Source organism: Macrobrachium nipponense, chromosome 19 (assembly GCF_015104395.2).
Source record: "Macrobrachium nipponense isolate FS-2020 chromosome 19, ASM1510439v2, whole genome shotgun sequence".
NCBI lineage: Eukaryota > Metazoa > Arthropoda > Malacostraca > Decapoda > Palaemonidae > Macrobrachium > Macrobrachium nipponense.
This window is the reverse complement of record NC_061088.1, coordinates 19,851,411-19,915,507: the sequence shown is the minus strand read 5'-3', so window position 1 is coordinate 19,915,507 and position 64,097 is coordinate 19,851,411. Positions and strand designations below refer to the sequence as shown.

At 37.7% G+C, this 64,097-nt stretch overlaps 1 protein-coding gene across 1 annotated transcript; it reads left to right on the top strand.

The window, feature by feature from the left end:
* The first annotated feature begins 3,592 nt into the window (after window positions 1-3,592).
* On the top strand, window positions 3,593-46,266 carry LOC135214700 (uncharacterized). Its single transcript, XM_064249034.1, has 7 exons — window positions 3,593-3,597; window positions 6,736-6,862; window positions 7,386-7,547; window positions 8,376-8,505; window positions 26,303-26,576; window positions 27,584-28,479; window positions 43,338-46,266. Exons 2-6 carry the CDS (start codon window positions 6,860-6,862, stop codon window positions 28,464-28,466), a joined length of 1,452 nt encoding a protein of 483 aa, XP_064105104.1. The 5' UTR covers window positions 3,593-3,597; window positions 6,736-6,859; the 3' UTR covers window positions 28,467-28,479; window positions 43,338-46,266.
* The last annotated feature ends 17,831 nt before the right edge of the window (window positions 46,267-64,097 follow it).

Below are 64,097 nucleotides of genomic sequence, written 5' to 3'. Positions count from 1 at the left end.
CTCGGGAACATGCATACACACATGTGTGTGTGTATATATATATATATATATATATATATATATATATATATATATATATATATATATATATTGAAAGTAAGACAGGATACAGAAGGATCTATAGACGAAGAACAGCGCGAGTAATGTGCCATCTCCTCATTTACATTTTAATCATATTTATAAAGAAACCCCGCCCTAAAACTTTGCAGTAGATTTTAGGATGCTGGTGCGAGCGGCACTGGGTCACAGAGAGACCCGGGGCATCCAAAAGGCCGAGTGAGCGAATAAATACGAATGGAAAGATGCTCTCTTTTGATTTCCAAGTCGCCTCATTAATTCGGCTCATTTAGTCGCAGCGCGTCGCCGGAATTAATTCTGGGGAGAGAGGTGGCCCGCAAGGCGATAGTAATCGACGGCAGGAAGCTGCAAGGCGAGAATAGTCGATTGAATAGCTGCCTTTTATTATAAGTCGAAAGGTAAGGATGATAGCCATTGGAATTTTTTTTTTTTTTTAATGAAGCAAATTATGACTTACGGGGTGGAGACAGAGGTTGATCAGACTCTATAATCCAATCCAATCTACAATAGAATGTCTAAATCTAAAAAGATAGATAATGTTGACAGAATGAGTAAATAAAAAAAAATCCAGAATGAATGCGTGAATGGCTCCATTGGAAAATGCTTCCCGTGATGTGCATGAAACTTGATTGCGTCAAAGGACTCGAATGGTTGTTTCTGTCCCACTTCCAAACGAGAGACCGTCACACTGAGGCATGCCGAAAAGCACAACAATTATTGATGCATTAATTAGGTTATTGCAATGTTTTTATACAATAAAAAAAATTGTAAATTTAACCCATACCAACTGTTATGCATTCCTAGTATGTCAATCATTTCAAAGATGACGGTAATATAAGAAAGGAGCCAGAGAAAACCTCGGAACCTTGGCTGTACGGTGTCGCCTCCCTCGGGTGGGAAATCCTGCAAGTCTGCTCCCGTCGATGAACTAGACCTATCACAACCGTAATCTTGTTATCTATCACTCACGACAGAACGTAGAAAAAAGGTTCTCGCACATACGAAGGCGTAATGAAGATCAAAGTTAAGTAGATGGCTAGATAAACAGATGGTGGTTGGAAGATAGGAATACTAAAGGGAATGAAGATAAATACAGAGACGAAGAAAGAACAACAAGAGAGAGAGAGAGAGAGAGAGAGAGCATCGAATATCGAGAAGCGTAAATCTCCTGGCCTCCGATGGAGATCTTGATAAGGGAGACATTCGGAGTAGAAAGGAAAAAGGAGGAAGCAGACGAATACAAGTTGGGAGATAAAGAGGAGGAGGAGGAGGAGGAAGAGAGGTAAGAGAACGAGGAGGAGGAAGAGGAAGAAGAGGGAAAGGGGCGCCCAGTCAGTCAAATTCAAAAGAGCAACAACCAGAAGAGGGAACTTTGCTATCGTGCAGAGGGTCACTTTACATACGTCCCGGAAGCGCCAACCTTTTGGACCTTCCCCTCAACTGCACTTCTTGTCCACAAGAGCAGGAACTGGAGGCCTCTCTCTCTCTCTCTCTCTCTCTCTCTCTCTCTCTCTCTCTCTCTCTCTCTCTCTCTCTCGCGGTTCTGATTTCTTCTCCATCCGGTTTCCCTTTGGTGGGGTGCCACTTCAGTCAATGTAGGAAAAAAAAAAAAAAGTCAATATCTATGGACCGCCTTTATTTACTTGGCAGTTTTAAACGGCGTTTTGGACTTTGTTTATGCTCTCTATTATTGTGAATGCGAAACTATTTTTACCCCTTCGTTGGCTTTCTTGCCTCGTGTGACCCATTGCGCTTCCTCTAGGCTGTTGTGGTTGGGTACGGATTTCAGTTTATACAAAATATTTTGGGGAAAGAAGAAACAAATACGTTCATTTTGATGTGTCGCTATGTTTACGCTAAAAAAGAAGAAAGAAAGGAAAGAGCGTAATAAGAGGCAAGTACAACTTTATTCTAGTGAATGACATTAATGACAATGGTTTAAGAAGTAGGTCAATTGATCAAATATCATCAGTGCCCTTTTCAATAACTGTCATACGTTGTCAAGAAATTATTTATTTCCGTATATTATTTGGATGTATTTACTTTCATTATCACGAGAGAGAGAGAGAGAGAGAGAGAGAGAGAGAGAGAGAGAGAGAGAGAGAGAGAGAGAGAGAGAGAGAGAATCATTTACTTATTTCGCTGTGACAATTGCCGAACTTTTAAATCTGTGATCATCCCAAAGGCCTATCTCAAATGCCAAGCCTCTGAAAATAGAGTAATCTATTGACTTTTCCACTGTTTTAAATCATAGTGGTGGTTCCCTGCTATAAGCCTAACATAAAAGAACAAAAACTGTCAAGTTTTCAGTTTTTGTTTTTAAATCCCGGCAATAATTGCTTGTTAAGCCTATCAAAATAGGACAAAATGTTCAAACTTCCAAGCATTTAAACGTCTGCGTCCTATCAGAATGTAGCATTTTCCAAAATTTTAAATCTGCGATAGGCCCCCAGCCAAACCTATCTATATAATACATACTACTGAGTTTTTGAAACCTTTTAAATCTACTATAATACTTTGCCAAGCCCCAGTCCATTGCTAAGCCGTTTAACGGGCTTATTTTGAAAGACTGGCAGGCTGGGCATTTTCCTGAATCCTGATATGTCTGAAGTTAAAATAGCCAGACCCTCCTCCTTAGGCGCAGCCCAGGCAAAAATAATATGCTTATAGTTTGATTTCTGACGAAATATGACGCATCAGCCAACAACTTGCAAACTCATACTTTGCAAGGTCATTGTGTCTAAATTGTGGTCTCACGCATTTTGTCTTCAACAGTAAGTGACGCTCAACTCTCAGTGAATTCTGACTGAAACGAAATCATCTTTGTAACATTCAGTTTTGTTGGTGGTGCTGTTGTTCGTTACTATTATACAAAGACACGAGCATCTCTGAAATCTTGCATGCTTTTGAATGCTGATAACCTTTGCGGTATGTTCTGTAATAACGTGCACGTTATACAGCTTCACCTGGAATTTGTCACTTCCAGCTGACTTTTAAGTTCAGAAGTTTGCTATATGAAGACAATTATCACAAAATCAGAACCTGATTTTGTAATTATTTCTATCATTGCTTGGAGAAAATGGCAGTTAGGTTGAAAGATGCAGTTGAGAATACCTGCAACATCTGAAGAAGGTGGATATTGTGATTATTGGCTGTGTGATTGTGTTACAAGACAATAACTTCAATATCATGAATGAAAAATATCCATAATATTGAGGTGGAACTGTCGTAATTCTAGATGGGTTGAGCACATGACTCAACAGCTTGCTTGACGTCACCATCAAAGAAAACGTGCGTCGTTGTACACTAATTGCCATATCACTCAACACTGCAAGTTTATTGCACACATGAATAAAAGCATGATAAAAACGCGAATTGCGCTTCCGTTCAGCATGTGATGTACCTGATATAATATATCGACGAGTTCCGAGTGAGGCCGTGTATCCACAAGTTGCAGAATAGGCAAAACCATTTATTTTAGACCGCGAGGATTATTGCTTATCAAGCATAATGCCAAAAGTAGAGTAGGCGGGTGTCTCGAGATTTCGCTTATTTCTTGACTGCCATTCGTCGTTTTTACGTCTGTCTGTGCATTTGCTACGAATGGATTGTGGTATTGTTATTTAATTAGTTGAAAACCATTTGAGTTTGCATTCAGATGAGCGTTTTGAGTTGTTTTGATTCTAGTGCTTTTGAGTGACCGTCCTTGTGGGTGTGGTTAATCCCACAAAGGTAAACATTGAAGAACTGGGTCTTGTTGACAAGTGTGGAACCTCCTCCTTAGCTTTTTGCATGCCCGAAAATTTTCGGCAGCAAACTGACATTTGTGGTGTTCGAAGCTTTTGCATACATTTTTCTCCTTGTTCGTGCATTATAGTAATATTAGTAATTAAGGTGGCTTAAGCTACATGCTATAAATCAAGGTGAGTGTCTTCGTTTGGCATTAGGCTAGGGCCCCTAGGGTAGGTAGTTCGTGTCAAGCGTTGGTATTTCGTTGATATTCTATAATCTACTATAATTTCAGTCAATTTAACCATAATCTGTCCTTTCAGTCAATTTAACCATTAATTGGTATGTTAGGCTTTGATAGTACCTAGGTAGTATCTACTATTACTAGGTACCTATTCCTAGCTAGTAGCTAGGCTAGTAGTAGGTAGTTAGTTGCTTAGGCTAACCCTATCCTTGATGCAACAGTAGCCTAAACTACGGTGGGCTAATAGTCTGCCTACATAGGTAGGCAATGTCATAAGGTTAAGTTAAGCACTGCAATAGTCACTACCTAGCCTAATTAGCTATGATATGCTTATCAGCAGCTGGACAGACTAAGTTAAACTGTTTGAAATAAGCTAAACCTGTTCCTACCTATAGCTTACCCAGGTTAATAGCGTTACACTGCAACTTAGTAATTGTACCTTGCAGCTAGCCTAAGTTGGTTTAGTGTTATTTCAAGGTAAAACTGAAGAGTAGTACAACTGTCCCCTCTGGTTCAGTAACTGTCAGTTTATGTGCAAAATGGTTGCCATGTTTAGCACCAGCCCCTTTGGGATCAGTATGATCAAGAGACTGTAAATAGCTGCTATCATCAATACAAACAGAAGTCATAAACAAAAACATAAGCAAAAGGCTTTTAAACATTACGGTCGCCGTCTAGCGAGACCTAGACTGCGGTAGTAGTTGTCAGTTTTACCTTATTTTACTTCGGAGTACCTATGAATTTGGTATTGAACTATTGATGATGTGTTCTTAGCTATATATCCCCTAATCATGATAAGTATGGAACTTGTGCTCATAGGCTATCTGTCGAAGATTTACCGTTACCTAGGTATTCACTGTGTTTTGTTTATGCCTTACCATTCATTCCAGTGGGGTTAGAGCTAAACTTGGTGCTTGCGGGAGTGATGCTCATATTAAAGTAAAACTATACTCTGTTTTTTTCCATCTGTCCATCCGCCTGTGGTGTTTTTGTATGGTAACACTGCGTCCCGGGCTTTAAATAGTTACATTCACTTACATTCAACAATTATAATATCCTATTTCGAATATTAACGGTGTAATTCGCATACAGTAAATTATTAAAACACTTTTCAGTTGCAAATGTACACCCAGATATCCTTTTATTTACCTAAAACTTACACATAGCGTAACTATCTAAAGCCCGGGACACAGTGTTACCATACAAAAACACCACATGGGGATGGACAGATGAAAAAAAACAGAGTATAGTGAAAGAAACCAATATCTGCAATATGAAAATCATAGGAAACTGTGACAATGGTTTAAAGAAAAATGTTACCACCTTTTTAGTAATCATTTGTATAAGTGCATTGGGCTACAGCATTTTTTTTCTTTCATTTTTCATGAATAAGTTTTAACATCTATACAGGATCCAAAAGCTTACTGTATTTGGTGCTGTGGCTTGCCCATTAAGTAGCCTGTGCTTTGCTGTGGTTTGTGACAAATTTTTTGTGCTTTTATTGCTTTGCGTTAACTGCAAACAACTTGAGAATTTGATGGTAAACAAAGGTCCTTAAACAAAAACCCACCAATCCCTATTAGCCGATGAAATTTATCGAATAGGCTAAATAGAGTTTTATGTTTTTTTCTCATTGAATAATACCTGGCCGTTGTCCATCAACTGTTGGCAACTGTAGCAGATTGGGGTTGTTGAATGCCAAAAGCAACTTTTAAAAAATCTCACTGTGAATTAAAAAAAAAAAAAAAGAAGTCGAGCTCTGTCCTGAGATGCATATTCCTCCATTTTCCATTTCAACCAGGGAAGTAGGGCAGGGTAGAGCTATTCCTGAACCCATCAGTTTGCCAGTATAGCTACCCTGACATGCAGACCCTGATTAGGATTTACATGGTTCCATGCTCTACCTTACATGATTAAGGCTCCTTTCCATCATTCAAGCGTAGGATCCTATGCTCTGTTATTCCTATGCCAGACTGAGTAGGCAGTGGTAATCAGGACCATGGTATATTCAAGTGGGTTACTCAACTTAGGTCAGTCAACAGAGGTGACACTCCACTTAATTAGTGACTTGTATTTCCATTGGGACAAATGTCAAATTTTCAACATAGTGTGTGTTTTTCCTAAGTAATAAACCTGAGTGCTCTCTCTCTCTCTCTCTCTCTCTCTCTCTCTCTCTCTCTCTCTCTCTCTCTCTCTCTCGCTCTCTCTCTCTTCTCTATTCTCTCTCTTCCTCTCTCTCTCTCCTCCCTCTCTCTCTCTCTCCTCCTCTCTTTACTTGTCCCTGGAGGTTGAGGGAAAAAACCTCTTGGTGTTAGCAGGTGAGTGAGGGGTCACTCAGCCCCCACCCCCTCTTAACCACCAGTTGGTATTGTTAATTACCAAGTTTCAAAAACTTGACTCCAGCAGCTTGTGCTGATGATTGCTAAAACCACTCCAGTTTGGATACCCAGGAAGAATGCAAATTACATTTAAAGATTTGTTATTTATTCATGATGTAAGATGCAGAAGTTAAGAGAGATCATGTTTTGTTTTATGTTTTGAATTTTCCAAGAATATTAGCTTTGGATTTAAACTTATTCTAAAACATTCATATTTTCATTGTTTCTCTTTAGGTACCATTGTAGATTTATTACTGTTTTGAAATACATATAAATTTTTTCCTGTGCGTATTTCTCTTCTGACAGGAATCCGTTATTAGCAGAGCTAGTGGGTGCTCTGCATGCTTATTTGATATGGAGATTGACTAGCTGCTGTACACTGTATATAATAAAGTCAAATAGTCATGATGTTACTACTGAGGGGTTCAGCATGGTGAGTACTGATATCAAAATTTTTTTATTGTGATTATAAGATTGTAATCAGATTTATTCACAATTTTTTTTAGTGTATTCTTTAGGAATATAATGGCATTTCTGTTATATATTGAACATCCACAGAGAGTCTATCATGGTAGCTTTAACATTGGAGGTTGAAGTGCCTGTTGATCAGATATCCTTATCAGGGCTAAAAATTATATTTTTATGATAAAATGAGGTTTTATGTATACTTACTTAGTAATTACAGATGGAGCCCACCCTCCTCCCCTATTACGGACTCGACTTCATAAAACAAATTGAGCTTGTGGATGAGTTGTTCCTCTTTTACCCCGAAAGTGGATGGGATATGTCACTTACATGAACAAAAGGCTATTGCTGACACGGATTTCAAAATTTAAGCTGCTGTCGAGTAGAAACTCTTAGCTAAGTAATTACTGGGTAGTAAATATAAAACCTCATTTGATTATAGAAATATCATTTCTTCATTGTAACAGTATACTCTTTGATCATGCTCTCAGGCAGAGAATACTATCAGTAAGATAGTGGAAGATCTGCTTATAGCTGACTCTGAGAAGGAAGCTGTGTCTGAACATAACTCAGGGCTGCTGTTTGCCCATATGTATGTGAAGAAAGAATTGCATCGAAGGATGGAGTTGCTTGACAGTAAAAGACCTAAGAAGGTAAGAGAATACTTGAGACTGCTGTTGAAGTTGTTGATGTTTAATGCTGAAAGATCAGAGTATGATACTTTGTTTATAAGGCTTGATTATTATTGCAAGAACTTGAATGTAAGTATTTCTGTTATTCAGTATAGGAATTTGTCAGTATTTTTTGCAAAACAAAACTTTTTTTATGTGCTTTAACTTTCTGATAGAGGTTTAACTGGGCTGCTTGAAAGAATTTTAGGCATCTGATGCAGATTTGAGGATTGGTTAATTCCACCCTAACCCCTCTGCATTTTCTTTGGGTGTCTACATCATATAACTGCTTCATCACTGTGATTTTCTTATAGTACTCCTTGTACAACTCACTTGTGGAACTAGAGAAATGCCTGTGATGCATCCTTTCAGCATCAATATACTAGTAACTCATCTTCACTGGACTAAGTACTGTGTACGCACGTTTCTGGTTACTACTTTGAAAGGTAACCAGTGATTTTCTGTGAACTTACTGTAGACCGTAAGGATATATTACCTGTTGTATTGACTCACAGTGATAGCCAGAATCAAAGTGGTAGTGAGGGAATTATTTGTATGCTTTCATTTTACTTCGCAGAAAGTATTGTATTAATAAATATGTATACGTACTCTCTTTACCCATTTCTTTGTTTCTCATTTTGCCATAGTAATACAATGTCCAGGTGGTCATGCTACAAGTGAGGAGTTTCAATTTATACTAAGCCTATGTCAACCTTTATTGATTATTAAGGCATTTGTGGAAAAAGTTTTATAGTTTAATATATAAAAGATTTAGATGCTTGGATTTTATAATAACTTGTTGCTTTACAGAAAAGAACTAGTGCAAAAAAGGGTGGGGAGAAAGATGACCCAGTCTCAGAATCTGAGGAAAAAGGGCAGAGTCCTTCCAGCCCTCAGACCAGAGACAATAGCAAGGAATATTCTCCACTGGTAATTCCCGGTAAGATTTATAAGTAGAAGTTTTATCTTCAAAATGCCTTAAACTAATGCTAGTAACCATGGTAGTTAAAACACAATGTTACCTGCTTATCAACATATTACTATATTATATTTATGAAACCTATATTATTTGAAGCCATAAATATACTAAGGATATGTAAATTCTTGCCAGTAAGGGACTGGTTATTTGAAAATCCTTTTTGATGAGAAATAACATTATCAAGATTTGTAGAATATCATGTTATCAAGCTTTGACTGTGGAAACATGTGATAAACTTAAAATTCTGGCAAGAAAAAAGTATAAAATATGCAAATTACAGAAAAATATTTGAATTTGTGCATGAAATGTAAAACTAATATACAAAGTAATGCCAGAAAAACCGAAATGATGCAGAAAGTAATATTGTTGAACTAATGGGGAAAGGGAAGAGTAAATGTGCATAAATGGAACTATTGCAGAAATGACAAAAAAATTAGAAAACATTTAAAATGCAAAGAAGGATTTTATATACTTTGTATGTATATAACTGTTGCCTTGGGCATAACATTGGACAGTAATCTGGTATCTAAAAAATTTGCCAGAAATATTTAAGTTTTGTAAAGTCAAATTTAGAAGATAAACCCTTTTCTCTGTTGATCTTAGTGCAGTTGTAGTCTTTATTTAGGTGTTGCAGGCATTATGCAATTTGTTAGGTTCAGTTGCCAAATTTGAAACTGTGTGAGAAGGAAATTTTCCTCTTCCAAAACCATGTTTTAGATGAAGGAGAGCCTGCACCTATTGGTGAGGAGCAGGTTGATTCATCTGGAGAGTCTGGCTGACTGATGAAGGGTCTGACAGGCTAGCACCAGGTCCTGGAATTCCTGATCGAAGGGCATGCTGCCTGAAGTAGTGAGTGGCTGAAGGGTTATCCCAGGGGCCACCCTGCCATTCTCCTGACAGTGATAGGGAGAAGAAGGGTCTCCAGGGTAATGGTCAGCAAAGGTTTCCATCATAGACTGGAGAGGGAGGTCTTTATGTTGGAGGCACTGATGATCAGTGTCCCCATCCAGGATTTTTGTGCTCCTTATGATCTGCTGGTGTTAGGAGGCACTGCCATGTTCCTCAGGTAGTGCTGGTAGACTGCTCCTTCATGTAAGTGGATGGCAATCCTCCTTGAGAGGTGAGTCATAATCATACCAGTGTTGGAATGGCAGCATCCATTCTCAGAGCACAGTACTTGGTATATTGTTCCTCTCCTTTTCCTGTGATCATCACTAGTGACAGGTTTCTTCATGAGGTTTTGGGCAATCTTCCAATCCTTATAAAAGATCATAGGGTTGACTTTTCTGTCTGCATCAGTAGGTTTTATTGGGAGCTAATGATGCTCTTCAGTTCTGCCTCATCCTTCTTATACTTGGTGTTCATGTTCTTGGGGGAAGGCACTATATCTCCCAGTCCCAGTGCAGCTTATGTATATTAGTCCATAACATACTCAGGGAGTGTTGCTGGTTATATTACTTATCTTTTACAATATTATGTGAGCTTTAATTGTTTTTTTTTTTTTCTTTTTTTTTTTTTTTTTTTTTTTTTTTTTTTTTTTTTTTTTTTTTTTTTTTTTTTTTTTTTTTTTTTTTTTTTTTTTTTTTTTTTTTTTTTTTTTTTCCCTCCCATTTTTTTCAGTTTTGCAAAATAAAGTATAAAAAACAATAAGATCATGTATAACTCACTAAAATTAGGGTACGTATTTTTATGAGAGTCTTGGAAAAGAGGCCTCATGCAAGGTTGGAAATATTCACTTTCATCATCATGTGACAAGTACAGATAACTGAGCATTTGCATATCTTCCTCTTTCCATTGATGTTTTTTTTTTTAATTGGCCGACCTTAAAGTTCATAGGCATTTGTTTAATGTATATATAGGCTGGTCTGTCAGGGAAGAAATAATATCATAGCCCTGTTATGGTTATTTGCTATGAAGCAATAATTTTTTCCTACTATTACTTCTCTAAATGTAAATGTAATTAGCATGTTGGAGTGGCTATATTAGAATAGTAAAAAAAGTATACGTAACCCCCAATCTTTTGCCCTAACACATACAAGGGGGTAGTAAATATACTACATCCAAAGTGCAGAAAAAGTGATATGTACTAGTTAGGCTAAGCCAAGACTATACTGCCTGTAGGCTACCTGAAAATCCTACCATATCCCTGGCAAGCCTATGAAAATATACTCTCAGCTTGAAAGATTGTGTAGAATCCAAAGAAATTACAATTATTCTGATGTCTTTATATGGTAAGTCATCGTAGCAGGTTAGTGCCATCAGTGATGCATTTTAGGCATTACTTATGGTTCTAGGCTGTTTCTCTTCAGTCTCTAGCTGCAACTCATTTCATTACTTTTATTTACCTCCATTCATATCCTTTTCTTCCATCTTACTTTTTGCCCTCTCCTAACAATTGTTTTATAGTGCAATTATGAGGTTTTCCTCCTGTTACACTCTTTAAAATTTTCTTTACTCATTCCATTTCAAAGTTGAATGACCTCCTAGATCCCAGCTATTGACCTTTGGCCTAAATGTAATGTTTTATTATATTAATATGGTAAGTATATTAAACACAAAAGAACCAAGAAATATGACACTGGCAAGCAAAATGTATCTTTCAAGGTCTTTGTCACAGTAGCCTAGCTTACTTAAATTGTTGTATTCATGATGAAGTAACTTCAATCATCGGACACAAGACAACATTAGTATTGTATGAGTGTATGTATATAACATAAAAATGAAAACACAGTGACCAAATTACCAGTAGTGATAAACAGGAGTGCTTTTGGCATCGCACTACACATTCACTAGACCCTGTTGTCCCCAATTTTTATGGCTCTAATTTTTATTTATAGTACAATGGTTACAGGATACAGATACTATATCATTAGCCAGTCTTATTTATTATATTGTACATAGAGTACTGATTATTGCAGAATAATGGTTGAAAAAGAACAATCTTGCAGTAAAATACATACTATAGAATTGAAATGATTGTAACATGCAGTGTTCATCTGTTACTCATACATTTTTCAGTAGGATTCACTAGGAAAGTAATTTTAACACTTATCAAATTGGATATCTTGATGTCCTTTCTGGAAGGCAGTACATATTCAGTGTGGGTAGTAGTAAACAGTTCTGTCTTTGCTCTACACATTTATTTTGCGATTTGATACAAAGACACAGTTGCACTGAGAAAAGTGGCACAAAGGACACAATGAGATTAAGAAAGTGCAAATCATTGAGGGGTTACTGTATAAGTAAAATTTTCAGCAGATAATAGTGGTCCCTCCGTATTCGTTGGGGATGCATGCCAGACCCCCCGTGAATAGTTAGAAGCCCTATAAAAATGCTTTAAATCACCTATTTTGTTAGTTAAAACTCAAAAAAAAACTCAAAAAAAAAAATTTATACCTGGTTTTTTTAAGTTTTATCACAAAAAGTGCATTTTATGATGAAATTCATATTATTATTATTAATAGGTGTTAGTTTTTCCAGACCTCTGAGTCTCAAGTAGACTCTTCTCAGGCTGGTTCTCAGGGATTAATCCTGAGGGTGAAAAAAAAAAAAAAAAAAAAAAACAAAAAAAAAAAAAAAAAATTAGACTTTATTTGAGAAACCCGTCTTATTTAAAAAATTTGATTTTATTAATTGAAAAATCCCTGCTTTCCGCAAGAATATTTTTCATTTCCGAATCCGCAGATAAATAGATCTTGCTGGTCCAATTGGGCCACTCAACAAGCAAATGCTGTACTGTCATGGGTGTTTGACATCTGTTACATTTCACTGGGTCAGCATGTGGTGTTGACATCAAGTGACCATGTGAGAATCTTGTGTTGTCTTTATACGTAGCCTTGCTAGGATCACTCTTTTGCTTTCTTTCCTCCTGTGAGGATGTCCTCCATGCATAGACTTCAGTTTTTATATTTTTAAGTTTATTTGTTGTTGGCACAAGGCCCATTCTTCTTTCCAATCCTGGTAAATTAATGTTTTAACTGATTTTACCCAGTCTGACACTGGGGGCATATGAAATTGTTGGAGGGATAGTGCAGGCTAATTGGCAGCAGAGTCTGCATATTCATTTCCTTTTATTCCCACGTGTGCTGGATCCAACATATTTCCATTGATATTCCTGATTGGAGGAGTTGTATGAATTTTTATTTGAATTTCCTGTACTATTTGGTTTCCTGGTTTATACTGTCTTATTGCATCTATAGCGCTACGTGAGTCACTGAAAATAACACACACACTTGCTTTTGCCTCAGATATCATATCTAGAGCCATCTGTATGGCTGTGACTTCAGCAGTAAATACTGATGATATTGAAGGTAGGCTTTTTTTACTTAACATATTTTTCGAATATGCAGATGCTCCTACTCCAACATTATTTTTGGAGCCGTCTGTATATATCATAAATTTGTCGCCTTTTCTTCTAATGTTGCTCCAAAGCATGTTGGTGGTACATTTCCGTACTTGTCATTTGTTTTTTGAGTAGGTAAGACAGGGAGGTACATATCTTTACTCTATTTAAAATCCATGGTGGTGGCAATTCCATTGGTGGGTGAAAAATTGGATTCATATTATGTATGTTCATTATGTATCTAGCTCTTTTTGGGAAAGAGCTAGTACTATTAACTGCTGTTACTTGATTACAGTTTGGAAGCAGTAAGTTGCAGGAGACGATCCCGCTTGCATTGAAAGACCCTCTTTGTATTGTTATTAAATTACGGTGATGTTTTTTAAGGGCAAAACACCTGCCTCCACCAAAAGTGAGTTTGTTGGGGACGATCGGAAAGCTCCTGTGCACAATCGCACGCCTTCATGGTGCACTGCATCGAGAGATTTTAATGCAGATTCTGAGGCGGATGAATATATTGGACAGCAGTAATCTATTTCTCGCTTTGCCCCCTCCCCAATTAGTGGTGTGATAACTTTTTTAATATGGCAAGGGCTTTGATGCCCTTGGCTTTAATGTATTTGATGTGCTCTTTCCAATTTAAATGTTGATCAAATATTACTCCAGATACTTGATTTTTGTACAAAATTGTATTTCAGTGCTATAAAGATGCAGTTTGATTGTTTGGTTCTTCATCCACCTTTTGTCTTTGTAGAAGACGATTGCTTTTGTTTTATCAGTTGAAAATTTAAATCCAACTGAATTTGCCCAACTACATATATTTGAAATGGCAGTACTGAGAACTCTCTGAGCATGTCTCAGATTACTACTCGTATAGTAAATGACAAAGTCATCAACTTATAAACTGTTTTTTACACCACTTGGTAAATTTATAGTAATGTCATGATTTGCTAAAGCAAACAATGTACAGCTCAAGACACTACCTTGAGGGATTCCTTCTTCCAGTTTTTTTTTTTTTTTTTTTTTTTATAGGTTACTGAGTAGGAATTTTCTACTCTTACTTGAAAAGTTCTGTTTTGTTAAGAAGTTCTTAATAAATATTGGTAAGTGGCCCTCTTAGTCCCATTGGAGTGGAGTTTTTGCATGATGTTATGTTTCCATGTTGTATCGTATGCTTTTTTTCTATATCAAAAATATAGCTACTGTAATTTCTTTTGTTCAAAGCCTTTTTTGATATGATCTTCTAAATGTGTTAAGGGATCTAGGGTTGATCTGCCAGCTATTGAACCAGATTGTGTTGGAGTTAAAATGGATTCTTTGGTTAATACATACGTTAATCGTGCATTAACCATTTTTTCTAAGATTTTGCGTAGGCAACTTGTTAGAGATATCGGTCTATAATTGGATGGATTACTTGCATCCTTTCCTGGTTTGTTTATTGGAATAATTATGGCATGTTTCATTTATCAGGAAAGACACGTTTTAGCCAGATACTATTGTAAAATTTTAATAAATATGATTTAGCTATAGGAGCTAATTTTTCTATCATTTCAAATGATATTTCATCATATCCTGGTGCAGAGGGATGACAAGAGTTGATGGCATTATCTAGATCATCCATGTTAAAAATTATAGTTATATTCCAGGTCTTCAAGAGTTTCAAAATTGAGTATTATATTTTCTTTTGTTTTCTGATTACTTTGAAAATGTGATATCTAGGCTGGAGAGTAAAGACATGATGTTTCAAAACTTGTTCCCAATATGTTTGATATTTCATAAGTATCATGGTATATTTTTCCATTTAAATGTATGCACTTCTTGGAGGTCTTATATGTTTTTTCCATTGATTTTTGCCTTATCTTTTGCCAGACATCCCTTGTGGATGTGTTTGAAGATATGTTTGAGACATATTCCTTCCATGATGCGATTTTTTCAGCTATTAACCGTTTTTCTAAATTTGGCTGTATATTTGTTATATAGTGGTAATGTGGTTAATTGTTATGTTTGTTATAACTATTTTTTGTTTAATATGTTTGATACTATAGGGCATTTTGTTGAGTGATTTAAGGCGAGTTTTGAGTCTGTTTAGATTGCGACTCAATATAGTTTATTTTACTTAATGTTTGTTAATGTTGGATTCCACCATGGACAGGGGATTTTGTGGAATGTGTTTTGGTTTTTGGAATACTTTTATCTGCAGCATTTATTATGAAGTTTGAGAAGGATTCACATGTAGTATTGTGATCTTCATTATGTGGGAATGGTGGTATGTTTCGTGTGTATAAAGATATTTATCCCAGTTAGCTTTTTGGATATTATATCTTGTAGGTGGCAATATTTTGACATTACTTAAGTAGTTCAGAATGATTGGGAAATGGTCACTTGTGTATGAATCGTCTAGGACGTTCCATTCAAATTTCTCGCTACATCATTTGAACATAATGAAATGTCAATTGAAGAAAAGGTTAGGTGTGTATTTGAAAAATATGTGGAACTTCACTTTTATTGAGACAATACAGGTTGTGTTTCATTATAGTATTCTCTATGTTGATTCCGGATGTGTCAGTAGGGTTATTAATATCCCATAATGGATTATGTGCATTAAAATCTCCTACTATAAGTATGGTTCCTGTATACTTTTTTTGCTAATAAGTTCAGAAAAATCACTGAAATTTGCATTGAAATTTGGTTGGTTATATAAATTACAAATAGTAATTTTACTTTTATCAGGCATATACAGTTTAATTGATGTTATTTGATATGGCATAGATGGTATGTCAACCGGTCATATGTAATGCTATTATGAACGTATTTATGGCTGTGCCTAATTTTCCACCGTCAGTTGGTGAATAACAGGCAATTTTATAGTGTTGGATATTTGTAGGGTTACTTCCTATATTTGTTGTAGACATATGCACATTGGGTTGTGGTCTCGTATGATTCTTTGTAATTCACCCAGACGTAGTCGGGTTGAAGAGACCATTTATATTCCATTGAATGATTTTATATTCCATTATTGGGAGGAATTGGTGTTAAATTCTGTAAATTGATTGCTGATTTACTTTATCTCGTAGTTTATATGCATTTGAATTTATTTGTGGTTTTTTAATCGTTGTATTTGTATGTTGGTTATTAGATTCTGGAGTTGTTTGTTTTTCATAGTTGAATATTAATAAGTCTATTTTTGATTTTATAATTTCCTTTTTGTATTTTAAGGATTCAGAACATAATTCGTTCTCATGTTGGTGTGTTAAAGGGCACCTCCTTAATTTGGTAGAATTGTCAATACAATTTCGTACTGTGTCCTCTGTCTTGGTAGTTAGTTGGTTATATGTACGTACAAAACATTCATTACAACCACAAGATGAAGCATGTTTGGTAATGTTAATTATTGGTTCAGAAGTTTTGTCTAGCTTTAGAAATTTCTGGTTTTGTAATTCTATTGTTCCTTTTCTGTAGTGATAAGGACTGTTGGTTTGAGGGGTTATTTGTTTTGTTGTTGTTAATGGGATATTTCGGTCTTGTGGATGGTTGGGGGGTGATAGTTATATTTTGGTTTGGTTTAATGGTATGATTTTCATTAGTATTATTTGATGGAAATGTAAAGAGTGATCTTTACTGTCCAGATGTTGGCTGTTTGATTGAGATTGAGGGTAATTGTGTATTTCCACTTGTGATGAGGTTAGTTTTTAAATATCTTTTTTAAAATGTTCTCCTGGTGTAGTTGGAGTCTCTCTGATTGATTGTAATTTTCAATATTTACTTTTTTTCCCTTAGGTGGGGTTCTTTCTAGAATTCTTTTCTTTTTGCCAGTTCGATTATCATCATTATTTAATTCTTCTTCTATTGGAAGTTCTTTTCCATGGATAACTGAATCATCTATGTTAGTGGTGGTATTAGTTGTTGTAATATCACTTTTATTTTGGGTTTCAGTATTATTGGTATGAAATCCAGTTTCCATGTTATACTATCTTGTTTGTCATTGTGCTGTTTGATGTCTTGATTTTTAGTCACATTTGAAAAGGTGGGGGTTTGGATGGATTGTTAACGCCTCTTACTTTTAGCTCAAGTCTGGCTTCCATGACTGACATTCCTGTCCTATTTATTAACAACTGAAGTTCTGTTTTATATTGGTAAAAATGAACATCCTTTTAGATTTTGCGTGATGGCTAGTCCACAATTAATACATTTTGATTGATTACAGTTCCAATTAGTGGTATGGTCATCTGATGCACAGACTGCACATATAGCTTTATTACGGCATCTTTTGTATGTGTGTCCATACCTTGAGCACTGTGTACATTGTAATGGTTTAGGAACAAAAGGACGAACTTCTCTATTTTGTCCAAGAATTTTTATTTTAAATGGTAAGTACTTGGCCTGTTAAATTTTATTTTGGCAATGTTGATATTTTTTACTTTTATCTTTCCTACTTGAAAATAGAGTATATTTCTAAATCGTGGATATTGTTATATCTCAATTTTAGGGAGTCTAGCAATAGTTGTTTTGAAGGAAGCTCCTGCTCGCTATTGGGTAGGATGACTGTACCCTGTACATAATTCAATGTTCAGGCTTGTAATTATTACCTTATATTATTTATTTCTGGTTGTATACTTAAAAAGGCAGTGGACTGCTTTTTTATTGGTTACTTGGATAAGCCATTCATTGTCCTTGATGTGTCTGCATTCCATGTCTTGTGTTGGATATATGTTAAGTAATTTGTTTTCTAGCATCGCTGCTGAGATTTTGTTGTCAGCTTTGAGGACTAGAAATCTTGACCAATTATCTGGTCCAAAGAGGTCATCAAAATGTACCAATGTGGGATTAAGTCGGTAATTTTTGTTTCTTTTTTGGTCCTTGTTTTATGTATGTTGCTTGTCTATTGTGATTTTTTATATTTTTCTGTATTGCTGGGAGGATTATTTGTCTCTAATTCAGAATTATTGTTCATCATATATGGTTCCATTGTTACGATATTGGAGTTTCATACATTCAACTTCCCTGTCAGATAATATACTTAGCTATAGACTCCGTCGTCCCGATAGAAATTCGAATTTCGCGGCACACACTACAGGTAGGTAGGTCAGGTGATCTACCGGCCTGCCGCTGGGTGGCAGGAATAGGAACTATTACCTTCTAAGGTCAGATTTTTCTCTATCGTTTGGGACTGTAAACATACGTTTACGGTTCCTCCTGATTTGATTTTCGTGTTTCATCGCCATCGATCTTATGGGCTGTCTTTTGCAGGGAAGTACTGGGTCTTTGGTTTCGACATACGCTTTTATTAACTTTTTAATGAATTTCGCTTCGAAATTTCGAAGAAAATACTAAGTGAAAACTACCGAAATAATCGGTAGACACTCACATAGTTTGCCATAAAAGAGAATTCTTAATATTTATTCATTATTACATGTAATAAAGGTTACAACTTTATTAAGGAAATATTAAACTCTTTTAATTTCCTACTTTAGGAAGTCAGAAGAGCATATAACTAGATACGCTTAACTTTATAAGCTTTAATAGAGTTTGTGCTAACGAGCAGTTAGAGTATTAGCAGTACTAGTAGTTGTTGCATCCTCATCACTTCTTACTCCTCAGAAACTACAAATTTATATATGCAAATTGAAGATAAATGGATAGCTCAAATGCAAGCTTTTAAAAGGTAAGAAGTGAATATAGTGTTCCCCCCCACCATTGCAATGGAGGGTGCGTCTGATCGGCTCTGTCTCGCTCCCAGGTCTAGACCTCTTCCAAGCTCACAAGCCCAGAGGAGAAGGATGTCGACAACCGCAGGGGGGTTTCAGAGAATCCCCACCGATCAGGTGTCCCCTCGGCAGGTTCTGTAGAACGTCCCAGACTGCCAAGTTCGCCATTGGAAAGGGGCGTCCTAAGTGTGTGTTCCCCTTATTATTATCGTGTTGACGGATAAGGAGAAGAAAGTTTCAACGGCGTAGATTCAATGAAGATGCAAGATATCTCGTCGTAGATATCGGAACCTCAGAGAGATATCTTTCGATAACAGTTGCGGTAGAGGCATTGCCCTATCCTGTTTTCGTCCCCCGTACAAATAGACGGAGGCTCTATCCCATGGGGTTTGAAAGAGTTATTTCACAAATTCCTCATCAGTACATTTATATGAAAATATATCTATCTGAGAAGAACGAATTAGATATTAAAGAATATATGTTGATCGAATGAATTATGGATCTCGGTTAATGATTAAACATACATATATAATTTTTAAGCTTCTAGCTCCTCGGACATGAAGCGCCTGAAACGCCTGAAACAAGGCTCGAGGCGCCTGAAGAGCCTGGAACGAGGCGCAAAGCGCCTGAAGAGCCTGAAATGAGGCGCAAAGTGCCTAAAGAGCCTGAATCGAGGCGCAAAGCGCCTGAAGAGCCTGAAGAGAGGCGAAAAAGCGTCGGAGGCTCCTCAAAGGAGTCGCAAATCGCCTGAAGCTCCTGAAAACAGGCTCGGAGTGCCTGAAGCGCCTGAAACGAGTCGAAAAGCGCCTGGAGCGCTTGAAGCGCCTGAAACAAGGCTAAAAGCGCCTGGGGCGCCTGAAATGAGGCGCAAAGCGCCTGGAGCGCCTGAAACGAGGCGCAAGGCTTCTGAAGCGCCTCAGATGAGGCGCAAAGCGCCTGAAAGCCTCAAGCGCCTGAAGCGCCTGAAACGAGGAGCAAAGCGCCTGAGATGAGCGCTAAGCACCTGAAGCTATAAAACCAGGATCTTCATCGGATATGGAGTTAGATCCTGATTCTGCGTAAGGTGAAAGACATTCGAGGATTTCTCCTGATAAGGACGGGAGTTTGTTGCACAGGCGGTCCGTCGCCCTTCTCAGGATAGTCTTAATGCAAGTAATGGCAAGAGCAAGATCGGTTTTTTTTTTTTTTTTTTTTTTTTTTTTTTTCCTGGCGGGGACTCAAGATGTCGCACAGGCGGCCGTAGCCCTTGTCAGGTTAGAATCGGTACTGCTAAAAGCCCTTCACCTTACGGAAGGAGGCGCTCTCCTCCGGTTGCTCATTCTTCTCCCAACTTGATGGACAGGAAATGGAAGATAGATCGGAATTGGAAGCCAATAAGGGAGCAGGTCTCTCAGTTTATAAGACCTTAGCGACCTTTTTTATTGAAAAAAAAATTAGTTCATTACTAATAAGACGATATTAAAATCTTCCTCCTTCTAAAATAATGCAACCAACCATTTACAGAGAGTGGCAATCGTTTGCAAATTGAACAAGGTTCGTACGAGCTCTCATTCATTGATTAGAGGCTCTTCCAGATAATAGAGGCGTAGAATACGGCCTTATCTACAAGAGAATAAAAATTTGAGGGATTCTCTTCGATCCGAGAGTTTTCATTGCGATCTCTTTCGACTAATGCTAATTCGTGTTTATTGACGAAAAGAACGGAGAGGGCAAAATTTCCATTCTCTCTCCGCATCGGAGGGGAAAGAATGTAGTAGGAAGACTTGCTGCATACGACTGCTGAATGACAAGTCATATACGCATACCATAGTTGCCTTTGTGGTTCGCTACGAAATTATCTATATCCTTACAGGATTTTCCTGGTAAGGACTTCGCTTAAAATGTTTGTTACGACAATTACTACTCGGCTTCGGTATTTAACAAAAGTTGTTTGGCTTAAATTGGCATTATTGAGAGCTTCCTTAGGCTCGGGAATAATTTTATTATATTCCTTCATTAAATGAAGTAACTGGCAACTCACGATGAATGCAGCCAGGCAGCGAGCGAGATGGCCGGGCTGTCATTGTAAGCGTAAGGCCAATACAGTACCATCCAGGTCTCGGTCATTAGCAGTCGGTTGCATCTCTCTCTCCAACGGGATCGAATGGTTAACCGTATATTCCCCCTACAATCATGGACTTAGTCTCGAATGGAGGGGATAGTTAAGCTAACATAAATAAAATATTGTCTGCCTTTTGCTAAGAAGCTTTCAATAAGAAAGATATTATAACCTTTCAATGCTGTTTACCGTAGGGAACATTATTAAAGGATTCTAACACAGCAGAACATTATATTATATAATGCTCTCATGCTTACGAAAGCATGGCTTATTAGAATACATGCTTAGTGAGAAGATGGATGTAGTAGAGAATTCACTTTAAGACTACGGTATGGTCAAGTCTTTCGAGAAACGCACACAACCTTTTTAGAATCAGATATTGCTCAAGAGAAGATGGATGAGTGGAATGGGAAACATTCTCTTCGTGGCAGAAATGGTTTCCCTGAATAGAATATACTACGTATATAAGAGTTTTTTCCTACTAAGAACGGAATTAACATGTGTAAGGATGTCGGGTACCATAAAGGCACAGATGTTCTGGCACATATTAGAAGAAAGCGCCGGTCTGAAGCGCCAACCTGGCGCAATGCGCCAGAAGCGCCAGCCTGGCGCAGTGAGCCAAGAGCACCATCCAAGATATTTTCTCGTTTTAGCGAGTTATTAACATAAGAGTCCAGTAGCCTCTCAGACAGCACGCTCGGTAACGGCAAGATTCGTTCCTGATTTCGTTACCCATTTAATCACTTAGGCCAATTCCACGACACTCTCATATCGCAAAGAGCATTGAGAATCTTTTTTCGCTCCTGTTCGCGTTAACAAAGAGAACCTATTTGGAAAAAGAGGTTCGATGCAAGATCCTGCATGTCCGTGAGAACCTTCTCGATCAACGATAATAACTGTTAACGTATGTCTAACATTTATTGCAAAGAGTTGTGAGAACCTACGGAAAGTCTTCTTCATAGATCTCTTAGCAAGGTAGAAGACGAACAGGCTTCCTGTAGACTGCTTCCTTTTCCTTGAACCAAGAGAGGTAGCAATATACACCATCTTTATTTTATAGAAAGGGGAATAAACTTTAGTTTTTTTCCCCTAAATATAAATGCTTTACAGAATTTAAGATAAAGGGCGTCAAAGAAAGAGAGGATAATACTTTATGCCTCATTTTGGCCTTAGAGAGTGTTGGGATTCACAGAGGTCACCGTTCTTTCTCACAGCATGTTTTTGGAAGTCTTTTCCAAGACAGTCTGAATATTCTATAAGCATCTATTACAAATGGACCTTAACAACCTCTCCACTCTGAGTCAGTCTTCGTGCAGAACTGACCAGAAGTGGACCATGAATGAGAGGTATTTTTAAAAAGGTGAATGACAATAGTTCATAGCCAGGACATAGAATTGCTGCAGATCGTGTTTGATGGAAGAGGAAACTGTCCTCTTCTGATACCTCTGTGAACCACATATAGGTTTTTTCTTCCTTTTCAGAGGGAAGAATCAACTTTATATATATCTGCTATCAAAGAGCACAGTAAAAGGCTATACTCTGTCTATACAAGGAGAATTAGAGATAGCAGAGGATTAAGATCTTTGGGATCTGATACGATACCTCAATACGACAAGAGTAGGATATCATGTACTTCGAATTAGATCTTTTGTGGCTTCAGATTACGTGTTCCGACAAGATGGAACTGCTCCTCATCAAACTTCTTTGAGAAATTTTATGAGGGAATTCTTTGTTTTCTCTTGGCCCTTAACTACCAAGAAGACCAGTGAATTTTTTGTGCATTGGAATCTAGCATCAGATTTAATGGAGACTCGGCAATGGGTTCTTGCCAGCATAGTATGTCTGGCAAGAGAACTAAAACCCTCTATTCCTGACTCAACGATTTCAGATAGAAGTTTCGTTGCCCAGGCAGGGTACTTACGTTTTCACCTACATATGAAGAGATGGTTTAAACATTTTTGCCTACAAAGTCTTTGGGATGCGATGAGGGTTCGAAATGCTTCCCAGAAGGTATTCAGAGAGATACAGTAAAGAGCTAGAAATCAGGAATCCTCCCAATTTCAGCTCGGAGTCTCCTTCGACTTCCAAGCCCCTTCCCTTCCTTTGGACAAGGATAGGGAAGATTCTGCAACGAGGAACTTCATCAGCAAGTAAGAAGAGATCTCGTTAGCAACGGAAGGATTCAAGAAGGATCCTCCTCGGAGGAAGAGACTTATCTCTCGTACTGTTAGATGTCCTATCGTCTAATGGATGTAGTTTACTACAATCACCTTCCCTTGCCGGAGAGGCCAGAAGCTCAAAGTGGAAGAATTTCTTCCACCCTTCTCCAATCTCCTGATAAACCATTGTGGAGTTTCACAGGACTTTCGGACAATGTAGCGCCAACCAGGCGCCAAATGCCAAAACAGGTGTAAAAAAAGAAAAAACCAGAGGCAGACAGTTTCAAGGAACACTGTCATTGTCTGATGAAGAGAAAAGGGGGGCCTCCAAAGCCTAGCGCAGATGCGCTGGAGGCGAACAAGTCAGACAGATAAGAGTGTCTGATGTGGGCATCGCCAGACATCCTCGGGACTCTACCAAGCTCGAAGCTCCAGCAAGTGGAGAGGAGTCAGCCAGGGCCAGAGCCAAATAGTGCCAGTCTGGAGCCAGGCGCGAATCTACTTCCAGGTGCGAGGCGCCAGCCATGAGTCAGGCGGAAAAGCGCCTTCCAGGAGCTAGGCGCCAACCAAGTGTCAGCAGGCGCGAGGCGCCAGCCAGGCTCGAGGCTCCAGCCAGGCTCGAGGCTCCAACCAGACTCGAGGCGCCACCCAGGCGCAAGCCAGGCTCTAGGCTTCATTCAGAAAAGATCCATTTCAAAGGAAGCCCTGGTCTTCTTTGAAATAAGTGTGATCGCTAAAAGCACTTCATGAATGACTTGATGATTCCTTCAAACAGCTGAGAATTAAAAGCGCTTGAAGTGCGAGCTTTTATGAATTCTTGTTCGTTACATAACAATATGTCGTGAAGGACATATTAGCTGTAACTTAAGGGAGATGCAACTCTGTGTTGACTTCCCTTTGCACGAAGGAGGTCAAGTTGACCTACGAGAGATCCTTCTCTCTTGGTTTTACGTGTTCTACGGATACGTTGCTGGGATAGGGAGCCGACACTGATCCTTAACTAAGAGAGTTAATTTTTATGTTAACATAGTGTTTTTTTTTTGGTTTGTTTGAAAGGAGTTTGGGGATAGCTCTTTTTCAAACTAAGCACAAACCCTCGTGTTAGGATCAGGTGATCGGGATCGGTGTTGTGCTCCTTAATTATGCCCCTAGGCATAGGTGTATGTCATGTAGTGGATAGACCCCATTGACAAATGACCATTAGATTCTGTCGAGTAAGTGGATAAGACCCCATTGACAGATCTACAAGAACTCTTAGCCATAGGTCACATCCTCGCTGAGGCTCTTGAGACGAAGCAGACACCTAGCAATAGCTAGGAAGTCAACCCTTCGTCTAAACACATAGGAACCAAGGTTTATTTATCTATTACCTACAACGTATGTTGTTTACCTGTCTAATCAGTAATTAGCTGTCTCTTACCCACCGCCAAAGGTGCCAATCAGCTAAGTATATATCTGACAGGGAAGTTGAATGTATGAAAATGTTATTGTACAATAAAGTTTCATACATACTTACCTGGCAGATATATACGATTGAATGGCCCCCACCCCAGCCTCCCCTCAGGAGACAGGTGGAAGAGAAAAATCTGTCCTTAGAAGGTAATAGTTCCTATTCCTGCCACCCAGCGGCAGGCCGGTAGATCACCTGACCTACCTACCTGTAGCGTGTGCCGCGAAATTCGAATTTCTATCGGGGACGACGGAGTCTATAGCTAAGTATATATCTGCCAGGTAAGTATGTATGAAACTTTATTGTACAATAACAATATCATTTTACCAATTTATTTTTGTTTGTTTCTTTTTTATTTATGCACTCTATTTGTTTTCTGGCTCTGCTGCTTTACTTGGAACAGGGTGTCCTTTGTATCTTTTATAGTACTTTCACTACTTGTGGCAGTACCTAGGAAAAGTCGGGAGTGACGTGCCAATGGTCATCAACTGTGCCGTAGTTTTTCCATCATGGGGCCCAGGGGGTACTCAAATCATTTATTTCACAGTTCATAAATTTTGAGTTTAAAAAAAAAAAAAAAAAAAAAAAAAAAAAAAAAAAAAACAAAAAAAAAAAAAAAAAAAAAAAAAAAAAATTCTTGAAAAGATATCATTGGCCCTTCGCGAAGTTAAATCTTCTGCCAAAGGCACAAGTGAGAAAGGACTCCCAAATGTCCGCATCCCTACCCTACCCCAAAAGCAAAAGGGGATGGCATAACATGATTAGTATGGCCCAAGTGTAAGCAGAACCCCCGCTTGCTAGGACTAAGAGTATTATGTTTAATACAATTATCCCCATCCTAATACATTATGGGCAAACTGGATAGAATGCCGAGAGTTCTATTCCTAGAACCAGGCCCCCCCTGGAATCCGTGGTCCAGCTCCACAGAATAGTTTCTGCCTGAAAAAACAAAAGGTCCGAACATTGTCGGGTTAGATGATGGATCTACCACAGTTCTCACTATTTAGCTTCGGATTTAACTCCACGTTAAGCCATGATATGTTTTCTCATTTATTTGCTTTCAAAAATTTTGGCAAAAAATGGAAAGGTCCACATAAGTTTACTCGAAAATATATAATGTCATATGGGACTCTTGGGTTCGAACCTGGGAAGAGATTCCTGAGGTTCGAGAGCCCCCTCACCACGTCAAGGTGGTCCCAAAATGAGGGGGATAAAAAAAAAAACAAAAAAAACAGAATTTGTGGATATTTCTCAGAAAAATGCCACGAATAGGCGAAAGAAAAATACATATGTACTCTGAATAGATGAATTTCCTGCGAATAATGGGGGGATATGTAAATGCACGAATGCGTGAGTCCGGGAATCCGGAGAACGCGAATAAGGGGCCCCACTGTACATCTTAGTGCTTGCCACAAATTCCATCTTTAGATCCTTATATTTCACCACTTTATTTTTGGATCTTTTTAGCTTGCTGTCCAACCACTCCAGCTCCCTCTTTTCACTTTCTTAAGTGCTAGATCGCTAAAAGTGCCCCAGTGCTTGGCTTGACAGCATAAATTTAATTAACTCAAATCAGTGTAGGATATAGGAAGGTAAAAAGAAAAAAGTACTCTGAGAATTGGATAATATCTAACATAATGTATACTAAGAATTTATTTTAGTTTTCTTTGCCTGAGAAATGTGGTTTTGTATTTTTTCTTTTACAGTCTTGATGTGGACATTCTTGATGTGGCCATGAATTTTATAATTACCATTATGAAATACCTTATGACATTAATGAGTACATATTTCAAGTTATGTAGCATTATGAAATGTCTGTTCTCTTTCGGTTACTTTACTGCCTATTTGTTTCCTAGTGTGCCTCATTTCATATGTGAAACAAGTAATTCTTTTTCTGTTGCACCAAATTATTTATGTAGACTCAAAGGATTTCTTGTCCAGAGGCCCTGTGTTCTACAGGGAATATGGCAGAAATTAGAGTTATGAATTATATATCTCTCCTTACAGGTACAGTTAAAGAGGAATTGTCTGAAACTGAGGAATTTTCTGACACTGAAGATGTCAGCACTAGGGGTTCTTCACCACCAGCAAGGAAGCGTACTGCTGAAGAAATAGATATTGAAATCAAAGAAGAGGAAATTGATGATTTTGAATTCTTCCCGTGCGATGTTTCACCAAAGGACCATGATGAGGAAGATGATGATGATACTGATGAGGAGGAGGATGAGGATTATGAACTTAAAGATGATGAGGCCCTGGTGATTGATGAGGACTATGCACCGTATGTTTATCTCTGATTTTAAATACTTTTTTTGTAATTAGAGGTATTGTCCTACTTACACTTGGATTAGGTTAAAAAAAAAAACCATCTTTTGTTGGAAAAATCATATCCTGATATAGCCTAGCCTACACTGCGGTATTCAGTATACCATCTATACATATATTGTAGCCTAGCCTACACTATTCAGTAAGTATTCTCTATAACATGTAAGATATTGTAATTAATGATATTAGCTAATTCTGGAGGTTCAGTGCAGATTGACTTTGATAATTCAGTAGAAAAAGAAATTGAATAACAAACAAGAGTCAGACATGTACCGTAAGGGGTAATCACCAAGATTCTGTCATCAGCATACTTGAACAGTGTCAGACGACATATAACTAAAAATCGGAAGAGGAGGGAGATGATAAGCAGCAATTTTGAGTTTTAAAGAGGTGTTCAAGACAACCAATGAAGAGTTGAGAGATCATGATTGGGCACCTAGTATCTCTGGAAAACTGGTTCCAAAATACAGTCTCGAATACGTTTTCTACAATGGAAGTTGAAGGAGAACAACCAACCTCACAAACTTCCAGGGGAACTGATTAATTTGGAAAGATATCTGGGTTTTAATGTTAGTCAGTTCATTGGTACTATTTAGTTTAACCAGTCCATTGATGAGAGGCAATGGACAGTATGCCATACAGGCACACTACCATTTCACTATACAAAAATGCCTTTTAAGTCAGTTGTTTAAGGTTTTGTGTGTAGATATCTAATTTCCTTATTTATTGTAAATAAGATATCAGTAAAATTTTAGTGTATGGTTTTTGAAATTTTATTTTATATTTCTAATGAAATGAGATAATATTCAATATTTGGAGTAAAATACTCAGTATTTGGAAGTCAAAGTTAGTAATTTAGTACTGTAGAATATTAATAATGAACAGAATGAACTTAAATCATACTTATTTTAAAATTCTTAGGTGTTGAGAAGGAATTTTAACATTTAATCTTTTTTTCAACAGAACAGCCTCATCAGAAGAATCTCTTATGCCTCAGCTCTTACAACACTTGTTAGCATCACCTAGTTCTGCTTTATCTGTAGACGAAGTTAAATCAAGAGAATTTTTGGCATCTAGGTTATTGATGAACATTGCACAAGGTGCTACGCTCTCAGAAGTGTCCAGACTAGCTGCTAATGAGGCCAGTCCGCTTGATCTGCGGTTAACATCAAAATCTGGGGATGTGGCTTTTATTCCCATTGCTCCTAAGATTGATATCTTAAAATTACAACAGAATGCAAAAGCAGCCGCTCTTTTGTTAGATCATCCATGCAAGTCCCCTTTACAGCAGAATACAGAATCAGATGCTCTTTTATTAGATAGTCCATGCAAGTCTCCTCTATCAGGTTCACCACCATTAAAAGAATCTAGCAGCTCAGTGATGACGGATCAGGAACTAGTTTCACTCACTGTTAGAGAATTGAACAGGAGAATTTGCCGTCTTCCAAAAGCTCTGCAGAACGACCTGAAGAGGAGGAGACGAACCTTAAAGAATCGTACCTATGCACAAAATTCCCGCACAAAACGCACTCAGTATCAGCAACACCTTAAGACAATCATCAAACATCTTCGTAAAGAAAACAGTGAAACTAGAGAAGAAGTGAATCGTTTGAGTCAGCAGATTATTTTATATAAGTCAGAAAATACATTGCTTAAAGATGATATTTTGAATTTAAAGATACAGCTAAGAACTACCTTGAATGAATTAGAGAGGGTTAAGCAGCAAAGTAGTAGGTGCCACAAGTGTAAAAGTGCATGTCCTGATGCAGTATTAGAAAAAGATCAGCCTGAGTCAGCAAGTGAAATTCCTACAGAGCTTTCATCAGAAGATACCACTGAAGATTGAATCCTTGATACAGGTAAGATAGTTTGTTTTACAATACTACAGTCAGTCCCTGGTTATCAGCGGGGTTTCCGTTCTTGGTTTGGTGCTGATAAGCGAAAACTGCCACTAACTTTGGTTGGGTGCTGATAAGCGAAAACTGCCACTAACTGAAGTTCAGCAATTTATAGGCACCAAGTTTCAGTTAATGGCACCCGATAATTGGTTAATGGCACCGCTGATAAGTATGTTATGGCGCCATAACTCTATTATCGGCACCTTCTGGCACCAGTAACTGAAAACGGCCCATTATGGTCCCATAAGTCACCGATTATGGCAAACTGGATCGCCATTAGCAGAGTCCGCCGATAACCAGTGACTGTCTGTATAGTTTGTTTTTAATGCAGTGTCTTACCAAACAATTATACAGCTGTAGGTTCCCTACTTGGCAGACCAAAATTTGAACTTCACGGTAGCGCTGCCATCGCTGATGTAGGTGACAGGGTCTCCCCCTACTCAGGGAAGGAACAGGTATAACAGACCAGCTGTAGACAATTCATTCTCTGCCGACTTCTGGTGAACATCGTTGGTCAGTGCAGACCTTTCTTCATCGTTTTGAATGGTTATTTCCTACCATATTTGGTGAAGTACTGAACTTCATGTTTTGTTGAATTGGGCTAATTAGCTAGTTAGCTTTTCTTCAGTTTTGCGGCTTTATATACCATCATGTCTGACCCTAGTCCGTCAGGAGTTTGGTTCTGCGCCGGAGGGTGCAGGACTAGGTTAGTGAAGCAAAAATATGATTTGCACTCTTAAGTACATTAAATGTAGGGGCTTTGAGTGCACTTGGGAGTGTACATGTGAGGAATGTAGGGATTGGAGTGAGCAGCAATGGAAAGTTTTTGTGTCTCACTCTGATGAAGTTATCAAGAATAGGAAGAGGAAGGAAGCTCTTAGAGCTGAAAATAAAGCTAGTGTAGCCTCTTATGTTTCTCCTATTGAGGCACCTGTTCTTATTCTTCCCCTCGTCCTCAGACTTTGTCTCCAATCTTGAGTTCTTCTTCTCCTGCTTCTTTTAACTTCTTTACCAGCTTCCCCTGGAGTTTCTTCTGATACCATTGCCAGCCTCGAATCTAAATTCGAGAAGTTTGATTTTTTTAGCTATCACGGTGATGCAGTTAGAGTTATCTGTGAAATCTTTCATTGAGAAGGCTAATAATGATGTGAAAATTGTTAGTGTAGGGCTGATAGTGATGTGAAAAGTTTTAGTGTAGTGCAGTGTGAGGGGGTCAGTTGTTTGTCCCGCCAGTTCTCGTAGACAAAGGTCCCTGTCCTGCTCCCCTGCCTTGGGTTGAAGACATACTGGAGGTCCAATGGAGACTGGTAAGGATTCCCCACAAGCAATTGCTTCCTCTGTTGATCCTGCAGTGCACCAGCAGGAGTCAACTAATCACTTTTGTAAAGGCGTTTCATTTGTTGCTGAGTTATCAAAAGATTTGAGTGATTTTTCGCCTGTAGGACGTCACAATTGCCGTAATTCTTCAGCTTCACAGCCTTTGAAGAGACGTTCGACTGAAAATGTCCTCTCCCCACCTCCGATTAAGAGGACTCTCAATTAAGAGGACTAGGAAAGTGGATAATAGTCCACACCCCTCTTGCAGCATCGCTACATGGACTTGGCCTCGTAGTCGTAAGTCGGCGACAGGACTTCTCTGACTTGCTTGATGAGTGTCGCGTGTTTACTCAGTTGAAGCGTTCGACTCATCTGCATACGACGAGTGAAGCTTTGACTTCTCTTTCAGAGCATTCTTCAACAGGTGCCAACCCTTCTATGTCAAATGTGTCGACACTTATGACTCCAGCTGCTTTGACTGTGACTCAAGATGACACAAATTTGGCCTGTCTTCGTCATCAGTTGGAGTAGCTAATGAGCTGGATGAAAGTGAATCAGCAAGGGCCTAAGAGTGCAGAGCCTTCTCTGTCTCCTGTTTCATCAGATGATGAAGAACAAGATGGTGACTCTACCGCCTTCGGCTTATTTGAGTCTGCTGCGCCACTTTCTTGACACTTTCCCAAATTACTTTGTTGCAGCAGCTCCTCCCAGGTCTCCCGTTTCAATTTTCCTGATGAGAAGGAATCTTTTGGATCCCCTTCTTCCAAAGCTACTGCTTTCTAAGGCTTCTAAGCGATCTCTTCATGATGTTGAGGATTGATTAGCGACCGAGAGGGTGTTAGGGAAAGCTTCCTTCGCCTTTCCGCCGTTGAAACTCATATAAAGAAGAGGTACAGGTTCTACGTCACTGGAGAAACTCCTTCTATGGGAGCATCTTCCCTCCTCCCAAGGAGACTTTTCTGGTTTGGTAGACGCTAACTGCAGGTCAGCCTTTTCAGCAGCAAAAGTTTACTTTTTGTCCCCTGAGGTGGACCACTTTGTCAAGAATATTTTCAAGGCCCTGGAGATAATGAGCTTTCTTGATTGGATGATTGGAGCACTTGCTACATAGATGGAGGACTGCCCCGTTCTTCCAAAGGACATAGTTTCAGATTGGCTTGGCGTACTGTCGTGCGCCGACAAGTCGATTCAGGATGGTTCTGATGAGCTTGCCTCTCTTTTCGCTTTTGGCACGTTGAAGAAAAGAGAGCTTTGGTGCTCTTTTGTCACTAGAGGAGTCACTTCATCTCAGAAGTCTGCATTACTGTTTTCTCCTCTTGACAAGAACCACCTTTTCCCTGAGGAAACAGTAAGATTCTCTCTGCTTTGGAGAAGAAATTAACTAACGACCTGCTGGCACAATCAACTAAACATGCAAAGTCCACATCTGCGACTTCTGCTAAGTTTGGGTCACCTTTACAGCAGCAACCCTTTCGAGGAGATAAATCCAGACCCTTCATTAGACCTCATTCAAATTTGCTAGCCCTGACCAAGACTGTTACTAAACTCACATCTAGATCGGCTTCCAAGTGATCTTACAATCCTTCATGCTCCAGTAGGTGCCAGATTGAGCCTCTTTCAGGAGGAGTGGAGTTGCAGTGGGGGCAGACTCATAGGTGATCCAGATTCTTTGTTTCAGTTACTTCATTCCTCTCAAGGACCCTTCGCTTCTCTCCAATGTTCCAATTACATTATCCACCAACTCTCCAGTTTCGGAGAGGTTTTTGGCTGTAGCTCAGGAGGTAGAAGCTTTTATTCAGAAAGCAGTAGTGGAAGAGGTGTTTGACAAATCATCCCAAGGTTCTACAACAGTCTGTTCATAGTCCCCAAGTCATTGGATGTAAGCGCTCTGAACTTGTTTGTGTAAAAAACCAAGTTTAACATGGAAACAACTCGCTCAGTGCTAGTGTCTTTTCGCCAAGGGGGGTTGGATGGGCTCCCTGGACATGCAGGATGCATATTTCCACATAACAATTCCCCAGGATTCCAGAAAATATCTTTGGTTCATTTTCTTGGGCAGGACTTTCCCGTTTCAAGTGCTTTGTTTCGGTATCTCAACTGCACCGTAAGTGTTTATGCAAGTGCTGGCACCTCTAGGGAAGTGGCTATATCTTCTAGGCACCAGTGTCACTTTACCTGGACGACTGGCTTCTCCACTCCTCTTCGGAAAGCCAGTGCATGAAGGATCTTGAGAGGACTCTTTTGTTAACTCGTTCGTTAGAGCTTCATGTAAACAAGGAGAAATCCCAACTTTTATCGACTCAGAGTGGGGATGACTGAATACTCTAGTTTTTCAAGCTTTTCTCTCCCTGAAGATAGTCCAGTCTTGTCTCCAAGTGATACAAGAATTCCTGGATCGAAGTCCTGCTCCGCAGTTCTGTGGATGAGTCTGCTAGGCCCATTACCTTCGGTAGAACAGTTTATCAGACTCAGGAGGCTACACATGCAACCCCTTCAATTCTCCCTGAAGGTGTCCTGGTGCAGGAAGTCTCAACCGGACTCAACAGCATTTGACATCAAGGATGAAATCAAGGAGGAGCTAGATAGGTTGGGGAGCCCTGTTGAGAGAGAAGAAAACCTCGGAAGTTGTCGAAGTGTCAGTGATCTCTTCACATTTTAGCAGTTCACCTGGGGCTTCAAGCATTCATTCACCTCGTGTCAGGATGGGTGGTAGCAGTCCATGCAGACAATTCCACCGTGTTGTCCCACATCCAGAAATAAGCTGGAACACATTCATTCACCCTTCACAAAATGGCAAAAGATCTGCTTCTGTGGGCAGAAAGGAATCAAGTGTCCCTGATTCCTTGTGTGTCCAGGAGAAAATGAACATGATTGCGGATGAGCTGCATTGAGTCACCAAGTGCTACCGTCGGAGTGGACTCTCTATACCAGGGTTTGCTCAGACCTGTGGAAACTCTGGGGAAGTCCAGCAAGAGATCTGTTCACCACTTTGAAGAACAACCGTCTACCACTTTTCTGCTCTCCAGTCCTGGGACCTGTAGCATGGTCCGTCGACATAACGTTGCTGGATTGGTCGGGACTGGATGCATACGCCTTTTTCCTGTTTGGCCTGATAACGCAGGTGCTGAACAAAGTTTTTTATTCACCAAAACATCTCATTTACCCTCATAGCGCTGTTCTAGCCAAGAAATGTGTTGTTCCCAGATCTCCTCAGTTTACTCGTAGACTTCCCCAGACTGCTGCCATTAAAGAAGTCTATTCAAACAACCACACTTTGCAAGATTCCATCAAGACCTGTCTTCTCTGGCCTTGACAGGCTTCAGACTGCCAGGAGTCTCGTCAGAGCAAAAGGTTTTTCGAAGCGAGCTGCAGAAGCTATCACAAACTGCAGAAGTGCTTCTTCTAATAGACGTTACCAGTCTTAATGGGGAGTCTTTAGAAGATGGTGTAGACAGACAGTGGAACTTCTTTCTATTTTTAAGGGACTCTAAATGTTTGGCTCCTTCGACAATTAGGGTATATATGTAAAGTGATACTTGCTTCAGTATTAAAACATAGAGGAATATATCTGTCCTTGAATGACCTTTCTGGTCTAATTAAATCTTTAGAGATTTCCAAGTGTCCGAAAGATTCTGTGGCATGGAATCTGAACATTGTCCTTTAGTGGTCCATCCTTTGAACCCTTTTGTTCGTCATCTATGAGAAGCTTAACCAATAAAACTTTATTTTTGGTAGCCTTAGCGTCCATGAGACGTGTAAGTGAGCTGCATGTTATGGATAAAAAGGTGGGCTTCTCACAAGGAGACGCAGTTTGCTCAGTACCGCTTAGCTCTCTCGCTAAGAATGAGAATCCATCTGATCCTTGGCCACTCTGTTTCATTCTCAAGAAGTTTATGGATATACTAGGCCCAGAGGAAGAGGAAAGGCTCTTATGCCGTGTGTGGACGCTAAGATGTTACCTGCATAGAACAGAGAAAATAAGAGGGCAGTCTTCCTGTTTGTGGTACTCGGTTAAAAATCCCTCTTGTCCCCTCTCAAAAAATGCTATCTCCTCCTTTTTGAGAGTTAATTATTGAGGCTCATTCTCAAGCTAAAGATGTTGATTTGCCCTTCCTAAAAGTCAAGGCACACGAAGTCCAAGCAGTAGCGACTTCCCGAGTGTTCCGTCACAACTTATTGCTTTCCGCTATCCCTCAAATTACTTTTTGGAGGTCTAAATCAGTTTATGCTTTACATTACTTGAAAGAGATTGAAACAGTTTTTGAGGATTGTAATTCTCTCAGCCCTCTATCAGTAGCAGGAGTGGTTTTAATAGAAATGATATGGGGGTAAGTTTTATTCGCCTTGTATCAATTTTGTTGAGTCAATGGAAGTCTTGGGGTACCATGTACCTGGAGTACTCACCAGTTCATTTTTTCCTAGTACGGTTGATAAAGGTTTTTATTTGGTGTACATGACAGCATTTGGTTCTTATTTTCTTCCTTATGTTACATCTGGTCTTTTCTCAGACCAAGGGCAATATCTTATTTTACTTTTGCTAAGTCAACTGTGAACTGCCATGACTATGAAGGTATCCCACTACATGTAGAGGCACTCATTAGAAATAAACCCAAGCTTTCTGCTATGTAAGATGTGCACCGACCAGAGGCAGTATTCTCCTGCAGTAGCTCTCTTACAAGGTAAGGTACAAGAAGGACTAACAGTGGTGACTTTTGTCTTTTTACTAGAATCCTGTTATATTTTTTAATTAAGCATGCATCCAGAGCCTCCTATCCTTGCAATGGGTAATCAACCGTATAATTGTTCGGTGAGACACTGCTGATCAGTTATTAATTAAAGCCCTCCCTCCTCCCCACAGGTGGTTGGTTGGGAAGAACGAATTGACTACACCTGGTCTGTTTTACCCATTCCTCCCCCGAGTTTTGGGGGAGACCATGTCATCTACGTCAGTAATGGTGGCACCATTGCGAAGTTTGAATTTGGTCTGCGGCGCAGGAAACCTACAGCTGTAAAATTGTTTAGTAAGTATGCAGTAAAATTTAATTATTTGAGATGAATCTTACCTACTGTTAAAGTTAGCTCATATCTCCATGCCGATAGGCGAGTCTGCATTTAAAACAAAAGAAAAAACGATCGCTTGGCTGACCCGGAAGACTGTCTAGTTTCACCTGTTCTCCACCAGGTGTGTTCGAATGTTTTAGCTCTAGACAGAATTCTCCTTGCCGCCATTAGGTATAGGCGTATGTTGGTATTTGGTGAATCTTGGCTGTATTTCTTCAATCACGGTACTGTAAATTTAATCATCCTAGGATGTCTTCCACCGGAAGCAAGTCAACCAATATTAGGTTATGTAGGAATGATTATTGTGTAACAAGAATGCCTAAATTTGAGATAGATCAACATAATGTTTGTACCAGCTGCAGGGGTACAGAGTGTGATCTAGAGATTAGGTGTGAGGAATGCAAGGATTGGCCTAAGGATATTATGCTCAAAAGTATTAGAAATAGGAAAAGAAGGGAAGCAGCTACACTGTGGAAGCAGTTAATTAGGTCAGGGCATAAAACTATCTTTTCTCCCATTCCTGTTGAGCCTTCGTCTGCTATTAACCCTACTCAAATTACGGATTTTTCCTATACTAGGCCTAATTCTGATAATGATAGTTCTAGCGTTTCCTCTGTAGCTCCGACTTCCGCTCCCCTTTCGGTTCAGGAAAGGGGTATCGAGAAACTTGAACAGGATGTAAGTCTTATTTTAGATTCCGTTAAAAGTTTAACTGAATTTATGATAACAAACCGTTCCGAGTCCCTCCATAGTGAACGTTCTTTTTCGTGTTCCCCTTGTAGAGGTAAGGTGTCGGTGCCCTCGCCCGTATGTAGCCCAAGCCTAGGACTGCCCTGCGACAGTTGGGAAAGTCCGCTGCCAGGGAACCGGGTCGGTTCTCGGGGCGATGGGGTTCTGTGCCCTCCGACTCCTACCTCTCCTTTTTCATGCTCTCACGCGCAGTCACGCTTAACGCGTTCAACGAAAGATCGTTTCGGTAGGCGGAAGTCTTCGCACAGTATTTTGACATCGCCTTCATCTAGAGCTAGCAATGAGGTTTCTAGAACCTACAAGAGTAAGAATTTAGATTTAGAGTTTATTAATAATGATATCTCCGTAGCGGGTTGTTCTAATTCTTTTACATTGACTCAATCAATTGTTGAACCTATTTTGTCTGCTTCTATGTCTCATTCTAAATCTTTCCCTTCTATTCCTAGGTCTTCTACTGTTGGAGAGTCTCAGGTGGACTCTACTGTCTCTCTTTCTCTTCCTTCTATGGTTACAGATTCTGCTGTTGTTTCCAAACTAGATGCTATTCTAAATGCTTTATTCTTTAAAGATGTGTCGTCTGGGATCGTTCCCAAGCCGCTTGAGACGCATTCGGACGAAGTGGTACAGTTCAGTGTCTACGAATCTTCTCAGACTCTCTTACAAGTTCCATTTTCTTTGCCGACGGGTATCCCCTCTGCTTCGACTAGGCTGACTGGTGTCGACGCTAGTAGACAACTGCAGACTACTTCTCCCGGAGGCTTTTCGCCTATCGAACCAAATTTTTGTTGTGAGGAGTCGACTGCTGTTGTCTCGAATCCGCAACTGGCAGAAGAAGATCTCGAGTCGGAAGAGTCCCCTTCGGTCTTTCGGCGTTTACTGGAGTGTTGCGCTTCTCTTTATCCTCATTTGGTGGAGGAAAGAGATTCTGTAGAGACTAGGTCGTTATTGTCTTCCAGCATTTCAACTCCCATGAAGTCTTTGAAGAAACCTAAGCTTTCGCCTTCAATTAGAGGACGTTTTGACGAAATATCTCGTCTGCTGGTGCACAAAGCTTCTGGTAAGTCTGCCAGCTCTAGTATTCCGGGGTTTTTTAAATCGCTTAGGATCGATTATTACAACACAGGCTCATTGCCGGCGCTGAAACCGTCCTCGGTCGACGATGCTGATTTCCTTGCGTGTCTCAATCCTATGAAAAGAAGCGCTCTTGAGACGGGCAAGGTGCTTTGGTCTACTACAGAGGCAGAGGCTTTGTCCAAATCTTTGTTTAGAAGTATTGAAGTTTTGTCTTTTGCGGAACTTTCACTAAGTACTACTGCCACTTCTCTGCGTCAGCTTTAAGACTTTCTGACGCCAGCGGGTATCAAATCTTGGGAAGAGTCTTTAGATTTTTTGTCTTGCCTGGATAAGGCTATTTCAGATGCGGCAGGCGAATGTTCTCATGCTTTCTCTAATTCGATCTTGAAGAAAAGAGAACAATTGTGCTCTTATCTTTCGACCAAGGTCTCTCCTTCTCAGAAGATGGCTGCAATTTTGGGTTCCCCTGTGAACCGCCTTCTGAATCCATCTCTATTAAGGGAGATGGATTCAGAATATCCTCCTCTATGGGAGGATATTTCCGTACAGGAAAATAGGGAATTTATCAGACAATCTTTTAAAGTGGGGAACAAAAGACTTGCTCCTTCTTTGCCGTCTGGCCCTCCGGCAAAAATTTGTCCTTCCTCATCTCAACAGTCTTCAGCTACTAAGCCCTTTCGTAGGTCCTTACCAGGGTCCAATAAAAACAAAACTGCTAAGTTTCTTAGAAAGAAATGAATCTTTATGCCCTCAGGTTCCAGTAGGAGGTTGACTGCAGATCTTCTGGCATGTTTGGAGAGACTTAGGAGTAGAACCTTGGGTGGTGGAGGTACTGAAGGAAGGCTACAAAATTCCGTTTCTGTCTCCTCCTCCTCTGTTGTCGTCTCCAATTGCTCTTCCAGCTTATCGTCATCACCAGGGAAAATTTCAGTATCATTACTAGAGAAGAAAGCAATAGAGCAGGTGTCAGGAAACTCGCCTGGGTTTTGCAACCATCTTTTTCTGGTGCCCAAAGCATCTGGAGGGTGGCGTCCAGTACTGGATGTGCCGAGACTCAACACATTCATTCTTCTAACCCCATTCTCCATGGAATCACCCAGCACAGTACTAGCGGCAGTACAGAAGAACGACTGGATGATGTCGGTGGACATGTAAGATGCTTATTTCCACATTCCGATAAATCCTCAGTCTTGCAAGTTCCTGCCCTTTGTCTTTGCAGGGAAGACATTTCAATTCAGATCTCTTTGCTTCGGCCTGTGCACAGCACCACAGGTATTCACGAGGATTTTGGCACCAGTAGGGGGATGGTGTCATTTGTTGGGAGTGAGAATTCTGCTCTATTTAGACGACTGGCTAATGTTGGCCAACTCTTTCAAGGGAATTCTGAGGGCCAAGGATCTGTTACTTTGCCTGGCGCAGTCACTTGGCATATTGATAAATTTCAGAAGTCTGCTCTGATTTGTCAGTCTAGCAAGGCTCAGGATGCGACCAATCCAACTCTACTTGAGAGAATCTTGGGACAGGAAGTCCCTGCCAGACTCCCATTTAATTTCAGTCCCAATAAGTCTTTGGGAGACGTTAGCATGGTGGAAGGATCATCAAAGACTGGGAACAGGGTCATCCCTAAGAGTAGTGAGCCCAGACCTAACCTTGTTTTCAGACGCCTCAATGACAGGCTGGGGAGCTTGCCTGGGAGGCCATTAGATGTCTGGGGTATGGTCACTGCAAGAGAGGGAGTTGCACATAAACAATCTAGAACTGTTGGCAGTATGGAAGTCGCTCCTTCAGTGCGAACAGATAGTCAGAGGAAAGGTAATAGCAGTATTTTCAGACAATACTACCTCTTTGGCGTACATCAGAAACCAGGGCGGAACAAGATCAAAGTCAATGTTTCTGATAGTGGAGAAGTTGTTTCTTTGGGCGGAAGCCAGGAACATAGTATTGGTTCCACAGTTCATACCAGGGAAGAACAAATGTCTTGGCAGATCAATTGAGCAGGAAGGGACAAGTCCTACCCATGGAATGGTCTTTACATCTGCAAGTCTGCCAGTCGCTGTGGAGTCTATGGGGAGCTCCAAATGTGGACTTATTAGCAACAGCAATGAACAAGAAACTCCCAGTGTATTGCTCTCCATGCCAGGACCCTCAGGCTTGGGCAGTAGATGCATCTCTTCAGGATTGGTCCAACCTAGATGCATATGCTTTTCCTCCATTTGCAATAATAAGAAAAGTACTGAACAAGTTTCAAGAATCGAATCACTGCAGAATGACACTAGTAGCTCCGTGGTGGCCTGAGAGAGAATGGTTTCCGGACCTTCTTGCTCTTTCAGTGGATCTCCCTTGTGTCCTTCCTTTAAGGAAGGATCTACTCAGACAACCAAAGTCCAAGCGGTTCCACCAAAGCCTCCGCGTGCTACACTTAACCGCTTGGAGACTTGACCGTCTCCTTGGAGCGAGAGGGTTTTCTAAAGTATCTCGGGAGTCTATCCTTAAATCAAGACGAGCAACAACCTTGGCCTTGTATCAAAGACAATGGGTTGTGAACTGCTCCTAGTGTCGTTGTAGAGGGATGTCCAGCACCCGTACCTCTGTAAACAACATAATAAAGTTCTTTCAATATCTTAGATATAGTAAGAAGCTTTCTGTAGCTGCTATTCAAGGATATAGATCCATGCTGTCATCAGTGCTACGGCATGTACAATTAGATATTTCTAACGATCCAGATCTTAAGGAGGCGTTGAGATTGTTTGAAATTGAAGCCCCAAAAGTTCAGTATCAATCTCTTTCATGGAACTTGGATGTAGTGCTAAAGTTCTTATCTGCAGATCCATTCGAACCTTTGGAATCTGCTTCTTTGAAGTTTCTAACCATGAAGACGCTCTTTTTGGTAACGCTAGCGAAAGCCAAAAGAGTAAGCGAGTTACAAGCATTCTCCAATAAGGTAGGCTTTTGTAGAGGAGATGCTATTTTATCATTTATGCCCTTGTTCAGGGCTAAGAATGATGTCAAGGCTAAACTTCTACCTAGAACGATAAGAATTCCAAATTTGACCTCATTGGTTGGGAAAGAAGAAGAAGCCCTCCTCTGTCCGGTTAGAGCTATTAAAATTTATTTAGATAGATTAAAACCTGTGAGGGGGCAGAGTTAATAATTTATTTTGTTGTGTTAGAAAACCTAACACTCCTTTATCTAAGAATGCAATGTCTTTTTTTGTTAAGCATTTAATTAATAAGACTAGTACATGAGAAACTAAACCCAGATATCTTACCTTTATTGAAGGCAAATATGCATAGTGTAAGAGCAGTTGCTACTTCTTTTAGTTTTTTAAAGAATTTGTCTCTTGAGGATGTAATTAATGCAGCTCAGTTGAATTGTAATTCAGTTTTTGCTGCTCATTATCTTAAAGATGTAGAAATTGCGTTTGAAAACTGCAAAGCCCTTAACCCTCTAGTAATAGCAGGTAAAGTCTTTCCCTGAATCGAAAGAAAGAGCAATCGTTTAGGCTCTTTTATTTTAATCCCGGGTGTTGGTTTTTTGGGGAGCATGAAGGTACATTTGTTGTACAGTCTTCCGAGTCAGCCAAGCGATCGTTTTTTCTTTTGTTTTAAATGTCGACTCGCCTATCGGCGTGGAGATATGAGCTAATTTTAACAGTAGGTAAGTATCCAAATGATAAATTTTATCATGAAAATTTTTATTTTATTATAGAAATTACATTTTAAAATAAACCTCTCACTTACAAATAGCCCATGTTCATGGTCTTCGCAAATTTTAGACTTCATTCCAGATTCAGAATAGATTGTTTGCTAGCCAGCAATACAGGATGTGCATCCTAGGGCTTCAAGTGAGCGCTTTTCCCAATCTCTTGGGGACAGTGACTGATTAACCACTGGCCTGGCTGGCAGGAGTATCATTGAACATTTTCAGTAGTACTCTGTCTTAGCCCACGTCATGAGGACTATTTCCAGCTCGTCCAGTTGTGTTTCATGCGGTCAAGCCAGTACCACCAGTCTACTCAACTTGGCCCCTGTCTCTGGATAGGAAACATTCAGCTAGCAGGAGAACTTCGTCCTTGCACTGTTGAGAGTCTGATAGAAACAGACAGCCCCTTACCTCCAGAAGCTCAGCAAGCCAAGTTACTGTGGCATTTTCGAGAGAATGTTATGCTCTTACATAAGTGTAAGAATCTTCAGGAGGCTTCTGAGTTCCAAACCTGACCCTGATCTTGTCAACAGAGCTCACCCTCAGGTGCACTTATGAAGCAATACTGTTTCTAGGATTCCAACATTTTACCACCGTATATTTTTGTGTATAAGATGACCTTTAAATAAGAAGAGGTAAAAGATCATAGTACAAAACCAAAATGTTTTTTGGAGTAAAGTGATTCTTTGCAAAACATAAACAGGACAACTATATTTATAATAATGATGACTTATACGTATACAGGTTGTTTTGCTTGTATCCAGTTACACTATTACTATTACTATTATCATATTGTTACTGTAATACAGAATATAAACATCATGTACACCATTTGCAGTTGATAATCTTGTATACATTCTCAGAATCTTGCCTGATTGAGTATTATCGATATCTTCATTGCCATTAGTTGTTAGAGGAGATATAATTCAGAGATAATTAAAGAAGTTTGGCTGGCCATTATTCGCTTTAATTCAGCCATGACTATAACTGCAGTTTTAATTTATTATTAGTATTCGTTCTTGAGATCTTCACTGCATGAGAGATAAACAAAAATGTATTTTGGGAAGCCAACATTAAGAATTGGCAGTGTTTAACAACTTGACAATTTTAACAGAGCTCTTAATAAACACTTGATAGTTACAGTAAATGATGTCAGCTGTTTCTCAGTTCAGTTGTTTATGTCAGTACAGGTTTACAATTGCTTTATCCAGAATTCTAAAAATTGGAATTTTTTAGTGGGGATGCAGGAGTAACATTAGTATTACAGTCGATGAAATGGAGAGAGAGAGAGAGAGAGAGAGAGAGAGAGAGAGAGAGAGAGAGAGAGAGAGAGAGAGAGAGAGAGAGAGAGAGAGAGACTACTGCCTCGGTTAGGTTGTTGTACTGATAGGTATCCACTTGCAAAATTTGAATAATAGTTGCATTGAGAATGATGATAACTAATTTTAATAAAACTAGTTTTATTGTATCTAATCATATTGCATGTATTATCATATTACAACATATGAACAGAGCAATGATGCGGCATTTGCATTCTGGTTTTGTTTACCGTCTTGAAATAATCAGTTGATCGCGTTTTCCCAATATAATCACCGTCTTTAGTTGCCAAATGGAACTTAATTCAGGGATACATTCCTTTTGTAAGGTATCAGAGCTGGGTTTAACAAAGCCAATTCTATATCATGTTTTTCATACATATGTTGCCTAAAAGGGAAACCATTGTTTTGTATGTTTCTTCGCCATTCTGTAACAACCGCTAATAACAATACAATAATGAATGATAATTCGTACACAATTATTGTTCAAATGACTGAATTGTTCTATACAGCCACAAATAGCTTTGTTTGCTGCCTCACTTTATGTTCACTGCGATTTTGTTATAAAAGCATGGGGGACGTGAGAATAGAGAGTGTCTTAAAAATATTTTTAAAATGCCATTGATAGATAGTACTGAAGATGATTTGTATGATAGCGACGATGAAGCTGAAGTCAACTCACCAGAACCAGACTGGAATCCCTAAGGTGGTAGCATATGTGAGAATCTTGTGATATGTATGAGAAACTTTTAATGAAAAATTAATATTATGTTATCCTAAATGTTATTACTACCTTTTACACTATCATTAAAATTTCTGAAAGGTTACCGAAAGATAAATGTTACTGTGAGCACAACAAGTTTACAGTTTCTCAGCTGAGGTCGTTTAGATAAAAGTTGGTTTCATTGCTATAGAAATCCTCAAATAGGCTATTTGTTATGATACATGCCAAAAATATATAAGGTAAAAATAGTTTTATTACCTTTATTATCAGTTTATTTCATAATGTGAAACTTCATGTATGTTGGTGGTTATCGCATCAAGGCCGAGGCTAGCCAACTGATACACATCTTAGAATTCAAGGTTTAATTTTTAGAATTGTAGAGTAAGACAATCCCCAATTTTTAAGGTTGAATTGTAGGATTTAAAGGTCTTATACACAGAAATATATGGTAATTATCCTTGTGGGCAGTAGTTATTATTATTATGCTGTAATTAATATTATTATTGTTAAGAAAAGATAGTGTTACTGTTCTGTCAATGTTGTGTAATGTTATTTGATAGATAGCCACTTCATTTACATAATGATCTGTGAATAATTTGTGGATACTTTACTTGAATTTAGATATAATAATTCTGGTATATCATGTAAACATACTGTCATGTTACATGCCATTCATACTGGGTCAGAACAAAATAAACATCACTTACCATAATGGAAAGCCTTTAGCTCTGGATGTTGATTAGTCACAACTTTTAAAACTGAAGATAATTTACTCTTCTTCATTGGTTGCCAGAATATCTACCCCATGACATTTATAGCAAAATGTTTATACACTACCAAATGTTATAATAAGAAAAGTTTTTTTTATTTTGCAGTATACATTGAGAAACCAGAACACAAAAAAATTCATGGAGAAGATTGGAAGAAAATAAGGAGTGAATAGTACTCATTTTTGTAATCTGTGGTAATATTACTGTACTGTACTACCATTTCAGCAGTAAGGATTATGTTGACCTGTAAAACCATTTCTGGTATATTGATATTCCCTTCCCACTTTCCTATTATAGAATTTATTGATATCTTGATTTTCCTTGGGATATCTATTGTAATAAACAAGTACTATTTTGTTTGTTTGTCTTACAAGAATTATTAGAGAAAGCTTGTGCCTTTATGAAGAGTACAGACTATTTTGATATCAGAGCATAACAGAGAGCTTATTTATTTTCGTGAAAGTATCTAATACTTAGAATGAATGACCAAAGTAAATTATACAGTATTAGTCAAGACTTGTTCCAAGGCATCTTTTAGAATAATCAGTGGTTAAGATTATATTTGAGTTTTTTTGTTTTTTATGCACATTTCACCAACTACATGCATCAAAATCTTATATAGGGAGTGTTTTTAAGTATCTAATAATGATTGTTATGTAGTTTCAGTATGTATCCCAGTACCTGTTGACATATCACAGGTGTTGAAAATGCCACATACCATAAAAAGTCAGCAAAATTTGTTATCTTGATCACTCAATATAGTATGATGGTTAGCTTGTTTGCCCCCTGTCACCTCTCTCAGAAATTTGGCAAATGATTACCAGTCTGACTTTCAAGCAAAATTATGGATATTAGCATCTTTTCATTTTATGAAGTAATAGATAAGTTATAATTAGATATGACACAAGGAATTATGTAGTGTATGTATACATATACGTAACATGGAATTTAATAGTTATTAGGTTTATGTTCCTGACCCCCAAGAATTAGCACCAAAGAATTGAAAATAATATTAAATTGCAAATTAAAGTTCAAACACTTAGTACATGACTGATTAGATAAAATAAATACACAGAATAAAACTTGTCCAAAGACTGCTTAAACTCGAGCTTTCTCTCCTGAGAACTAAGTATAATACTGAAATAAAAAGAACTACAAACTCAAGATATACATTAGATCATGTAGAACATGACCCAAGGGAATACCTGGGATCAGGGCACTGTTGATTAGACATGGTTTGGATTTTAATTGCTGAAGTGGGCACTAAATATAAATACAAGCATACTATAATTACATACCTCCTTGTGATAGGGCATAGTCTTGCAGAATAGATTACCAGAGTTATTGAGTAAAGAAAACTGCAACAGAATGAATGAATGGATGACTAGAACATTAGGGTAACCCAGGGATTTTGTAGAACATACAGCAAGTGGCAATACTGTTAAACGTACTGTTGAATTCATATTGCTTCTGACATAAACCTACCCCATATATCTTTTAGTAGTGTTTTTGCTTTTGTTATCATTCAAAGGTGTTTTGATGATGATAAACCTCCATACTTGTATTGAAAAAACCTCCATATTTGTATTGAAACAAGGTTGAAAACCAACGAAACATTATACGTGGAAGGTTGATATGATTAATCTTAAATAGGATCTAACATATTCATTCATTAAGAACAACCTTTCATGCCAGCTGTATGATTCAATGTGAAGAGTGCACTCTGATTGAACTATTTAAGGTACGTATTAATAATCTGGCGTAATGAATCATTACTCTTCTCTCTAACATAATACCTTGGTGTGTGTGTTGTGTGTGTGTGTGTGTGTATATGTGCATACTTGCACATGTGTTGGGGGTGTGGGTGGGAGGAAGAGAGCCTGAAAAATTGGAAGGCATCTGCTGTGCAGGATGTCAAGTACGTAGGGGTTAAAGTAATTTACCAGATCACAGGGCTCAGCTCTTAGGGTCTTAAAAGGCAAGGACTAAAAGAAGCAAATTTATTTGCTTGACAAGAAAGATTTGAGTGGGTCCATTACCAAGGTCACCTAATTTACAACGTAGCAGTCTGCAACCTGTTATTAATGAATTATTCTTAAATTTGTAAATTTCAAGAAATTCTATATTTTCCTTCATAACTGTAAATCAATAGAGACATTTTGCATCACTGTTGATTGCTGTAAAGCAAAAGGCATTGACAGTAATGTACCTCTGTAGGCATTGGTGTTTTTCAGCAGGTTTGAATTACTTATGTGTATTGGTAGTGATATTTCTGTATATTTTTTTAATAATTGCGTCTGCGTCTGATGTATTTTAATACTGTATTGTCATTGGCATTTGTTGTTTGATACCTCAGAATCTACCCCCAAACCAAATTAGGAAAATATTGTTAAGTGTATGTTTGTTGCTAGAGAGTTTATATGCAACCATTTACTTGATTCGTCAATATTTCCCAACAAAATTTGAAGAAACAATAGCGTTGAATGTTTCATCAGTTTCCTGATAGAGTGAAGGCAGTTGTTGTAAATATGGAAAGTATTTACTCAGTTTGTAAAATATGTACAATACTATATTGTAAATTTTCTTTAGTTACATTCAGTGTGACTGGATGTAGTAAAGCACATGAAAACTAGATTACTTGGCTGCTTGAGCTCATACTAAGATGGTGCTATGTACTGTTAAGACTTGACCTCATTTGTGTAGACTTGTAAGTTGATAGTGTATTTAAACACAAGATATTTGAAAATATTCTGTTGCTTTCATGTTATATTTTAAAACTTGTAATGCTTGAGTATACTGTGTAATATATTTTACCTCTAAATCATTTATAGATATATTTTATGTATATAATTCCTTACAAGGAAATTTTTGTAGTCATTTAAAAGATTATTGTAAATCTAGAATGACAATGTAAAGCTGCCTTACCGGAGAATACCACTAAAATTTACGTCTGCCCATCAAAGGTTTTTACTTTGTTTCTAGACGAAGATCAAGGTGAAAACTGTAGAATAGATGGTTTTATAAATGCTAAAAATTGTTTTGTTTATACCTGTTACTTGAAAAATTTTATAGAAGAGGTTTAGTGGGCTCTCGCCTCACAGCTGATGTACGAGTTAAATGGTGACCCAGTTTGTGGTATTATTCTATTTGTTTGAGACCAGTGTATCAACACTAAACATGCAGGGCTCACTCAGGAATTGACTGTACAGGCAGGCCCCGGGTTACGACGGGTTCGGCTTACGACGTTCTGAAGTTAAGGCGCTTCTCAATTATATTCATCAGACATTATTTCCAGGGTTACCACGCCTACAACGCTGATCTGGCAGATGAAATATGACACCAAAAATGCTAAGTAATCAATATTTGCAGTTTTTTTTTATGAAAAATGCTATAAGAAAGCAGTTTACATAGTTTTCAATGCACCCAAAGCATTAAATGTAAGGTTTTCTTAGGATTTTTTACGATGTTCCGGCTTACAATGAATTTCGGCTTACGACGCGTCTCAAGAACGGAACCCCTGTCGTAACCTGGAGACTGCCTGATTCTTTTATGAAAGGTAAAATAAAAATTTGGCAAAGAGACTGCCAATCACAGCACAACCACTGAGGAATCCTGAAGAGAAGGCAGTACATTGAAATGCACAGAACTGTAGTGCTAAAGTCTGGGATATTGTTAGTCATAAGGAATGAAGTGAAAATGAAACAGTAAAGTGAAAATATATTAACGAAGGAGAAAACTAATATGTCTCCCATTGGGGGTTAATACCATCAGTGCACCTCTTGCCATGCAATGGTAGCTTACTGAACATATATAACACTACATTAGAGTCCATCATACAGGGAAATGAGTCTTTAAAATTCATTCATTACCCTTAACAGAAACAAGAAGCTAACCATTGACCAAACCTGTAAAACTGTTGTAACATGTAATAGTAATAACCACAATGCCCTCTTAACTTCGAGCAATAAAGTTTTAGAACTAGGAAAGAAAGGAAATTTGCCCCCCTACCTCCGAGTATGTTACATCGTCGTTACCTGATTACTATTACCATTACTCTTCTGCCTTAGCGCCTCAGTGGCGTGTTTGGTATGGTGTTGGCGTCCCACCTCGGTGGTCGTGAGTTCAATTCTCGGCCATTCCATTTAGGAGTGAGAGAGGTGTATTTCTGGTGATAAAAGTTCACTCTCGACGTGGTTCGGAAGTCACATAAAGCCGTTGGTCCCGTTGCTGAATAACCACTGGTTCCATGCAACGTAAAAACACCATGCGAACAAACAAACAAACAAACTCTGCTGCTTGTTACTGATATTACAACCGAGCCTCGTATTTGTCCGCTTCCCGAAAAATAAAGTTCATTTTTTTCTCAAAATAACTCATATGAATACATTTAATGTCATTTTAATTCAGCCGGAGAGCGCATTAGTAAGAACATTTTGGGCTTGACAAGTTATTAGGTAATAGTAATAACAATGAATTTCTTGGTACGATGCCTTAAGTAAAATATTCTTGACGGTGTATTGTATAAAGATTGCTTTAGTCTTGCTTTGAAAATTGAGTCCGGACAGCTGGTTACAATGCAAGAAAAACTAAACGAAGAAACTCGGTAATCACATTGAACTTCAAAATTTTGCTGAAAATAAAACGCCTTGCAAAATTGGTAGCTACAAATCGTTGAGTTATAGGTACCATCAGACGAGAGATGCTCACAATTGGTATCAGTAAAAGCTTGACTTAACAGAACTTTGATTTAAGCTTATCAGGACCCTGTAATAGTCATATATTTGAATCTTTGTTTTCAATCCTTTATCAACACAAACCCAACTGTTGAAATTGTGGTGTTATTTCCTGTATAGTACCTACAGTTTCAAAAATGGTGTGTTAAAACTGGCGACAGTAGTGTTAACGAATAGTACATCTTTGCCTATATCGATTGAGTTTTCAGTCATGTCGCATTTATTAAAACAAAATTTCAAAATGAAATGGGAAGTAGAGTTTTTGTAGACCTAAACAGTATTTAACTTATAGAAGAAGCGCGGTTTATGCTGTGTAGTTATCGTTATAACAATGTAAAGATGTTCATGCTCTTTTTATGATAGACGATAATACCAAAACAAAGAGTGCAGACGGTAATTTTGAAGAAAAACTTCAATATTTTGTCAGAAGACTGTTATAATCATAGCTTGTCATTTTGTAGAGATTGGGCCTTTCCCCTTTTGAATTTTTCATATAGCTACCATATCAATGGTTCTTATTTGAAGCTTACCAAGTTTATTAGTTTTGTCAGTATCCCACCTTATGAGTGCCAGAAATGTTTCGATTTTATTATTTCTTTGACATAGATTCCCCCCTCCCTCCAAAAAAAAATTAATAATATTAATACAGAAAGAAATTCATGGCAACTATTCGGCGTTCGAGGACTACTCAACTGTTACGCCGCCCATTGGCCATTGGTTGAAGATGGCCGCAGAGGTCACATTGTATATGCCAAATATGAAGTTTACTTCAAGAGGAACTGTTGAACAAGAGGACAAGCATGTCCGTGGATGCTCCCAAAGAAAAGGTAAGATACACATGATGGAATAAGCTCATTTGACATGCGGAAGTGTTAGGTACTGTATCCAAGTTTATACCAAAAAATATGGCGAAGACCCTACCCTATACCTATTGTATTGTCGTAAGAAAGCAGACGATCTTGCCTGGTACTGTTAAAACTTGCAAGTCAAAGATACAAAATACTACGGATCAGTGGAAGACTATCCGTGATTCAGTGAAAGAGAAGTATCTACTAGGTATCTAGGTACTGCCTAGTAGCTTAACCTAAGTAGAAAGTTAAAGGATACCTTAAATCCCGGCAATGTTTAGGAAGATTCCAGCCAGACTTTTTGCGTGAAAAACCATTTTCTCTTGCTATCGATTATTTCCACAGGTTAGCTAGCCTATGTATTGAGAAGATTTTTTTTTCTTTTTGGGGTTTGCCCAAGAAAAATAGGCCATACCTAATTTACCTATTAAAATCTTTTGCAAAGAGATTTTGGTAAGTTTTTTACTGTAGCCTAATCGTATTCATGGGTAGTACGGAAATGAGAAAACGGGAGAAACCGGGCGAAAACGGGCGAAACCGAGGCGAAAATGAGAGAAAACGGGCGAAAACGTCCCAAAATGTTGATTATTTTTGTGGAATCAATGTAAGGGGAATGTAACTTCTGATGGGAATAAAACAAAGGGTAGTACGGAAATGAGAAAACGGGCGAAAACGTCCCAAAATGTTAATTATTTTTGTGGAATCAATTGTAAGGGGTGGAATGTAACTCTGATGGGAATATAACAATCTCGATTGCAGGACAATGTTATGCGGTTTTTTCTGCGTTTTGCCATGTTCTGCATAGGGGAGAGATTTCTCACCGCAGCCAATTTGAAAATACGTCACTGGTAGTTATTTTTGGCTCATAAACACGCGGGATTGTTTACTGTTTGGAAGTACTCTGAAACAAATTGTTCGGGCTGTTTTACGTTCCGGCCGATACAGTAAATTAATTTATTATTTTTTATCCTTGCTGAGGAAGGTTTTAAGAAAAGTTATTCATTTCAGGAAAGTTATTCCTAACCATACGCTATTCGGGAATATTTTGTGCGCTTTTGCTGAGAGAGTCATAGTATAATAATAAAATAAATAATAACTACCTAATATAATAATAATAATAAATAATAATATGATAATAATAATAACTATAAATAATAATTAGTGAATAAATAATAATACTAGTAAATAATACTAAATAATAATAATGATTACCAATAAATAATAATACTCATAAATGATAAAACGAATAATACTTATAAATAATAATACTGATAAATAATGTTACTAATAACTAATACTAGTTAATGAATGATAAAACGAATAATACTTATAAAAATGATACTAATAAATAAATAATAATACTTATAAATAATTATACTAATAACCCATAATACTAATAAATAATAATAACAATAATAATAATTATTATTATTTATTAGTATTATTATTTATTAGTATTATTATTTATTATTTTTATTAGCATTATTATTTATTATTATTTATTAGAAGCCATAGGCAATTGCTGTCGCATGAGGGTGAAGCCACGATTAAAATTATACACTTGTTGATGTGTCAAGTCACGACTGGAATTGCAGTGGCATGAACAAAAAAGCTATAGGGTGAAGCCACGATTTCGGTTATATATTTTCAATGCGTGAAGTCACGATTGTAATTGCCGTAACATGAACATAATAGCTAGTGTGTGAAGCCACGATTTTTTAAAAATAATCAAAACAACGCTGTAATGTCTTTGTCTATGTAGCAATTGAGAATATCTGGTTTAAGTATAAAAGATGGCTGAGAACATTAAATATTGAAAATATAAAAAATAAACGAATATATATTTTCAACAATAAACAAATTGTATTGAAATTTTAAGGAGAAAATAAATAAAAATAAATATAATATACATCAAAGTCAAAAAATGCTTATGTTTTATAAACATAATATATAAAGAAGAATATAAACAGCAAAAACAAATTTCTTTGTTTTATAAACATAATTTTAATCGATCTTGTCTCCCTAAACCTGGTCCGGATTGTCCGTGTACCGGTCCAGCTGGCAAACGGCGGATAGAGCCTTACTCCTACCCAGTCTGAAAAATACGAAATTCTATTGATTAAAGTCTGAAAAAATACGAAAATCTATTGATTAAAAGTATTTATTATTACAATCTGCATCCGAAAATGACATTCCTTACCAATGATACATATTTATAACAATATTATTATCCTGTGTTTATTTTCCGGCCGGTTTCGCCTCGGTTTCGCACGTTTTCTCCTGTTTTCGCCCGGTTTCTCATTTCCGTACTACCGTAAAACAATCTCGATTGCAGGACAATGTTATGCGGTTTTTTCTGCGTTTTGCCAGGTTCTGCATGGGGGAGAGATTTCTCACCGCAGCCATTTTGAAATACGTCACTGGTAGTTATTTTGGCTCATAAACACGCGGGATTGTTTACTGTTTGGAAGTACTCTGAAACAAATTGGGCTCTTTTACGTTCCGGCCGATACAGTAAATTAATTGATTATTTTTTATCCTTGCTGATGAAAGTTTTAAGAAAAGTTATTCATTTCAGGGAAAGTTATTCCTGACCATACGCTATTCAGGAATATTTTGTGCGCTTTTGCTGAGAGAGTCATAGTATAATAATAAATAATAATACTAATAAATAATAATACTAATAAATAATAATACTAATAAATAATAATACTAACTAAATAAAATATATTGATAAATAATAATACTATAAATAATAATATTGATAAATAATAATAAGTAAAGTAAATAATACTTAAATAATAATATTGATAAATAATGATACTAATAAATAATAATACTCATAAATGATAAAACGAATAATACTTATAAATAATAATACTGATAAATAATGTTACTAATAACTAATACTAGTTAATGAATGATAAAACGAATAATACTTATAAAAATGATACTAATAAATAAATAATAATACTTATAAATAATTATACTAAAATAACCCATAATACTAATAAATAATAATAATAATTAATATTATTTATTATTTATTTTTGTATATTATTTTAGCATTATTATTTATTTATTAGAAGCCATAGGCAATTGCTGTCGCATGAGGGTGAAGCCACGATTAAAATTATACACTTGTTGATGTGTCAAGTCACGACTGGAATTGCAGTGGCATGAACAAAAAAGCTATAGGGTGAAGCCACGATTTCGGTTATATATTTTCAATGTGTGAAGTCACGATTGTAATTGCCGTAACCCCCCATGGTAACATAATAGCTAGGTGTGAGACACGATTTTTAAAAATAATCAAACAAAACAACGCTGTAATGTCTTTGTCTATGTAGCAATTGAGAATATCTGGTTTAAGTATAAAAGATGGCTGAGAACTGCACAGATCATTCTCAGAGAGTCTCTCTAACTGCCAGTACTACCTGTATAGCTAGTTTGCGATTCGACTGTCTTCTTTACTCATGATGAAGTACCCTTGTGGCAACTGCCGTTCTAACTGTGGACGCAATTCTATAGAATGTTCTGCATGTCTCCACTGGATCCATAGGTAAGTATTATTCTGGACTATCGAACATCTAAATTTATATAATGCGGTATTTTTTAATCCTTTCAGCGGTGATATTCAATAGACCCTATTGAATATCACCGCCGCTCCGTTGTTTTCCAAAACCTGTCATGCCTAGTTGGCGGGAACATATGGTAGTCGAACAGCCGAGTGCTGCAAAATAGGCAATGTAACGACGCGTGTTAGGGGCGTAGTTTACATTTTTTAGACATTTATTTCTTATTTACAGTGTGCCCATCTGGGCAAGTTTTGACAATATATAGTGTGAAGAAATAAAGAAATATACAAATGCATATGCTTTGGTGCGAATTAAAACATTGCTAAGTGCAGATTGCGATAAAACATTTGGGTAAACGTTTTGATTGACAGGACTATATAGTAATTAGTTCACAACAAACAGATCGAGTTAGCTTGTTTGAGATTTATTTATTAGTGTCCATGCATGAATAGTATTCATCAGTGGCCCTAGAAATGTAAAGCAAGTCAGAGATATCATATACCAGAACAAAAAGGAAAAAAACCCAACCTCCACCAAACAAACCACTTTTGCTGACCAAATGACTCGTCTAGAAGACCTACAAGTAACAACACCTTTCATACAAATGATTTGTCGTCATCATGGGAAAGTACCTTGTGCCATTCTCTACAATGCTGAACAAATAGCTGATCTTAGGAGATTCTGCTGCACGTCAGGGGCACTTACTACAGTTTTGGGAGTTGACAAGACATACAACTTGGGGGAACTCCACGTCACTGCAACAGTCTTCAAAAACTTAGCTGTCAGAAGACGATCCACTGACGACCACCCAATTATGGCGGGCCCGATATTTCTTCATGGGAATTCGGACACCGACACATATTTCGTATTCTTCCAACATTTGGCTGGGATGCTAGTGGACACTGATGTTCACCCTGTCCTTGGAAGCGACGAAGAGAAGGCAATTCGTCTGGCTTTTCAAAAAGCCTTTCCTGGTGCTTCCATGATTTGTTGCACAAGACATCTTAGAAACAATGTCAATGAGTTTTTAAAAGACAAATCTGGATGCAACAAATGCTACTCGAAAAATCACACTGCAAAGATTTTTGGAGAGGAAGGTATCGTAGCTGCAGATGATGATTTATCATGGGAGATGAAAGTCGAGGATTGCAAGAAACTAATAACTGATCAAACACCCAGCTTCCTACAGTACTTTAATTCTCGCATTGTCCCACTCCTGACTGAAAACTTCAATACAACCAAAAATCGTTCCTTGCATAAAATAACAATGACCTGGACAAACAATAATTGCGAAAGCTTGAATCATGTCATCAAACAAGCTATTGAATGGAAAGCTAAGAAGCTAACAATGAACTGGTGCTGAAACTTCAGGATATAGTCCAGCGCACAATATAAAGAAGTAACTAGAAGTATGCTGGACATGGGGAGAACTTCCTTTTGGATCATGCCTACATGTCATTTTACACTGAACAAGGATAAATGGTGTACTATGACATGTGCACAAAGAGATGGATACATGTGGCGTTTTCTTAAGAAACCCAAAGACTTAGACAATAAAATCAGCAGGACCGAGCATGGACACATGGCCGTTACGCCAAAACATCGTGGAAAAAAACCAGGTCAAAGAAAACGGACAAAGGCTGTAAATCAACATCATGGAATAAGAGAATAAGGACTGCCAGTAATGTGACAGACATTTAGACCTGATATTAAGAACATATGGTGCATGATAATAATTAATCTGTCCATTTATTTTATGTGTGTATGATCCATATTTTAGTAAACTTTTGACACTTTTACTGTACATAATAAAGCTACAATATACAAAAATATAGGTAGGACTACTGCGTAGACATTTTTTTTGCAAAAAAGGAGGTTATATTGAATTCTATTCACACATTGTGTGTCCAGGTGCATTCACCAGATACTGGCAATATAATTTGTGTTACAAGTTTGTATTATATTAAGTTTTTCCTTTAATTTTTGTGCTTATAAAACTGTCCTATCATTATAATTTATTATAAATTAAAAATGTATAAAATGTTTCATGAAGTTTGTCATTTAATTTGATCTTATTGCAAAAAAGGAGGTTATATTGAATTCTATTCACACATTGTGTGTCCAGGTGCATTCACCAGATACTGGCAATATAATTTGTGTTACAAGTTTGTATTATATTAAGTTTATCCTTTAATTTGTGCTTATTAAAACTGTCCTATCATTATAATTTATTATAAATTAAAAATGTATAAAAAAAGTTTCATGAAGTTTGATCTATTTAAAATTGTTCCAAATATCATATTTATTAGATAAAATATGTACAAAATGTTTCGGATTTTATTTACTTATCTAATAATATATTTATAAAGTAAAAATGTATAAAATGTTCGGTTCTTGTTGTTTATTTTCCTCTTTATAGAATACCCGGACCATATACTGTATTTAATATGTTTGGATGAGATTTTTAGGGGGAAAATAAATAAAAATATTATTATCCTTGCTTTAGGGGAAAAATAAAAAAAATATACATAAAAAATAAAACATTAAATATTGAAAATATAAAAAATAAAACGAAATAATATTTTGCTTTTAAACAATAAACAAATTGTATTGAAATTTTAAGGAGAAAATAAATAAAGATAAATATTAATATACATCAAACAGTCAAAAAATGCTATGTTTTGATAAACATATATAAAGAAGAATATAAACAACAAAAACAAAAACAAATTTCTTTGTTTTATAAAACATAATTTTAATCGATCTTGTCCCTAAACCTGGTCCGGATTGTCCGTGTACCGGTCCAGCTGGCAAACGGCGGATAGAGCCTTACTCCTACCCAGTCTGAAAAATACGAAATTCTATTGATTAAAGTCTGAAAAAATACGAAAATCTATTGATTAAAGTATTTATTATTACAATCTGCATCCGAAAATGACATTCCTTACCGAAATGATACATATTTATAACAATATTATTATCCTGTGTTTATTTTCCGGCCGGTTTCGCCTCGGTTTCGCACGTTTTCTCCCGTTTTCGCCCGGTTTCTCATTTCCGTACTACCGGTATTCATTGGTAAGCTTTTACTGTAGCCACAGAGAAATCGGGGTAGTACGGAAATGAGAAACCGAGGCGAAAATGAGAGAAAACGTCCCAAAATGTTAATTATTTTTGTGGAATCAATGTAAGGGGAATGTAACTTCTGATGGGAATATAACAATCTCGATTGCAGGACAATGTTATGCGGTTTTTTTCTGCGTTTTGCCATGTTCTGCATAGGGGAGAGATTTCTCACCGCAGCCATTTTGAAAATACGTCACTGGTAGTTATTTTTGGGTAGTACGGAAATGAGAAACCGAGGCGAAAATGAGAGAAAACGTCCCAAAATGTTAATTATTTTTGTGGAATCAATGTAAGGGGAATGTAACTTCTGATGGAATATAACAATCTCGATTGCAGACAATGTTTATGCGGTTTTTTTCTGCGGTTTTTGCCATGTTCTGCATAGGGAGAGATTTCTCACCGCAGCCATTTTGAAAATACGTCACTGGTAGTTATTTTTGGCTCATAAACATGCGGGATTGTTTACTGTTTGGAAGTACTCTGAAACAAATTGGGCTCTTTTACGTTCCGGCCGATACAGTAAATTAATTGATTATTTTTTATCCTTGCTGAGGAAGGTTTTAAGAAAAGTTATTCATTTCAGGGAAAGTTATTCCTGACCATACGCTATTCGGGAATATTTTGTGCGCTTTTGCTGAGAGAGTCATAGTATAATAATAAATAATAATACTAAATAAATAATAATATAATAATAAAATAATAATACTAATAAATAATAATATTGATAAATAATAATAACTAATAAATAATAATATTGATAAATTATAATTACTAGTATAATAATACTTAAATAATAATATTGATAAATAATGATACCAATAAATAATAACTACTCATAAATGATAAAACGAATAATACTTATAAATAATGTTACTAATAACTAATACTAGTTTAATGAATGATAAAACGAATAATACTTAAAAAATGATACTAATAATAAATAAGTAATACTTATAAATAATTATACTAATAACCCATAAATACTAATAAATAATAATAACAATAATATTTATTATTATTTATTAGTATTATTATTTATTAGAAGCCATAGGCAATTGCTGTCGCATGAGGGTGAAGCCACGATTAAAATTATACACTTGTTGATGAGTCAAGTCACGACTGGAATTGCAGTGGCATGAACAAAAAAGCTATAGGGTGAAGCCACGATTTCGGTTATATATTTTCAATGTGAAGTCACGATTGTAATTGCCGTAACATGAACATAATAGCTAGTGTGTGAAACCACGATTTTTAAAAATAATCAAAACAACGCTGTAATGTCTTTGTCTATGTAGCAATTGAGAATATCTGGTTTAAGTATAAAAGATGGCTGAGAACTGCACAGATCATTCTCAGAGAGTCTCTCTGACTGCCAGTACTACCTGTATAGCTAGTTTGCGATTCGACTGTCTTCTTTACTCATGATGAAGTACCCTTGTGGCAACTGCCGTTCTAACTGTGGACGCAATTCTATAGAATGTTCTGCATGTCTCCACTGGATCCATAGGTAAGTATTATTCTGGACTATCGAACATCTAAATTTATATAATGCGGTATTTTTTAATCCTTCAGCACATGTGATACGGTGGCCGTATCACAAAACCATCACTTTTTACGTTTGATACGGGCGCCCTACCATATGCTGAACTGAGCATTATGATCCTCAGTGAGTAAAATGGAAATGTACTATACTCAACCAGATGTACTAGAAACAAAGAGTTTGAAAACTTACGAAAAACCCTTGCAATTCCATAAATTTGGCTACACCCTCTTTTTCGAAAAGGTGCCTAATTTGGGCACACAAATATCAGAAATGCTTATTATAACATGCACTGTTTACTTATTTTGGAATCAAAGAAAATGGTACACCATTAATGGGACAATTGAGAATTAAGACAGATTGTCATTTTGTAGCAAAACAATCACTGGAAATTCCTTAGCTGCTAATTTGGGCACACCCTTTAAGGGTCTATAGACCCTATTAAATATCACCGCCGCTCCGTTGTGTATATGATCCATATTTTAGTAAACGTTTGACACTTTTACTGTACATAATAAAGCTACAATATATAAAAATATAGGTAGGACTACTGCGTAGACATTTTTTTTGCAAAAAAGGAGGTTATATTGAATTCTATTCACACATTGTGTGTCCAGGTGCATTCACCAGATACTGGCAATATAATTTGTGTTACAAGTTTGTATTATATTAAGTTTTTCCTTTAATTTGGGCTTATTAAAACTGTCCTATCATTATAATTTATTATAAATTAAAAATGTATAAAATGTTTCATGAAGTTTGTCATTTAATTTGATCTTATTGCAAAAAGGAGGTTATATTGAATTCTATTCACACATTCTGTCCAGGTGCATTCATACAGATACTGGCAATATAATTTGTGTTACAAGTTTGTATTATATTAAGTTTATCCTTTAATTTGTGCTTATTAAAACTGTCCTATCATATAATTTATTATAAATTAAAAAATGTATAAAATGTTTCATGAAGTTTGATCTTATTTAAAATTGTTCCAAAATATCATATTTATAGATAAATATGTACAAAATGTTTCGGATTTTATTTACTTATCTAATAATATATTTATAAAGTAAAAATGTATAAAATGTTAGGTTCTTGTTGTTTATTTTCCTCTTTATAGAATACCCGGACCATATACTGTATTTAATATGTTTGGATGAGATTTTTAGGGGGAAAATAAATAAATATATTATCCTTGCTTTAGGGGAAAAATAAAAAAAATATACATAAAAAATAAAACATTAAATATTGAAAATATAAAAAATAAACGAATATATATTTTCAACAATAAACAAATTGTATTGAAATTTTAAGGAGAAAATAAATAAAAATAAATATAATATACATCAAACAGTCAAAAATCCTTATGTTTTATAAACATAATATATAAAGAAGAATATAAACAGCAAAAACAAATTTCTTTGTTTTATAAACATAATTTTAATCGATCTTGTCCCTAAACCTGGTCCGGATTGTCCGTGTACCGGTCCAGCTGGCAAACGGCGGATAGAGCCTTACTCCTACCCAGTCTGAAAAATACGAAATTCTATTGATTAAAGTCTGAAAAAATACGAAAATCTATTGATTAAAGTATTTATTATTACAATCTGCATCCGAAAATGACATTCCTTACCGAAATGATACATATTTATAACAATATTATTATCCTGTGTTTATTTTCCGGCCGGTTTTCGCACGTTTTCTCCCGTTTTCGTCCCGGTTTCTCATTTCCGTTACTACCGGTATTCATTAGTAAGCTTTTACTGTAGCCACAGAGATATAGACTAACCTCTCACCACACAGCCCATAAGCTGTTTCCATAACACCCCTTTGGGGGAGGGGGGAGATGAAATCAGAATAGATAATGCTAGCTAGAAATTCCGTACAAGAACAATTACTTCATTCTGCACCAAGGAATAACTCAAACTAAAAGGTTATGACCTAATTTTTTGCAAATTCCAACCCGAGATTTGAAAAGATTACCCTAACCACTGGATAAGACAAACATATGGAAGGAACACTAGTTGAGGAAAAGACCCCATATAGACTCCACTGTTCTAGCCCCGCCACCCACCCCCCAAGGGGCGTGGCTACCCCCCCTCCCCCTCCTGATAAGCTCATGTACGTACGTGAGGCCTAAAAAGGGGCGGGGCCACCCTGACCCCATATAGACTCCACTGGTCTGCGTGGCCACCCTGACCCCTATAGACTCCACTATTTCGGGGGGCGTGGCCACCCCTGACCCCATATAGACTCCACTATTCTGGGGGGCGTGGCCACCCCTGACCCCAAATTGACTCCATGAGTACATGAGCTCATAATTGACTCCATTTGTCTTACAAGCTCATGTACGTACATGAGCTCATATTAGGGGGCGTGGCCCCCCAACCCCAAATAGACTCCACTTGTCTTATAAGCTGACATACGTAGATGAGGTTGTAAAAAGGGGTGTGGCCACCCTTGACCCCAAATCGACTCCACATTATTGATGAGCTCATGTACGTACATGACGTCGAAAAGGGGGTTGGGGGCGTGGCCAACTGTAACTCTACGGGAATAAAACCAACATTTCAACCCGCCACCACCGACCCCAAATTGACTCCACTGTTCTACACCTGTGACGTCACGTAACTCTAGAGGAATAAAACCCTATTTTCAACACCCCCCTCCCCAAATGACTCCACTTTTCCTACCCCCCTGTGACGTCACGTAACTCTCTGGGAATAAAACCAATATTTCAACCCCCCACCCCAAATCGACTCCACTTTTCTACCCCTGTGACGTCACGTAACTCTCCGGGAATAAAACCATCCTTTCAACCCCCCACCCCAAATTGATTCCACTTCCCCTGTGACGTCACGTAACTCTCCGGGAATAAAACCATCCTTTAGACCCCGACCCTAAATTGACTCCACCTTTCCTAACCCCCTGTGATGTCACGTAACTCTCCGGGAATAAAACCAACATTTCAACCCCCCACCCCAAATTGACTCCACTTTTCTACCCCTGTGACGTCACGTAACTCTCCAGGAATAAAACCATCCTTTCAACCCCCAACCCCAAATTGACTCCACCCTTCCTAACCCCCTGTGACGTCACATAACTCTCCGGGAATAAAACCAATATTTCAACCCCTGACCCCAAATTGACTCCACTTTTCTACCCCTGTGACGTCACGTAACTCTCCGGGAATAAAAACCATCTGTTCAACCCCCGACCCCAAATTGACTCCACCTTTCCTACCCCCTGTGACATCACGTTACTCTACGGGAATAAAACCAACATTTCAACCCCCCACCCCAAATTGACTCCACTTTTCTACCCCTGTGACGTCACGTAACTCTACGGGAAGGATTTTTTGCGACTCATGTCCCCTTTAATTGTTTTCAACGTAACCGGGACGTTTACCTTATCCTCGTCCTATAAAATCTCTAAATTTATATATGCACATCTGCAAATAATAGTCCCTGCTCTCTCTCCTCTCCTCTCTTCTCTCTCTCTCCTCTCTCTCTTCCTCTCTCTCTCTCAGCCGTTACATTTTGTTTTATATATATATATATATATATATATATATATATATATATATATATATATATATATATATATATATATATATATATATATACACAGCTGCTTAGATATTCAGAGTATCATGATAAAAGGATATTTGGTGACTGACTTTATCCTCATGTGATACATATACTTATCAATTTGATATCTCTCCCAATAAACAACAGGGTCAATGTTATCTGATGATGAATCACGCACACACACACACACGAAGAAACGAGACCTTGTCCCCATATCTGCCAAGCTGACTTCACCCCCACGTGAAATTTTATTTATCATAGAATTTGAGTCATAATCTCCATACCGAATACGAGGACAAAGGTACACATTTCAATTTTGTTTATTTATTATACCGAGTTTGAAAGAGGTTGAAAAATCAAATTACAGACGGAATTGTTATATTATATTTGTAACCAATGCTAAATACAGGGGAATGAATTGATATTCCATACAAACACATACATTAGAAAAAAACTGTACGAACGCGATAATATACGCATTCGCTTTTTCAAAAACAATACTTCAACGAAACATACGGCTACTATATATTTTCTAACCTGTTCCTTCACATCACAGCCCTAGTATATACCACAAACATCTTCTCCAGCACTTTCCCGACCGTGTATCAAAGACGACGTTTCATCTAACACCTCAAAGCTTTTAAATTTAGCTAACAAGTTTTTCACATATAAATCTTTCACACACCTTTCCTCCAACAGGGATAAATTCTTTTTCATTATAGCCACGCAACATATTTTACCAATTTTGCTCATTTCATCACTGAATGTAGCTAACACAGGTAAATATTGATTCAACCAAGTCGTATTAACCAGTCCACTTTGACCGATGCCAGCGGGAAAGATAACATATTTGACATAGTCATACGATGATTTAAATAATTCTTCCTTCAATTTCTTGACCGAAGAAAAAAAAGAAAAAGTGATTGAACCTCATCTGTTTGCTATCTCTGCCCAAACGATCGGCGTGATCTTCATCTTTGGAATAAGCCACGCTCTTTTGCGCGTATTCATTATCTTCAATTGGGGCGCCAATACCGTATTGGGTTAATAAGGTAGCTATGGTGGGTAGATCAACTTCTTCATCGCCTTCCCAAGATGTGATATTTTCAGGTCTTTTCACAATGGCGGACCCTTCAATACCCCTATCACGAAGACAGGCATATGATGCACCAGTGCGAGAATATCGAAAACCTGCCAATTCGGCATACGGCTAAGCTCGAATGACGTCCGCCACCACACCGTAATTCCTGCATGTCACACAATTAGTGGCCACTACTAAACACATATTTCTCTTCCGGAACTTATTTTCGGACAAGTTCCCGAAAACTAACTTACACGAGCGAGGAGGTTGATGAAGCCATGGCGAGAGTTTACGTCTTGATGTGACAATCCTTCAAGAGATAATGAACTACGAAAGCCCCGCTACCCGAGACCCCTTTATCAGAATCACTGATTACAAACCTGTTGTGACGAAGCATCAAGCCTCTCCCAGCAATGATTCAGACTAACATGAATAAACAAGTCTTATCATTCCCTCACGCCAAAGGTCATCCACACATGACTCATTTTATCAAAATCAGTATCACGTGACTAAACAGCTCCGGTATCATTGTTCCTAAAATGTTAATAAGCCACCCACACACTCGCCATCTTGTTTTTTGCATGTCCGCCCGCGCCCTCACCTTCCCACCCCCTCCCCTACCCTCCTCCTCCTCCTCCTCTTCCTCCTCCTTCTCTTTTTCCCCCTTTTTCCCCATATTTCGCCACGTTTTGATTTGTTTTTTAATGGCTATATTCCTTAACATCCATATCTTTAACCCCCGCCATTTCAATGAAGTAGCAATAATTCGAAATATTTATCAACGTGGGTTTTTTTTATTCCCTTGAAATTCTCGAGCTATATCTAAAATATTATAACCTGCGAGCGGATGAGTTAATCTCCTTCTTCATTCCATTCAACCGTGTTAGAATCTTGTAAGTGTTTAACAAAAGCCGTAACGTATGACTTTTGAGGTTCTTAAAAAAATATTGGAAAATACCTGTTAAATCGGGATTGCTCTTTTTTGCGAGTCATGTCCCCTTTAATTGTTTTCAAAGGAATCGGGGCGTTTACCACCTCCCCTCCAGTCACTGCACCTACACTTTCTATAGGAGGAGGAGGAGGAGGTCCCATGACGATATTAGCCGGCATAGGTGGTTTTTTGGATATTAAGGGAGACGTGTCCGCTACTACTAACAGCTGCCGTATCCAACTTGCCAGTACCCTCCAGGCTATTAGTATCACCATCACAAACCTCTTTTCTATTCATTAACCTCTCGTAGGTAATGGCAGGGATAATGTAAAACTCCTTCATTTTCAATTAAAAAGACTCCCTACCAAACTCGCAGCAATAGGCAATAACACCGATAGAATAGTTACCCCTTTACAACTTTTCAGTATATTTTTCTTCTTAGATATGACGTTGTTTTCAAGACACAAGATGAATTTCTCGTCTACAATTTCTTAAGTGTTTAATAAACTTCTTATCTTGAGTTAGATTACCACAAAGAAAATTTCTAAAAATTTCCGAGAGAGTAGACACCAAACCACCGTTTAAGATGGGAATAACTTTACTTCTTTCACTGGGTGATAAACCAGAGATGAATAAAACAAAGTTTTTATTTTTACGTATTAAAGGTTGCTTACGGTTCATATCCTTACAATTTGAGATTCATCAACCCAGGAATTTAATTGACTCGGATAACCTTTCCAATGAACGTAATATTGAGTTTTATTATCTTTCTTCCTCCTTCCCAGAATAGTGATATCATACGTTTCTGGTAGATTTGTGCGAATTAATTCTTCACGATAAAATACACCCTTTATTTCTTCACCCGCTAAATCTTCCAAGAAGTATACGACCGGAATGTCATCTCTAGCCGTTAATGCATGAACCTCTTGCAGGGTGCGACCCAAACTTCTATGGGGGGTATGATTATAACTCTGAACAATGTCGCGCAAGACGTTAATGTATTTTAAGGTATTATGTGTGAGATATCTATATATCCGACCCTTAATAGTCCTTATGACTCTTTCAGCTATAGAGGATTTGATTTCTCTCGAATAAACACTATATAATTTTATATTTTTACTATCTAGATATTCTCTGACGTGTTTGTTATAATTCCCTACCCTCTCATCACTATTCAAACGTGAAATTCCCGAAAATTCGGTAGATTCGATAACCTTCTTCAAAGCGCGACGCATAGTAACACCATCCTTGCTTTTTTCAATGGGGATAAACAATTTGGTAGATATCTGGAAAAACACACGTCAATAAAGACTAGCAAATATTTAAACCCATTATTATACCGAGCTAATTTGGACATATCAGCTAAATCGGTGCTCGCTATTACTCGCGGTTTGGGTGACATGATTTTTCTTCTGGGGAATTTTTTTCGAGTGACTTTATG

What these genes read in the sequence shown, in the direction of transcription:
- LOC135214700 (XM_064249034.1), top strand. An exon ending in TTCTCCACTGGTAATTCCCG is followed by an intron (nt 8,506 to 26,302) that starts GTAAGATTTATA and finishes CTCTCCTTACAG; the next exon opens with GTACAGTTAAAGAGGAATTG. An exon ending in ATTGATGAGGACTATGCACC is followed by an intron (nt 26,577 to 27,583) that starts GTATGTTTATCT and finishes TTTTTTCAACAG; the next exon opens with AACAGCCTCATCAGAAGAAT.